General features: G+C 40.4%; 1 protein-coding gene across 1 annotated transcript; it reads left to right on the top strand.

Moving 5' to 3' along the window:
- Positions 1 to 17,857: 17,857 nt before the first annotated feature.
- LOC123455073 lies at positions 17,858 to 58,900 on the top strand. The gene is made up of 3 exons (XM_045134771.1): positions 17,858 to 19,269; positions 22,724 to 22,822; positions 58,531 to 58,900. The coding sequence occupies exons 1-3, from the start codon at positions 17,858 to 17,860 to the stop codon at positions 58,898 to 58,900; spliced, it is 1,881 nt and encodes a 626-aa protein (XP_044990706.1).
- The last annotated feature ends 13,189 nt before the right edge of the window (positions 58,901 to 72,089 follow it).

The raw sequence follows: 72,089 nt of genomic DNA, 5'->3' as shown, positions 1-72,089 counted from the left end.
ACAACTTTTTTTTTTTAAATTTTTTATTTGTTTATTTGAGAGAGACAGACACAGAGAGAAAGACAGATAGAGGGAGAGAGAGAGAATGGGCGCGCCAGGGCTTCCAGCCTCTGCAAACGAACTCCAGATGCGTGTGCCCCCTTGTGCATCTGGCTAACGTGGGACCTGGAGAACCAAGCCTTGAACCAGGGTCCTTAGGCTTCATAGGCAAGCACTTAACCGCTAAGCCATCTCTCCAGCCCTGGGAAATAATTCTTAAACACAGGCTATTAGCAGAATTATGACATCACAATTTAACCAATTAACTTTGTTGGTCTGATATTATAAAAATGTAGGGCTGGAGAGATGTTTTAGCTGTTAAAGCACTTGCCTGCTAAACCTAAGGACCCAGGTTCAATTCCCCAGTACCCATATAAGCCAGATACACAAGGTGGTACATGTGCCTGGAGTCCATTTGAAGTGGCTGGAGGCCCTGGTGTGCCCATTCTTTCTCTCTTTCCATATCTGCCTTTCTCTGTCTCTCTATCTCTCTCTCTCTCTCTCTGCTTCTCAAATAAATAATTAAAATGTTAAAAATCTATTCCAACTTGGGTGTTTGTGTGGATTAAATAATAGATGGTCATTTCTCAAAATCTTTGACAAAAGTCCCAGTTTAAGGTGAGATTTGTTTTTTATTAAAAGCTGTCTTCCTTGTTTATAGATGACTATCTATGGATCTGGACCCCATATTTATAATATTACTATACAATTAATACATTGATAAAGTTGCTATCTCCAAATATAGCCACATTAGGGTTAGAGTTTTGATAAATGAATTGAAGGGAGACACATACATTAATTCCATACTGTAACATTTAGCATCTCTTTTACAGACATCCTATGAACATGGAATCATATTGTTGATATGATTTCTCTTCGAATACTCATTAACAAAACTCACATTCCATCATCGCATACCCTCTGGATTGTTTCTCACAGTCTGGGGTTGTATTAGCAGAGAAGAGTCGGTGGAAAGTATCTGAATGATTCATGTCTGCTATCTTTTTTCTGATAATTTTAATGCCAAACATCTGTGTTTTATTTGGCTTTTTGTGTTGGCTGTTCAGATCACATGATATTAATTCCCATTTTGTTTTTACAAATCTTTGCCATGATTCATGGTGGTGAGGGTCTATGATCTCAGTTTTCCTTTCTCTTTTCTGTCCTGGTTTTGATGATTTCTATAATTCTCTTTCTCTGTGATAGGAAACTACAATCTGAGTCACAAATTACAAGTTTAGGATTGTCATTTTGCTAGCATACATGAATGAAGTGTTTTCCTTCCATTCTCCTTGGGGCTGGAAAATCTTTGCAACACTAATCATGTATAGCTTAGGTGCCATACATATTATAACACAGGAATCCAATGAGAGAGATCTGTGAACATCATGAGCTCTATGTAGGGGTGAAAGAAATCAAATTCGCTAAAGAGACATTGAAGAGTGATGCAGCTGTGTAACAGCCTCAGCTGACTCGGGTTTGGTGTGTATGGAAAATGTTCTCAAGCATGACGAAGGCACTGGAACGCTGTATTGTGAAGGGGTTTGCATTAAATACTCATCACTCCTAAGGAGTGAGGTAGGCCCTTGAGCCCATCATGACAAAGGCACCAGAACATTGAATCCTGAAGGGGTTTGCTCTAAATACTGGTCAATCTGTAGACACAGACTAAACTCTCAGCAGGTTACACCTTCTACAATCAAGGGAGAGATTCTGGTTCTGGAAGGGGGCTTGCATGGGACTCCACAGCATCCACTATATGGAATAAGAGATGGATCTACACATAATTTACAAGCTTCGAAATAAATCTCTTAAAAAAAAAAACTACTAAAGATGTACATCTATAGTATTAAGGAAAAATGGGCAGAAAAGACACTCCTGTTCTTGTGACAAAACCAAAATCAGCCCCACTTCTTAAGGGAAAGATTTTCCAAGTCAGGGAGATGAGGTCATTAACGGCATGAGCAGCAACAAAAAAATATTCTGTTTAGTATTTTGGTGGCAAGTTGCACATGTTTGGGCAATGGATTTGGTTATGTTGTTGGTTAAGAACAGTTATTAAAAAAACTATGCTTGGAGAGGAAGCCCACTCCTTAAGCAGTGGCTTTTCTTTTTTTTTTAATTTAATTTTATTTTTTAATATTTTTATTCATTTATTTGAGAGTGACAGACAGAGAAAGAGGCAGGTAGAGAGAGAGAATGGGCGCGCCAGGGCCTCCAGCCACTGCAGACGAACTCCAGATGCGTGCGCCCCCTTATGCATCTGGCTAACGTGGGTCCTGGGGAGTTGAGCCTTGAACCGGGGTCCTTAGGCTTCACAGGCAAGTGCTTAACCACTAAGCCATCTCTCCAGCCCAAGCAGCGGCTTTTCTGATTGGTGATAACTGTTTATAAGACAAGTATGAACATCTCAGTGGGAGACTGAAGCCATTCTAGATATTGGAACTGAGGAAGAATTGTTAAAACACTGGAAAAGTTATTAACTGAGATGTAAAAACAAATACTAAGGTATCCTGCAAGAAGCTGCCCAAACTTGCATGCAGGGAGTATGAAAGGAGAAGTTCAAAACTACTCAAAGCTACTCTTAGAGCAAGGGCACTGCACGGCTGCAGGACCTCCGAGGAGAGGGCTGCCAAGGTGGTGGTGGTTTCCTGAGTTTAGAGCAGACACTCTTGGAAGCAAGTTCCTGATCTTTAAAATGGGACTGTGGACTGTGTGTGTTTTGTGTGGTGGGGGTGGCCCGGGAATGCTAGATAAACTCCATACCCTGGAGTTAGATCTGCCAGGGAGAATGCTTGTACCTTAATGAAGTAGCCTTACTGGTGTGACCGTCACAGAAACAGGAAGGCAATAAATTATAAATTATATCTCCCTGATGCTATATGAAAACTAGAGATAGAAACCAGGGCCTTCAGCCACTACAAACAAACTCCAGATGCATGTGCCCCTTGTGCATCTGGCTCACATGAGTCCTGGGAGATGGGACCTGGGTCCTTGGCTTCACACCAAGATAAAGCAATTTTCTTTCACATATATAAAATGATATTAAGGTAACCTCTACTCTTGTGGTTCTATTGAGATCAAGAACACAGCTCTTCAGGAGGTATTGGTGGCTTCATTTATCCTCTAGAACATTCTTTAGCTGGACCAACCAGGTTGATGAAGAGATGGTAACTTAACCTGCCACGGGGAATGGGAGAAGTCACTGTGCCTTGGGTTGTCTTAGAGTCTTTTGCAATCCATCCAGGGTACGGCATTTCTCTCTTTTAGAAGCGTCAACTAGAGATGGAAGATCAGTATTTCCTTTATCTCTTAAATATCAACTCTTTGAAGAGCAAGCTTCTTAGACTTTTTTTTTTTTCCCGGAAATATAGGGTACTATTTCATATTTATCTCCATGTCAGTCAACACTGGTATTTTCCTAAAATGACAGTGTCCCCTTTTGTTCAGACATTTCAAAAAAGTCCCAAGATTCTCCCTTTGTATTGATTAGGACACGGCTGCCTTGAGCTGTCTGCCCTTAGAAGACAGAAAGGTCACATTTGTAATTGCTTTGAAAGTAGAGAAACTTCCAGAAACCTAGAAAGGGCTTTTTGACCCCAGGGTCTGAACAGTTAATGGAGTTGTTTGTGAATGAGGTAATGTTTCTCTGAACTTCTGGATTGGACTTGTTATCCCTGGGTAACTTGCTGGAGAGGCTTTTAGCTGAAACGTGTGTGTTATCACAGAGAACATTTCTGATTAAAGAAACATTGATCTGGCATTCAGAGGCATTTTCTAACTTTCCCAGGGGTTTCTTAGAACTGGTCAGTTACAGAAACTAGGGGTTCTCAAAAGACTTTTTATCTTTCTGTCTCTATTTTGGGTTTTTCCAATTACTAATTATGCACACAATAAGTTAATGAATTTCTGATTTCTTTCTTTTAAACTTGTGCTTTCAGATCAGCAGCCCTAGGGGTAGAGATAAATAGGTCAGTTATTACTGACGTCACAGGATATCCGATAACTCAGGTAAACCAGCACAGAATTAAACAGCAAGAGAGGGAGCAGTGTGGTTAAACATAAAAGTAGAGTTAGCTCATTTCTAAAGACAAATTTTATCAACACTTCAGGGATAATTAATTGTGAGCTGGATGTGATTGTGCGCACCTTTAATCCCAGCACTGGGGAGGCAGAAGTAGGAGTATCACCATGAGTTTGAGGCTACTCTGAGACTAAATAGATTCCAAGTCAGCCTGGGTTAGAGATAGCCTACCTCAAAAAACAAAAAACAAAAAACAAAACAAAACAAAAAAAGAACATCACCAAAAAGAATAAAATGTGAGAAGTGCTCTTTGAGACCCATAATTTGATGGGAAATGTTTGTTAGGGGTGGATGATGACCTGCATGGGGGCCAAGGGACTTGGCTGCACTATGCTTGTCAGGAAACCACACCGCGGCCCTGATTCCAAGATGGCTCAACCTACTGTGTGTGTTGCCTTCCCCTCCCCTAGCTGGCTAAACCAGACAAACCATGAAATGCCTCAAATTACTTGGTGAGGAGCCACAATTACCAGATTATTATCACATTCCCACAGGACTTTGCTGTTAGTTTGACACTTTGTTTTACAGACTCACAAATGCTCAGACACTTGCTGTCACTCCACGGCGTTCAAGGCAGACAAGAAAAGCAGCACACAAACATGGACCCACCCTTCTAGCTAAGGGAAACCTGAGTCTCAGGTGTCAGTGACAGGTGAGAATTGTGCCCTGCAGCCCTGGGACAGTAATTGGTGGACTTGCAGAGACTTAGAATGTCCAGATTCAAGCTGGTCTCTCCTCATTCTTCACCCTCCAGTTTTGGCCCTGCTCATCTTACTCTATTTATCTGTTATCAGCTCTTCATTCACCATGGCAGTATTCTACCAGTCACTAAGGATGTAGCCATGAACAACTTTGTCCTTAACATCAAGGTCAAACCTCAAGGAATTACCAAATTAAGAAGGTCCCTTTGCAGTCATGTCTAAGGGAAGCTACCTGTGGAGACCCAGCTTGAAGGTTCTCAAATTATTGTTGTTCCTGGCATAAACAATGACCTCTTCATAAGCACATGACTTTAAAAAAGTAGATAAATTTAAGCAACAAGATAAGGGACCTAGTTTTCCTGGGTACTTAACTCCTAGTGGGAAGGAGTATCCTGAGACACCTCCTCCTGCTCTTCCTCTGAGGGCAGGGGAGAGATTGGTGCGTGCATTCATGACCCCACAGTGAATTCTGACACCCCATTGAAGAGGGCCCTGTATTGAAAGGAGGCAGGGAAGAGGGAACATAAGAGTCTTTAAATCGCTGGAGATAGGATTGACATGCATCATGGACATACAGTAAGGTTCTCAATTAAAAAATATTTTTTAAGCTATAAGTCTTGGTGTTATGCCTGAGATCTTGATTTAAGAATTTAATATTAAAGTAATCTCTTGGGATGTAGCTGAGGAGTAGAGTGCTTGCCTAGTTAGTATGTGAAAAATTTCTTTTCAAAGTCAAATTCAATCTTTCATTCAGCAAGGTCTTATGTTATAGTAGTTGGGTTTTGCACCTATTATTTCTTCTGATTTTTATCTAAGATATACTAAACATATGATAAAATCAGTAGAACTGAGTTGCACTATTTTAGCACCTATTAATTTCTAGGGAAGTTTAGGGTCAACTAATGTTAGATGCACCAAGAGCACAGCCCTATATCTCCTCACATGCATGCCTCATGAAGACTCCCTGTTATCTGGACTCTGACCAGAGCAGCAGGTTTTTGGTTTCATCTTGATTGCTTGAAGAATATTCACCAAGAAGGGGGAAAGCAAAAGCTAGTGTCATATCAGGAGCAATGGTCTCAGAGGTCATTTCTCATAAATGACCAGGCCTCGACTTTCACTTTCTCTGGTACCTTCTGAGCACCTCCCCTTACATACAGTGAGTTTTGACATCAATGTAGTACCAGCTCAGCTGTAAATCTTGCACTCTCACACTCTTCCATAGAACTACCCAAAATCTAGAAAAATTTACCAATGGAAAATTTGCTAAATTAAATCTTCGTGGTATGCCATGCCTTTTTCACACTCCTTGTAGCCCTCTATCTTGGTGGTTATGCACATGATTCTCTGATTCTCAGCTTGCAAATTTCATGACTTCTTGGCCCACATGGCGTTTATGTCCTCAATTTCCACTTGGAATAGTATTTTATTTCTAAATCTTGAACTTGTGAGTTTATGTATAAATAATCCAATTAAATTTTGTTGCTTTCATGTGTCCTGTGTGATGAGTAAATACAATTATTTTCAATGTCTTTTGCCCCTAGCATCTTTGGCATCACTGGTGACACCTAATGCATGACCTAGTCCATAAATATCGTTCTGTTTACATTAAGCAGGTAGTTTCCATGGTGCTTTATATTTTACAAAGCTCTTCTGGGATATATGTGTTTCTTTAAACTGCAAGACAATGCACAAAGGCAGATGTTATCATCTCTAGTTTATAAATGGAAAACTCAAGTTCAACGAAGGCTAGTAACTTGTCCAATGTTGCATTTACTGATAGAGTCCTGACTCAGTCTCCTGTCTTCTGGATAAAAATTTCACAGTGTTTCCACAGGAAGAGGTTGTGTTTTGATACTATGTGGTTTTAACTGTTTAAACCTTGGACTAGGGAGATGGCTTTGTTGCTAAAGAGCTTGGAGCATTAAGAATGAAGACCCAAGTTCAGATCCTCATCACCTATGTAAAGGAAGAGTGAGGTGGCACATGCCTATAATCCCAGCACTGAGGAGTAAGAGATAGAAGGATTCTTGGGCCTTACTGGATAGCTTGTCTAGCTGAATCACAAGCTTCAGGTTCAATGAAGAACTCTGTCCTAAAAATAAAGTGCAGGGGCTGGAGAGATGGGTTAGCAGTTAAGGTGCTTGCCTGCGAGGCCTGAGGACATAGGTTTGACTCCGCAGAACTCACGTAAACCAGATGCACATGGTGGTACATACATCTGGAGTTCATTTGCAATGGCTAGAGGCCCTGGCACACCCATTCTCTCTTTCTTTCTCTATCTTTAATAAATGAATAAATAAAATGAAATAAAATATTTTTAAAAAGTGGAGCACAAAGGACACCAACCTTGTCCTCCAAACATACCTGCCCAAACATATTGGCACACACACACACACACACACACATACACATACACATACACTCACCAACAAAAACAAAACAGCAGTTAAAATCCCATTGCTTTGTTGTCATTTCAAGTAAACAGATATCTAACCTATCTGCTAAAATAGTATTTTAGTACAAATATTGTGAATATAGAGAAAACAAAACAAATCAAAACACTATTGTGAGTTTTCTGGGATTGGGATTGAAAACTACTTGCAATGATTATTCAAAGGAATGCATGGATCTGAATATATTTTTATATCACTGGGCGCAGTGTTACCATGTATCTTTATACTGAGGAATAATTGTTGATAATGTCAACTAAATGGCATGCTTGTTTTTTGGTTCTCAGGATTGGTATGGAAAATTAGAATTGTAATTTATAAGATATTTTCTGAGTTGCTGTATTCTTGGTTGCTAATAGGTGGTAATAGAAAATTCTAATGTTGTTACTTCTCTTTAGATGACAAGCTACCTGGTTGCTTGTGTATGTAATCCACCTGTGTATTGGTAGCCCATTTATTCCTGTGTTAGTTTAAACTTTGCCAGGGAAGACAGAGATTGGTAGCTTGCTCTCAACAGTCTGGTACCTGCTACACTGGGATGATCTGTCAAGGGTAATGAGAAGCAGCTGCCTTCCCTTCCCCAGGTGAATGGCTTCATGACCTGCTCCGCAGCGCCATCTTCTACCCTCATTCCACTGGACCCGATTGGATGCATTAACATCACCCAGTAGTATTTAGGCCATCTCAAATTCAGGACAGCTTTAGTTGCCTCCTTGTGGACCATTTCCTATCAAAATCTACTGTTCTGCAGTGTTTCTTCTTAATCACAAAATCACAAGTGGCTAAGACATTTTTCCTTTCTTTATGACATTTCAGAAATGTTATTGACATATTAACAAACATTTTCATTTCTGCTAGAGCAATTTATGAAAGGTATTTCTTTTTGAGTTCAGTTTTCCATGGGATTAGCACTTACACAGTAGGAAGTTCACTCAGTTTATATGGCCAATGACAATAGTTGAAGATTTATCAAAGGATGTGTAAGTCCAGTGTTGCCATAACTGAATCCTACTGAGTGGATCATTTATAAAGAATAAAAAATTACTGAGCTCTTGTTTTGGGAGACTGGAAGATCTAGGGCATGGAGAGCATCTATTTTGTATCTGCTGAGGGGCTTCTTGCTCTATCATTAGAAGCCAGGGCTGGGGAGATAACTCAGTCAGTATGGTGCATGGTTTTGCATAAGGACTCTGGTCCTCATGACCCTAGGAAGGCAATAAAAAAGCCAAGCATTTTGGCCCATGATTTAATTCTAGCTCTAGAAACAGAGGCAGGCAGGTCACTGGGACTCATTTGCTAGCCATCCTAGTGAGTTCTAAGCCAATGAGGGACCCTATCTCAAAACAAGTGAAGCACCAAAATGTCAAGACTCAAGGCTCTCCTCTGGCATCTATGTCTGTCAGCAGATACATGCATGTGCACTCAAAAACACACATGTGCACGTCTATGCACATGCACATAAAAGAGAAAAGAAGGCAGCTGTGAGACAGAGCAAGTATCATACATTGGAGCACTCATCCTCTTCTTACAGTTAACCTAGCATATGGAGATCCTGGATTCATGACCATATCCAATTCTAGTATTTCTGGAACTTTCCATATCCAAATGCCATGAATATTTGAATACGGAGAATTCAGTTTCTAATACATGAACTGCTGTTACACACATTCACACTAGAATTTCTCTAGAACAAAATATGTAAGTACATTGATTAGTCTCAAATAACAATTTTGCCTATTTTATAAAATCTTTTTATAATACAGGTAAAAATCAGGGATTTTTGTGACTTCCTCAAACCTGTCAATTTATAACATGGTTTATTTTGTATAAAACATTTCTCTTGAATAAGAGATTAAGTCACCCACTTGGAGTTTCCTTTTCATTTCTATCTCACTGGTAAATGTTTTGTATGAATTCTTTCTTGTCATGAAGATTCTTGGATGCACTCAATGTGCTCACATATTCTAGCAATCAGAAGTGTTTCTAAATCAGATATCAACTCATTCTATTTGCTTGACTCTCTTGTTTGCATGGTTCAGGGATGCACATTTATAGGTTTTCATTTGAATATCTCAGTCTCCAAATATATGAATTTTTGTAAGATGTGACAATAAGAAGATTTAAAAACATTGAATGGAGTTAGTTGTAAGCCACATTTAACAGTCTTATATCAAGACTAAATGACAAGTGATTTGCTGGCTAGGACTGTATAATTTCACTGAATTAGATTAAAATAGAATTTTAATTTTTAAAGTTACACTGTTGACTTGTATTCACCATTGAAATTGCATTCATCATTATTTATTAGAAGACAGAATTCTGAAAAGAGAAATGAAAGTTATGAAATTTGTGGCTAAACCTGACATTCTAAAGATGAAAAGGTTATGTTTGAAGTGAGTGGGGTTTAGGTAATTAACCTTTTAAATGTTTGAGTTATTTGGATCATTGATGTCTTTATTTATTCCTTCACTTGCTTCCTTAATCACCTTATCTCAGTGCCTACCCTCCTAGCATGCCCCTCCTCTTTGTCTCCCATCTCACAATAATCATCTTCAAAACTGCAGGTATTGTGGGATCCAGGAAACCAGCACAGGAACCAAAGGAAGGGATGGAGTGGGTTCTGCTGCTGGAAGGAGCCCTTCACTGTCTCAATGAAAAAGGTGGAGAACAATCAAGGATGGCAATTGCTTTTAACTTCTAGCCTTTTAACTCACATGTAAATAAGCACATACGAGCCTGCATACACATCTGCCCACACATGGAAATATGCATGTACATGTACACCACAAACAATATGCATGGGAGAAACAGTCAGCTGTGAGTACTGAGCAGAACATCAGGAAAGCTGTTCAAAACAACGAGACTGATTTAGGCTCTGCTGTTATAATATCAATGGATGTTCATGTCAGATTTGTAAATGAGGCTCTGTAAAACTCCTTCACTTGAAACGATCACTTGGTGGTCTGAAATAAGTGAGGCTGGATTGGCCCTGGGCTGAAAGATTGGGTGAAGTTCCTTTGGAGAAGTGAGGCGAGGGAATAAGGTGAGGTAATAGGTGGGTAAGAACAGGTAAAAAGAGGAACAGGCAGAGTTCCAGGACAGGGAACAAGTTCAAGGATCTTGCCACCAGAGATGTAGGCTTGTCAGTATGAGACTGCAGGACCTAAAAGGTAAGGAGACCACAGGAAGTTTATAAGCATTCTCAGCAGAATGGAAAATGTCCCGAAGGTTTACAATACGATGATAGGTGTAAGAGTTGGAACCGAAATGGCACCGCTGTGGTCCACGAGACTTTCGACATCAGGAGCAATGGCAGCAGCCACATCACAAACACCTGGGTTCAGGTGGGACAGAAGGATCTGGTAGGTTGGAAGTTCCAATATAATCCCATGATCAGAATAAATTCAGTTTTTATCTTTTCTGAAAGTGTTAATTAAGCTGGAGATGTGCCACCTGACTGCAACAAATGAGACCCGCAAGCCCAACCAAGCACTTCTGAAATTTCCAAAATTATGTGCATCAGATCGCGTGGTTGTTTTCCCTGGCTGAGTGTTGGTGTAATTATTTACAAGGCAAGAGTTTGCCAGGTCGATGAATCTGATGCCTTGACAAAGACAAAGACTCTTGAGAGGTGTGGTGCTTTTCTTGCTCAGACCTGCACTAGGTGCTGTACTTCCCATTCATTTTACTTCTTATTTACAAGCTAATTACAAAATGTGAGCATATAAATAATATATCCCTAGTCAAAATTTTGTTAGGCAACAATGCAATAAGGTAAAATTTCTACAGAAGAGAAAATAGAGTAAAGTGGTGGTATTTAGGTAAAGGATTCCAGAGGAAAATGAAATGAAAGTAAATTTTGTATTGTTGAATATAGGACAGGATTTTCTATTCTAACTCAGTGATTGCACTGACTTTCTATACTTCCAGAAATATTATTACTTTGTTGTAATTATTGTCACAATTTTTTGAAGATTAGCAGAGTAGCTCTGCAGACAGCCTGTCTCTCATTTATCCTGTCATTATCATTTACTGACATATGCTGTTGGGAAAATCACCAGCTCACCAACTTAGCCAGTTGTTAATAAATACCAACAAATGGTTACCATCGTTATTCCTTGTGTACATTTATTATTGTCCACTCTGGCCTTCATCCTTTTCTTTTTGCCTACATTTCCCTTTCTTGTCTTTTTAGCACACAGACAGGACACCTTTCCCTGTGGCCAGTGTCTCAAGGGCGGGACTTTCCCAACCAGTGGCCATTTCTAGGTTTCAAGAGCTAAGTTTATTTCTTTTAGTGGCACATATTTCAAATGTGGTGTTGTCCTCTGTTGGCTTGTTTTTCATGCTGGATATACTTTGACCCCTCAGGGACTAAAGCCTGCCTCTGGTTTCTACCTGCCCATTATCTATAGTGCCTCATACAGGGTACTGTGAATGAGAAAAATAAAAAAAAGGACAAATCTGTGAATGAGTGAATTATACATTTACATTAAACCACAAATAATACAATTTTGAAGAGGGGTTGAGGCAAAATATCTCTGAAACTGCTTCTATGTCACATAAATTATCTTTCTCCAATGATCAAAGTAGCAGTTTACTTAATTGGCCATAAGTTAAAAAAAAAAAAAAAAACTTGTGAAAGTCTGGAATTCTAATGGAAAGATTTGTGGCACTTTTTTCTAACCTTTTTCATCTGAAGGCAGTAGAATATAATGTCTTTAGTTTACCTTTTCCTATGGTTTGTGGAAGGTAACCTATGAATTTAACCAGAGGTGGATTTTCCATGAAACAAGGAAGCCTTGGGAACTCTCTCACTAAAATTTCACATGGCTGTACGTTATGTAAATTTTTTTTCAAAGGGGATGTAACCATACTCATTAAGATGTTCTTACTTTTTTTTAAGAGGAAGGGTCTCACTATCATCCAGGATGACCTGGGATTCACTATGTAGTCTCAGTGTGGCCTGGAACTCTTGGCAATCCTCCTACCTCTGCTTCCCGAGTGCTGGGGTTAAAGGCGTGCGCCACCACGCCAGGCAAGATGTTCTTCTTACTTCAACATTCCCAGGTGGCAACTCTCCTATGTGAACTGGTTGTGGCAGCTCCTAGGAGATTTGGAGGCCTATCAAAGAGGAAGTTAAATTGGGGTCATGCCATTTCAATAGCAATTTGAAAAGCCATTTTGTAATGTTTCAATAATATTAGAAATTCCAAACTTCTGGTTTTGTGAATGTAAACGGTACTTCTTTTATTGATCTTGAAACTTTTATGACAAGGCTATGTCAGGCAGGTAGCCAAAATTGTGCAACTCTCCTGAAATTTATGATGCTTAGAATATTTATAACTTGCTTCTATTTTTCCTTCCCAAATTACTTTGACTTTTATGCTGGTATATTGCATTATTGTTTAAAAGTGGGATTCAAATATACTTGTATCTCTTCATGCAATTATTTAACTTGCATATTTGTTTCAGATACCTAATGATAGTTTTAATATGCTGTCTGATATCCATGAACTTGAGAGACTGCACATCATAGCATGTAGTTAATTAATCATTAGTTTTCATTTAATCCTGTGGGGGAAAAACTCCAAACATTCCTCTAAAATTTTCAGTATTGTTCAAAGAAGATAAAAGTAAGGGTAATATATGGATGTTAGGTTGACATGTATTTAAAACACTGTATATATTATAGAACCTTGAATAGTGATTCAACTGGGTGGTTACTGGTGATAACAAAGAAGCAAAGTCACAAATTATGATGTTGCTTTCTTTATCTGTTCAGGAGATTGAACTCAGGATTTCATGCTTGCACAGAAAGTGCTCTGACCTACTGAGCCAGCCCCTCCATGTTTTCAATTTGACAATTCATGAACATCCCCAGTGAAAATCCTAAGAATAATTGAACTCCTTTTGTTGATTTCCTCATCTGAATATTACAAATAATAAGCACAACTGTATTGCAAAACCCCTAAGTGCCTAATGTGAGGCTCCCACAAACTTCTTTGCAGGCAGCGTCGGCTCAAGGGATAGGCTGCCACAGTCATTTGATCTGCCTAGTCCTTTTCTGAAAATTCTCTTCCTGGAGATTTCCTTGTCTGTACATTTCCCAAGGACTTGAATGATGGCAGTGCCATGCTGCTTCACAGACATTCTGTGCTGATAGATCCCTGGTCACTAGTTAACTTTTAAGTATTTAACAGGAAGAGCTTACATTTCTGCTAGTTTGAAATAATTAGCACCACTTCACAGTAAATATTTTTCTCCAGGATTTCTTAGCAATGAATGAATGGGTTCTAGCCTCTGAGTCAGCTTTTACTGACAAATGCTAACGTATTTGAAAATTATTCTGAAAAACACGATATCAAACATGATTCATAAACAGAAAGGAGATCTAACAAAGCAGAGTAGATGTTCAGAGATAACCAGGACACGGCTTGGTCTGAAATGAGTCTCTCAGAATAATGGAATTGATGTTGTGACTGGAATTAGAAAGAAATCAGGTTTCTCAAAAGAAGGGTAATGTTACGTCAGGTAGTAGGGTAAACAGTTATGAAGCCACTAAGCAATCAAAGCCACCTTGTTCACCTGTGCGTTTTGTATTGGTGCTGGGGAAGACCAGAGGATCAGTGGATCACGAAGATGAACTCAGTTTAAAAGTCATGACATCTACTTACGAATTCAGGAATTCAGCAAGCAATTACTATAACCATGCCCTGTAAAAATTCCTCATATGTATCATATTGGGAAGGAATAAGTACTGCAGAAAAGAGATGAGATGCACAAACTAAATTATAGGAAGCCCAAATGAGGGCACACTGGGCACACTGAGACAGCAAGGGGCCAGGATCTGGCCTGTTGGGTTTTGGTCTCAGGGCTATTAATGTGTGAAGGAGTTTTAGAACTTGAGTGGAAGCAGGAATCAGTTGGAGTCACTATTGCAGTTGGCTAGGTAGAAGATGTTGAAAGCTGGCCCTGAGATGGTGGCAAGAAGGGACTGAGAAAGAGTGAGAGTGAAGAGAGAGAGAATTGACCAATGATCATTTGCACAAGGGAGGAAGACAAGCAAGCATGACTGTATTTTTATGCAACTTTCCTATGCAAGGTCCATGCTGTTAGTAAAAGGAACATAGGGTGGTATCCTAATATAGTTTTATTTCCTAGGTAATCTTAATAAGAAGTGAATATAATTTATTTCAATTTTCCCAAGCTTACTGACAGACACAACATTTATCCTCAAATCTACTCTTAATTTTCTTTTCTTTTCTTTCCTTTGTTAAAGAAAGTATTGGGTGTAGTTACAACTATATTTAGACAGAAATAGCTTCAATTTTGTGCTGATGCTATATTTACAAATTAGCATTCTTTGTTTCTCTTCAGATTATTAATCTGTAAGATTAGCAAAGTGGCAATTTTCTTTTATGGATCTTGTGAGAACTGAAGTGACTATACAACTCCATACTTTGAAAACAGAAATTGTTATGTGAATCTTGTAGCCCTGATAACTTTAGCCAAAATGACCACACTGCAAAAAAATCATTTTTAAACAATTCTTCATTGAACCTCATTTAGTTAGGGAAGGATAGGAAAAAGAAGAGAGATAAAAACAAAAATAGGCAACAGGCTGAAGACACTCCAAAGAATTTGGAAATGAAAAATGACACTTAGAGAAGACAAGAATTTGTGACTTAACTAATTAGTGAATAGAGGGTAAGTCTAAAATAATTTACAAAGTGCATTTAAAATGTCATCTGGACTGGGCTTCTGCGTGAGAATGAAAATACTTAGTAGCAGAGGCCAGTAAGTTGAAAAGGAGACATAAAGGGTGGAGAAAGGAAGGGAGGAGGATACTTAATAGGTTGATATTGTATATATGTAATTACAATGATTGTAATGGGGAGGTAATATGATGGAGAATGGAATTTCAAACGGGAAAGTGTGGGGGTGGGGAAGGAGGGAATTACCATGGGATATATTTTATAATCATGGAAAATGTTAATAAAAATTAAAAAATAAAAAAAATAATAAATAAAATGTCATCTGCACAAGTATTTTCTAGGACAAAGTAATCCTAGTGTCAAAATAATCAATCCCTTTGGTAATTTTATATTAACTAAAGGATCTCTTATTTGTGAAAAAAAATAAAGCAAAGCAAAGTAGTAATGTTTACGGTAGTTCACCCTCCTAGTTGCAGTTTTATTTTTTGGAGTCAATTATAATTTGAAAATATTAAATGGAAAACTCCAGAAACCATGCATTACGTCTAAATTGAATGCCATTTTGTATGACATGATTCAATCTCACACTATTTCCGTCTGTTCCATCCAGGATTTAATCATGCCTTTGTCCAGTGTATCTCCCTGTGTATGCCCCCTTCCCATGGCCAATTAACAGCCCTCCTGGTTATCTGAATGACTGCTGTAATACTATAGTACTTATGTCCATGGAAATCTGAACAGTCCCCAAAGGTTAAGGATTTTGGTGCTGTCAATATGGATATGCCAAAGAGAAGCCATAAAGTGCACATTTTAAGTAAAAAGGTAAGAGTTCTCAATGCAGGAAAAAAGAGGAGCACTCATATGCCCCATGCTATTAAGATCTACAATGTAGTGACTTTCGTCCTCATAGCTGTGACAAAATACTCGATGAACAAGAAAGGACATGCTGGGGAGACAGCTCTGCCCTTTTCTACAAAGCTTGTGTCCCAGGTCTAAGGCACCAGCACAGACATAAAGCTGCTCGCAGGTCAGTCTTGTTTACAGGAGCAGGAGACCCTGTCTCGAAGGAGGGGCACAGACAACCCCTCTGGTACACCTATGTTGAAAGATGCATGCAAATATAAGTAATTAACTAAAACAATGGAAGAGTTTAATTTGGCTCACAGTTTGAGGGCACAGCCCATCATGGCTGGGAATCACATTCAGCCCACCTGGAGAGATGGAGATTTGGATGCCAGTACTCTGCTGGCTTCTTCTTTTTATTGAGTCCAGGACTCTGGGCTGTGGAATGGTGCTGCTCACAGCGGGGGTGGGCCATTAACTCAGTCTAGAAACTCTAGACAGACATAACCAGAAATTCATGTCCTGGATGATTATATATCCTGTCAAGTTGACAATATTTGCTATCACATACAGTAAGAATGTATATTCTGCCATGAAGTTGTAAAGATGGAGAAATAAAGTTAAATGGCTTAATCTCTCACCTGAAACCACAAGTGCTACTGCCAAAATACACCACAAGTGTTTAGTATGAGCAGAAGGCATAGTTTGACGAAGGGTGGTATGGGTCATCACAAATCAGTTATCCTGTATGAAGATTTGCTGAGTGACCTCCTGAAATGAATGACCCTAAACGGCTGAAAGAGGGTATTAGAGGAGTGCATGTGAGTTCCCTCACAGACTGAGAAAAGTGTGTGTGGACAGAGTCAAAGTGGTCATGGGGCTCAGATCATCAGAGTGTCAGGTGCTCACTAAGGACCTTAGAATTCCCAGTAACATATGGAGACAAATTGAACTCCTTGAACTCTTAAAAATCAAACAAGATTTCTTCATGAAAGCCCAAAGCATAATTTTTTTAAAGATATTTATTTATTTTAGACGGAGGAAGAGAGAAAGAAAGAGAGAAAGAGTGAGAATGGGCAGGATGGGGCCTGTAGCCACTGCAAACGAATTCTAGATGCATGTACCATCATATGCATCTTGTTTACTGTAAAACCCTATGGAAAAATACCAGGAGCCAAAAACAGCCCCCAGATACAGACAGGCAAACAATCTTGTGACCATAGCATGACCACTGACCCCGCCTAATGTACTATAGATAACCCTGACAGGATGTTTCCGAGAAGAAAACAAAAAAAAATCCCCGTCTCAGTCCCCGGAGCCCTGCTGTATCCCCACCGACCCCAAGTCTATTAATAAGTAACCAGTGCTGGGACTGTAACCATGCTTCTGCTTCTGTAAACCTGCTTCTGCTCTCCCTAACCCTATAAAAAGAGACCCTTCCCCTTGCCCAGCGCGCTCAGTCTCTCAAAGGACTGGAGTGCCCGCAGGCGCCTGCGTGAACAATAAAGCTGCCTCTTGCCTTTGCATCCAGTGGCTTGGTCTTGGTTCTTGGGCGTGGGTCTCCCACCACAGGAGATTCGCCCCCCCCCCCAGGAATCTTACAACTGGGGGCTCATCCGGGATAGAGAGACCCCCTGCCCAACCCAACTATTGCCCACCGGAAGGTAAGCGATTGATTTGGTGCACCATTCTGTCTGTCTACGTCTGGTTTCATTTTTGACTGTTTGCGCTGTGTTAGAAAATCGACTCGGATCCGATGTCATTTTGTATCTGGGCGGCCTGAGAAGGAGCTGACAGGCTCGGACTTCTCCCCCGCCACCCTGGAGGATGCTCCAGGGGATCTGGGAGCCCGATTTTTCGGGGCTCAACAAGTATCTGAGGGATACATTAGTCTGTTGGGTGGACGAACAGTCCTCCTGTCTGAATCTGCATTTTCAGTTTGTTACCGAAGCCGCGCTGCACATCTCTGTGCCGGCTGTCTCTCTGTTGTCTTAGTCCTTGGTGTTGTCTCTTGACAAAATGGGTCAAAAAGTGGTGACCCCCCTGAGTTTAACCCTAGATCATTGGAAAGACGTTTGGAAGATCCCCTCCAACCAGTCAGTAGACGTCAAAAAGGAAAAATGGCAAACTTTCTGCTCCTCAGAATGGCCCACTTTCAATGTGGGCTGGCCAAGGGATGGAACTTTTAACCTCTCTACTATTTTACAGGTGAAAGCTAAAATGTTTGATCGTGGCCCACACGGACACCCAGATCAGGTCCCCTATATAGTTACCTGGGAGAGTCTGACAGTCGACCCGCCACCCTGGGTTATTCCTTTCATACCTCCTCAACCTACCCCACTGCTGCCTATCCCTGCCCCTACCTCCTCCTCTTGTTGTCCAGTTGATACCAAGAAGCCCCTAAAACCAGTACTTCCCCCAGACCCCAACAACCCCCTTATAGATCTCCTCTCGGAGGAGCCCCCTCCCTATAGATCTCAGACCCAAGATACCCCTAGTCACCAGCCACCAGCTCCTTCGGCCCCACCCGAGCTCCCTTCCCCAGTGGCTGGACGTCTGAGGAGCCACCAAGAGCAGCCACCTAAGAAGGAGACTTCACAAGCCTTTCCCTTGAGGCAGGGGCCAGGGGAACAGGTTCAATATTGGCCCTTCTCTGCCTCAGACTTATATAATTGGCAGACCCACAACCCGCCTTTCTCCAAAGACCCTACTGCCTTGACTAACCTGATTGAGTCTATTTTAGTCACCTATCAACCCACTTGGGATGACTGCCAACAGCTCCTACAGGCTCTTCTCACGTCAAAAGAAAAGCAGAGGGTCTTCCTGGAAGCCCGAAAGAATGTACTGGGCGACGATAGGAGACCTACCCAGATACTAGATGAGATCAATGATGCTTTCCCTTTGACTTGCCCTAAATGGGATCACGCCTCAGCAGATGGTAGGGGGCACCTAAGCCTTTATCGCCAGTTGCTCATAGCGGTCCTCCGTGGCGCTGGGTGCCACCCTACTAATTTGGCCAAGGTAAAGCAAGTTTTGCAAAAACCAGATGAGTCTCCTGCTGCCTTTCTAGAGAGAATTAAAGAAGCCTATCGCATGTACACCCCCTATGATCCGGAAGATCCAGATCAGGGGGTAAATGTATCCATGACTTTTATTTGGCAGTCTGCCCCAGATATTAGAAATAAGCTCCAGAGATTAGACAATTTACAGGGACAGACTCTCCAGGATTTATTAAAGGAAGCAGAGAGGATTCTTAATAAACGGGAGACAGCAGAAGACAGAGAGGAACGCCTACGCAGGGAGGCAGAGGATAGAGAAGACAAGCTTAGAAAAGAAGCAGAAGAAAGGAAAAATGCTAGGGAATGCAAGAGAAGCAGAGAATTGAGCCGCCTCTTGGCCACTGTAGCACAGAAAAATGATAGGACTAATAGGTTGGGAGACCAAAGGAGACCAAGACCCAGAGTGGACCGGGACTATCGCCCTGACCAAGACCTTAGGGAAGTTAAAAAAAGGGTGGAAGATATCCACCCGACTGTGCCTAATCCTTATAACCTGCTGAGTTCTTTACCTCCCTCTCATCAGTGGTATTCAATCTTGGATTTAAAGGATGCCTTTTTCTGCCTGAGACTGGCTCCCCAGAGTCAGCCACTGTTTGCATTCGGATGGAAGGACCCTGACTTTGGAATCTCAGGGCAATTAACATGGACAAGACTTCCCCAGGGATTTAAAAACAGTCCCACCCTCTTTGATGAAGCCTTACACCGGGACCTGGCTGACTTTCAAGTCCAGCACCCATCTTTAATTCTGCTCCAATATGTGGATGACCTCCTGCTCACGGCCTCCTCACATCAGGACTGTCATACAGCTACTGGGGCCCTGCTTGAGACTCTGTAACGCTTGGGCTATAGAGCTTCTGCTAAGAAGGCCCAAATCTGTCAACAAGAGGTCACCTACTTGGGGTACAAATTAAGAAATGGCCAACGCTGGTTAACACCGGCCCGCATAGACACTGTAGCTCGCATTCCTGTCCCCCAGAACCATAGACAACTCAGAGAGTTCTTGGGGACCACCGGGTCCTGTCGCCTATGGATACCAGGGTTTGCTGAAATGGCAGCCCCCCTTTACCCCTTGACTAAACAAGGAACCCCCTTCAATTGGACTAAGCCACAGCAAGAGGCTTTTGACAAAATTAAACACTCTCTCCTCTCTCCTCCGGCTTTGGGCTTGCCTGACATCACCAAGCCCTTCGAGCTATTCATAGATGAAAGACAGGGGTTTGCGAAGGGGGTGCTAACTCAGAGGCTTGGACCATGGAGGCGCCCGGTTGCATATCTCTCAAAAAAGTTAGATCCAGTGGCCTCAGGCTGGCCACCATGCCTAAGGATGATCGCTACAGTTGCAGTCTTAACCAAGGATGCAAGTAAACTAACCCTGGGGCAACCTCTGACTGTGCTAACGCCACATGCCATTGAGTCTATTGTGAGACAGCCCCCAGATCGCTGGCTGTCTAATACACGTATGACTCATTACCAATCCTTGCTTCTTGACAAAGACCGTGTGCAATTTGGTCCAATAGTGGCCCTAAACCCGGCCACCCTGTTGCCCCTCCCTGAGGGGCCAGAGACTCATAATTGCCAGCAGATTCTTGCAGAGGTACACGGAACCAGGAAGGATCTCACTGGCCAGCCGCTGCAGGATGCAGATTTCACCTGGTACACGGACGGTAGCAGCTTCCTACTGAATGGTGAGAGGCGGGCTGGGGCCGCAGTGACCACCAGAGACCAAGTAGTCTGGGCTAGCACCCTGCATGGAAGGACCTCGGCACAAAAAGCGGAACTCATTGCCTTGACTCAAGCCCTCCAGCAGGCTAAAGGTAAAAGACTCAATGTGTACACTGGTAGCCGGTATGCATTCGCCACCACCCACATACATGGGGAAATTTACAAAAGAAGGGGCCTGCTGACTTCAGAGGGAAAAGAAATCAAAAATAAGACTGAGATATTGGCCCTCCTCAAGGCTCTGTACTTACCCCAGAAGCTTAGCTTCTGTCCAGGCCACCAGAAAGGAAACAGCCCTGAGGCCATAGGGAACAGGTTCGCTGATAAAGCCACCTGTGAGGCAGCTCTGGGACCCCAACTCTTGATTTTGATGGCCACTGACGAGGGGACTCCTAAAGCAGCATCTCCAACGCCAGGATGGGAATACACGAATGAGGACTTGGACTTAATTCAGAAACTGGGGGCATCATATGATGCTGCCCACGGCAAATGGACTTACCTAGAAAAGACTATTGTACCTCAAAAGATTACAGCCCTCCTCATTAAGCAACTTCACAGGCTAACCCACATGAGTGCTCAGAAGATGAATACTCTACTAGAACAAAAGGAAACAGGACATCTTTTTCTAAACAAAGGTTAAATCCTAAAAGAAATTGCAAACACTTGCAAAGTATGTGCTCAGGTAAATGCTGGACGAGCCCGGATGGCCCTTGGGTCCCGCCTGAGGGGACACCAACCCGGGGCTTGCTGGGAGCTCGACTTCACTGAGGTAAAACCGGGTATGTATGGTTACAAATATCTCCTAGTTTTTGTAGACACTTTTTCAGGATGGGTAGAAGCATTTCCCACAAAGCATGAAACCGCCAGGATGGTAACCAAGAAATTACTAGATGATATCTTTCCTTGGTATGGAATGCCATAGGCACTCGGGTCAGATAATGGGCCTGCCTTTGTCTCCCAGGTAAGTCAGTCCGTGGCCAAGGCACTGGGGATCAATTGGAAGTTGCATTGTGCATACAGACCCCAAAGTTCAGGTCAGGTAGAAAGGATAAATAAAACAATTAAAGAGGCTTTATCTAAATTAACACTTGCAACTGGCTCAAAGGATTGGGTACAACTCCTACCCCTGGCCCTCTACAAGGCCCGAAACACCCCAGGCCCTCATGGCCTAACCCCCTTTGAAATCCTCTATGGCAGTCTCCCGCCAGCTGTCACTTTCATGCTTACAGAAATTTCTAATTTTACTGATACCCCCACCTTACAGGCTCACTTGAAGGCCCTACATTTGGTACACCAGGAAGTTTGGAAACCTCTAGCAGCTGCCTATAAAGAGACGACCAATAAACCGCTAATCCCCCATTCATTCCAGATAGGGGACTCTGTTTGGGTCCGTCGACATCAGACCAAGAATCTGGAACCTCGCTGGAAAGGACCTTACACCGTGCTCCTGACAACTCCCACGGCCTTAAAGGTAGACAGAATCGCCACTTGGATCCATGCCTCCCACGTCAAAGCTGCCCTGACAGAATACCCAGACAGCACACCACCAAACCCCGCATCATGAAAAGCACATTGCACTCCAAATCCCCTAAAGATAAGACTCTCTCAATCTTAACATGCCTCTTCTTAACTTTCAGTTTTGTGAGTAACGTCTCTGCTAGTCCTCACCTTCCCTTATCCTTGACCTGGCTAGTCATTTCTGAGGAAGGACAACTTATTTGGTGTACTACCTCCCTGCCCCATTATGGACATGGTGGCCCTCCTTAACCCCCAATCTGTGCGCCTTGACCGCCCATAGAAAACCTTTTGAAGAGACTCTAAAAAGGGCCCATCGGAGGAGACACAACCCTCCTGTTAGCCCAGGATGTTACTCCAATCCTGCCAAGCAGTTGTTAAACTCCACTCTATATGTTTGCCCCCAACATGCCCAGGCATCAGACTGTGGGACTAGATTGGACTATTATTGTAAAAACTGGGGATGTGAAACCACTGGAAATGTATACTGGCAACCCAAATCCCCCTGGTTCACCACTCTTTTACCCACCCTCCTAGGTCCCCTACTCATTCTTGCACTCTTACTAACCTTTGGCCCATGCATTTTCAACAGACTAGTGCAGTTTATGCGGGACAGACTCTCAGTCATCCAAACCTTGGTCCTTACTAATCAATATCAGTATCAAACATTACGCCAAAATGACACCGAGTTGTAAGTAAAAGATTTTACTCAGTCCCAAGAGAAATGGGGGAATGTAAAACCCTATGGAAAAATACCGGGAGCCAAAAACAGCCCCCAGATGCAGACAGGCAAACAATCTTGTGACCATAGCATGATCATTGACCCCGCCTAATGTACTATAGATAACCCTGACAGGATGTTTCCAAGAAGAAAACAAAAAAAAAAAAATCCCCGTCTCAGTCCCCGGAGCCCTGCTGTATCCCCACCGACCCCAAGTCTATTAATAAGTAACCAGTGCTGGGACTGTAACCATGCTTCTGCTTCTGTAAACCTGCTTCTGCTCTCCCTAACCCTATAAAAAGAGACCCTTCCCCTTGCCCGGCACGCTCAGTCTCTCGAAGGACTGGAGTGCCCGCAGGCGTCTGCGTGAACAATAAAGCTGCCTCTTGCCTTTGCATCCAGTGGCTTGGTCTTGGTTCTTGGGCGTGGGTCTCCCACCACGGAAGATTCCCTCGCCCGCCCCCCCCGGGAATCTTACATTACCTAGGAACTGAAGAGTTGAACCTGGGTCCTTAGGCTTCACAGGCAAGTATCTTAACCTCTAAGTCATATCTTCAGCCCAGCCCCAGCATATCTCATAAAATCTTGACATGAAAGTAAGTTATTCTTCTAGGTTCTGGGTGCCCTTCTCCCTACCTGTCTTAGGAGCAAAAACTTCCTAAGGAGTTTGTGCATCATGACCTAAAGTAGTGTTCAATCTGCTTCACAAAGAAATGGGAGAACTGGCTCTGCCCCCAGTGGACAGAGTATTCCCCAAGTCAAGGCTGGATGTTTGTGTGAGAAAACATTCCTATAGTAGCTGACAGAGAGATGAACAAACACACAATATACACTATTTATGAAGATGTCTGTTTACAAGGAGACAGTTTATAACGTTTTCTCTATGATGGTTATCAACAAAATGTATACTTCAATTTAATTATTCCATTTAGGAAGAAGTAAATGAAAATTATATGCAACATTATTGAAAAAATACATGTAAATTTCTCAAGGAATTCACATTGGCCTAATAATAATCAAAGTGCAAGTGTGAAAACTGCTCTGGTCTTCTGACATGCATCCTCTCCAAGAGTTCTGTTCCTGTTATCTTATGGTGTGACATGAGTCACTTTCCAAGTTTTACTTCAAACTCTACTTTGCCATCAATGGAAAATTGTTGTCTCCTTATACGGTGAATTAAAATTCTATGTTTTGTTAAATCAGTCATGGTCTTTTAAGGCAAGAAAGTTCATGGTATATTCAAATGAAATGATCTCCATGAAGGGACAATCCCAGAGGAATAGGTCATATCCATCTGATTACCTTCAAAAGGACAATTTGGTTTGTTATGTGTCAAATAGATCTTTGGTACTAATTAATTTTAAATATCTTAGTTTTATCAAAGAGATAATTCAGAAGTGTAATAAAAAACAAAATGAAAAGTAACTTTATTGTGAAAAATTCTATCACTAACATGTTTTAAAAATGAGAATTTTCAGCCAGGCATGGTGGCGCATGCCTTTAATCCCAGCACTTGGGAGGCAGAGGTGGGAGGGTCATCGAGAGTTTGAGGCCACCCTGAGACCACATAGTTAATTCCAGGTCAGCCTGGACCAGAGTGAGTACCCTACCTCGAAAAAAAAAAAAAAATGCATTGGTTAGGCTAGAGAGATGGCTAAGTGGTTAAAGCAAAGCCTAGCAACTTGGGTTTGATTCCCCAGTACCCATGCAAAGCCAGATAGATGCACAGGGTGATGCATATGTCTGGAGTTTATTTGTAGTGGCTACAGGCCCTAGAATGCTCATTATTTTTTTTCTCTCTCTCTGTTTGCCACTTTCTCTTTCTCACACTCATTAAATAAATTAATTAATTTAGAAAAGAAATGGAAACATTTAAAGAAAAGTACTGATAGCAAATCCACCATGGAAATGAGGTCTGCTAGAGCCCTGATTGTCCAGGCTAGAGCTAAGCCATGCCTACATCTTCAACTTAAAGAAACTGAGATAAAAAATGTATGTGATTTCATAATCTCAGGTATTTTATCATTACCATTCATGATCATCCATCAATTATACTAATAATTTGAAAAAGACCAACACAATGAGAAACAGAAGAATAAAGGAAAACATTTGACAGTGATGGTTCTGTGAAAGATGATGTTCTGCTTTCTTATTTTATTATTCAGTCTTAAAGGACAACTTCTATGTTATCTTTAAGTCAATGCCACTGTTCAAAGATGTTGTGTGTATATGTGTTGTGGGAGTAATAGATAATCAATAATTTTAGTTTTATCTGAATATATTTCACATGTAATCAAATTCACTCAATTTATACTTATATTTTTTAAAGATCTACACAGTATAAGCATTCATGATTAAATTGGATTACTTCCAATAATCCCCCAATTTCCTAGTACTTCATCACTCATGCCCTAGAAAATATCATCAATGATTCTTTCTTTCAGAAAATATATCTAGATCATTTCAACCTGAAGATATGAGACATGACAATCATTTGCACATTAACTTTACTCTTACTATTAGGGTCTATAAAGCTAGCATCTTTCCCTTTTCATACATCTTCTGATTAATATGCATAAAGTTTTCTTTTCTTCCTATTTTCTTCTCTCCCACTAAGCAAGTATAGAGGATGAAAAGTTCTGAATTCTTAATGGTGATCAAAGAAAAGTAAGCAGTATTTTTCTGGATATTGAAAGACGAGCCTTTGGGCAGTGAAATAAGAATACAGAAAATGATGATACATTTATGATCACATCACCTTTCAGATTTCCATCATTTTTCTATTTCTAATTATTTGGTCTTATTTATACAATGTTGGAAATAATTAATAACATGAGATGAAATAACAGCCAGAAATACGAGGTAACAAAACATTCAAGATATAGGAGGCATAAAACTACTAAGATCCCACAGTATACTTTGAATTTATAACAGAATCCACTGGACTATATTACAATTATAATGCTAAATTTATCCTTTCTTTTAAATGCATATTCCTCTTTTTGGCCTTTGAAATAACTCTAAAGAAAAATAAAGGTCATGGGATAACAATTGAACTATTCTTAAAAACCGAAAATCTAAAACTCTACCCAGTGATTGTAGGTGTTGAATATACTCAAGGCAGAGTGAGATACCCAGAGACTGGTAGCACAAGGCCACCCCTCCGCCAGCAGAGAGGGCCTGGATGGAGAACTGCAGTGAGTGAAGGGAGTCAGTGAGCAAGATGCTTGGAGAAAAGAGTTTGGGATCTGCAACTCAGGAGGAATATAGCTATCACGATGGTGTCATTCATCCATTCATTCATCCATGAGAGCTTGAACTCCGTGCTTGTGAATGCTAGGCATGTAAGGCAAGTCTGAGTTCATTGCCAAGCCTTTCTTTTCAATTTTATAGATCTTGGACATGTTTCCACATTAACCCACACAAATCTTGAAGGATTTTTGCTCATGTTATATCACATGAGACAGAAATAAAAGTGAAGAGCTGAATAAGGGTATGAGGTGAGACAGAGTGAGCTGTAATTGGACTTTACTGGAAAGATGAGGTCTGTATTGGGCATCAATGGGCCTTCACTGCAGAAGTCTCTTTGATGATCACGGAATCTCTTTTAGTGGCGCGTGCGTGTGTGTGTGTCTGTGTTTATGTATGTATGTATGTAGTAATTACTTAATTTATTTGAGAGAGAGTATCTATATATTTTTTAGATACTTGCATTAAATTTGTTATGGAAAATAATCAAACCAAGATTCATTCAGAGACCTAAGTCAATAATTTTCATGACCTTAAGATGGATACCTGACATTTATAAAATAGATTTTTTTTACTTTGAAATGATCTCTGGTAAAGAGCAGATATCTTCCAAAAATTGCTCGAGTTCATGTGGCTTTCTTAGACAAAGCCTAAAAACCCATTAAATAGCATGTTATGCTTTCATTTTGCTCAAAATGGTAATCAAGGGCCTGAGACATGGCTCAATAGTCAAAGGGAATTTATTTTAAAGCCTGTTTTCCCAAGTTTATTCTCCAGCAGCCATGTAAAGTCAGATATGAAAAGTGGAACAAATATTTAGCATTCGTTTGCAGTAGCAAGAGACTGTTAGACCTGGTACAAGTGTGTGCACTCATCACACACAAGTAAATATATATATGATATATATATATATATATATATATATATATATATATATGTGTGTGTGTGTGTGTGTGTGTGTATGTATATAATTTATTTATACATATTTATTTGAAAGAGAGAGAGGAAGAGGCAGATGCAGAGAGTGAGAAGAGAGAGAGAATGAATGTACCTGGGCCTCCTGCCACTAAAAAGAAACTCTAGATGATGCCCCAGTTTGTGTATCTGACTTTACATGGGCACTGGAGAATTGAACCCAGTCCATCAGGCCTTGTAAGCAAGTGCCTCTATCTGCTAAGGTACTTTTCCAGCCCCTAATTTTTTTTAAAGCTCAGCTTATTTTAGAATGATTGGCATGACCTAAAATTGTTGTACAATGTGTCTTCACTCAGAAATATTAATTTTTCATATCCCCAAATTACCATAATAATATTCATCATAATGTTTTTGTAATTGTTCTTTCCCTTAGATAGTATTGCATTGACTTCCATATTTGATTTTATGTACATTTATGTGCATTGGGAGAATTATGTGAAAACTGAATTCAGGTTTCCTGTAAGGAAAGATTTATTCATGCCTATTTTATGTCAAATTCTTATAAAAATGTATGAGAAAAAATATACTCCCATACAGTTTTCATTATGCATTAGATGCCTCTAATATTCCTTACTAAATGCCATAATTCCACATGTGCTGCATGTCACCTGTCATATGTAAACATTGAATTATTTCATATTATTTCATAGTCATGTAAAAATGCCAAGCAGAAATGAATGACTTTCAATATTCACCCAGGGTTTATACAAGCAATTTTTTGGTTGTGCCAACCTTTATAACCTGATCATGGAAGAGCCTTTTGGGGTGATGCTCACAGACTGCCAGTAAAAGAAAATTCGTCCCTTGTCAGCGTGCTTTATGCCACACACCCTGCACATGCTGACGAAATCTTCTACGAGTGATCTGATGGGGCAATTTATCTGCAGAGGGAGAGACAGCATACCAATAATGAGCTGTGTGTGTCATAGAGGGTGGAAGATAAGTTATTGAAACTGTAGTTACTCTTCACTAGCTCAAGTCAATGGAAATGGTTACCTTCTGTTGTAGTTCTAAAATCAGGAAGTATCTTATTTAATATTTATATTTTATCTGTTTTGCTTTGTAGTTTCATGTTTTAACCTGTATACTTATGTTCTTGATAACTCTTGAATTTGATAATTAGTCCTTTGTCTTCGTGGCTGTATTCATTGCTCATTTAATCTTCACTTCTTCAAAACTATGTCATTCACCATTGCTTAGCCCTCTGCTTATTCTTGGAATGAAGTGGTCAAGGAAGCAAGGCTCAGGGGAGAGGAGAAGGCAGATTTTATGGGTTATATGGGTATCTGGTCTTTCATCTCACAGCCAACAGTGAGAATGAGTTGGGACTGAAAGAGACAAGCACTGTCAAGTCACGTCCTGTCCTTATGAATTCATGACCTTCTTTGGATGAACAAGAACATGAACTGAGATGGGAGCATTTATTTTCTTTCCTATTTTTCCTAAAGATTTTAAATCTTCTTGAGCAGTGATGCGAGATGATGATCCGAAGCAATTCTCGCACAAGTAGAGGCGCAGCAGCTACTGTCATGAGCTGTGGCGGGGATTGTGCAGGGAGATCCCAAACTGGCTTCTCTGCACTGAGACCTTTCAGTTCTCGGGTTCTCAACTCGGTGGAAAGAGCCACGACTACAGGAGGTTTGCTACTTGCCTTTTTCTTAGGATGCTGTCAGTTGCAGCAAGTAACTGCCATCGTTAGTGTACTCAACCCTCCCTCCCTTGGAAAATAAAACAACCAGTAGGGCTGAGGGGATGACTCTGGGTAAAAGAATTTGCTGTGCAAGTGTAACTAGCTAAGCCTGAATCCCCAAAGCCCGTATAAAAGCTAGATGCAGCAACAAGTAGCTATGATTTCAGCCTTCCTATGATGAGACAGGAGGTGGAAACAGGAGAGCCTGGGAAGCTCATGGGCCTGTAATTCTGGAGTACATGCAGTGGTGAACAGCATAGAGACCCTGACTCAAACAAGGTAGAGGGCAAGATCAATGCCTGAGGTTGTCTTCATATCTCCCTTGCATGCCATGGCACATGTCATGAACACACACAAACAACATTATACACATACGATAAAAATAAAAAAAAAAAATAGGAAAAGCATAAAGCCGGGCTTGGTGGTGCACATCTTTAATCCCAGCACTTGGGAGGCAGTGGTAGGAGGATCGCCGTGAGTTCAAGGCCACCCTGAGAATACATAGTGAATTTCAGGTCAGACTGAGCTAGTGTAAGACCCTACCTAGAAAAACCAAAAGAAAAAAAAAAATAGGAAAAGAAGTTCAGTCCATTCTGTCAACCTTTACTCCTAAGTGTGTTTAAGGTTGAGCTCTTCCAAGCCAAGGATGGTGTAATGAGAAGGATGTAAGGAAGGCAGCACAGATGGCAGCTGTGTCACTTTATACCAGGCTGCAGTGGAGCAGTTGTAGAGAGCTGGGCGGGAGGGCACCAGGCTTTGGTCACCTCTGCCAAAGAGGCCCCTTCCTGCCTTTTAGTAGACTGTGTCAAGGCTTATGTCTTCTACCAAGCTGGCAGTGCAGCAAGCTCAGAGAGTTCATTGAACATTGGTGCTCCCAGCCCCCATCCACTATCTGCTTCCTGCCATTTAGTGCATAGAGGGCATATGTTATTTAGAGAAAGAAAAGACACACTCGCCAGTCAAGTGTAATTGTTGTATGTGTGAAACCCATGGAATCCCTTGCATGAGCATGGACAAGGGGTCACTGGAGCATGGGCAGCTCACCAGGGGCCACCCCACGGAAGAACATGACCCCTCCTCAAACAAACATTCATTGCCAATAGCTACTGTGGCTACTGTGAGAAGTTTTATAAGACCTTACCCTATTCATGATTGGAGGTTGACAGGCTTAATCTCAACCAGGAAACCATAGCTGCTGTGAGTTCTTGAGTAACATAACATGACATGCCCAGCAGATCACTTTTTATACCACTCTAAAGTCTAACTTGTGCCATTGCAATAAGCACAAATACATTCTAGGCAAGGTTAAAAAAGTACAAATGCTAGAAAACAAAGAACTTGCTAGTTTCAAACACTTAAAGAAATGAGGTGAGATGAACTAAAAATTAATGCTACTGAGCTGAGGGTGAAAGTCTTACAGGAGCAGCTGAGCCATGTGGGCAGTGGCTGAGCCATAGGCCAGGGAAGCTGGACAGCTTAAGATTGGGTGAGCCCGTCCTTAAGCAGACAGAACTCCCTTTACAGAGGACTGTGCAAGAAGTAATGCTAATATGATAACTGTTTTAGACAGTTTCCAGAAAAATTTTTTAATCACCTGCACTGGAGCACTGGGAAAATTGACTGCTGAAAGGCAAACGGTTGGAATAAGTGACAGTAGACTTTATTCACAGTCTTGAAGTCTACAATTGCTTATCCAAGGAGAGTATCACAGAGAAGATGTAAAGGAAAGTGAATTAATAAGAAATATTATAACCAGCATTTTTCATTTATTTGTTTATGACAGAGAGAGAGAGGAAGAGGGAAAAGATGGGTGCACCAGGACCTTTAACCACTGTGAATGAACTGCAGACTCATACACCACCATGGAACCAGTGTTTATTTAACACTGTAGCCACATAGTGCTCTGAGCGTGTCAAGTCAATTCATGTAATCCTCAACATGCATGTTCTAATATGTTCAATTTTTAGACTATGTTACTCATGAGGCACCTCAGGCAAGTCAAGGTCATATCACTTATTCAATGTCACCTTGCTGTTTTATTTGTCACCTTGCTGTTTATCCATCTGCCATCTAAGTGTAGCTGTGGACATACATACTCTAGTGATTCACTGCTTACCTAGCAAGTTAGCAAAAATATTAGCCTACCATTACTTCATACTCAAAACAGTTCACTAGAATTGCTACTGGTAACAGACATCCAAATCTGTCATAGCCAAGAACTAATGACTATCAACTTATTTTTAAAAATTTTGTTCATTTTTATTTATTTATTTGAAAGTGACAGAGAGAGAGAGAATTGACATGCCCCGGCCTCCAGCCACTGCAAACAAACTCCAGACGCATGCACCTCCTTGTGCATCTGGCTAACGTGGGTCCTGGGGAATCGAGCCTCAAACTAGGGTCCTTAGGTTTTGCAGGCAAGTGCTTAACTGCTAAGTCATCTCTCCAGCTCTCAACTGACTTTTTTTTTTTTTTTTGAGATTTTCATTTTCTTGATTGCATGGACACTCTCCACTGGTAAATTCTTATAGAAGTTGTCCTGAAATAATGATACTAAAGATGAGAATGAAAACAGTAGACAGTAGTAGATGAGAACAGTGGTCAGACAAGGAGAATAACAGAGTCCTCTGTTGTGATGAATCTGAAGATCGGCTCCAACAACGCAAAGGTGTGGCTCACAAGGTCCAGTCAGGGCTGGTGTTCGTTCCTAGCTCACCAATTCCATCATGGAGCTATGCCTTGAATCTGCTCTATTTTGTGATGTTGGTCTTGTCTAGACTGTATCCATAGCAGCCTCAGAGTCTCTCTGAACACTGTGTCCTTCTCTTGGAGCTTTCTTTCCCTCCAACTATTCCTCAGGTTGGCGCCTTATCATTTTTGCCCTAGCTGAAGTATCACTTTCTGGGAAGAACTGCTTTTAGACCCACCCAGTATTCTTTCTCTTTCCTCTGTTGCACTGTATTGATTTCTTTTCTTTTCACCTCCAGTTGCAGCTTAAAGTCAACCAGTGCCCCCTACCTCCATTATCCTCACTGTCCCTGATCCCTACTCACACTCTGTGGCATCATGGGGAAAGGGGACTCCCCACCATTTTTTGACACACACGCAAGGTGTGAGCACTGTGCCAACAAGGTTCCTCAGCATTATGTTCTGATATACCAGAGCTTCCTGCCCTGATGAGGCTTACCCTGGCGTTGCTAGCTAAGAATCTGCTTGACACAAACACCTAGTTTCGTAAATTCAGTATGCTGGCATTCAGTGTGTGGGCCACCTTCCTACCTCTCTATCACACTTGAAGGAGAAATTCATGATGGTCATGAAGATAATCTGCATCCAGGCCTCCAGTTGGCCTATTTCATTTCATGCTTGCCTCAAAATGCCACATTATGTGGTCAAAGCATGTTATGAATTCCCTGCATGGATTCATGCCAAAACACATACTGGCAGAACAAACATCTACCTTAGTTTATTATCGTGTGTCCTAAAATATAAAGATAAGTCAAAGGAAAGGCTGCTTAAGTTTCACAGTGCAGAAATGAATTATAGTATGAGGTTTGCCTCCATGAACTAGTGGCCATAGGCTCATTCATACACTACTTAAGATGTGGTGCTCTGTTAGTTATTTTTGTGTTTGTGTCACTGTGACCAAATATGTCATCACGACAGAGTTGAAAGGTTTACTTTGCTCCATAGTTAAAAATGGATTTGGGCCTCACACTGGGGAAGGCATGATGGACTGGCTCTGCCCCTTGTGACAGGAGCATGAAGATCATTCACATTATAGTAGACCAGGAATCAGAAAGCAGGCCAGAAGCAGAGGGATAGCCCTAGTAGCCTCTTTTCATTAGTCAGATCCCATCTACAGGTTCCAGACACTTCAGAATACTACTATGTGCTAGAGACCTAGCATTCACTCATGAACATGTCTTTGGGAGACAGGGGGTAGAATTTCATATTTAAACCATAACATTCAACTTCTACTGAATTTAAACTTCGTGAAGTCAGAAGTGTATCTTATGAACTAGTCTATCACCAAGGCCAATAGTTGTGTTTATTTAATAAATATAATAATAGACATGAAATCAAATGGATGGTCTGGTGGAAGAGGTTCTAGCTTAAAACTTACAGATGCAATAGCATATTGGTAAAAAAGTAAAAAAGAAATTCCTTGATTTATATACTGTGGACAATTTTCTGTACTGCAAATATCTTCATCACTGCCATTGGCAGCTTTAAGTAAACTACATAAGAAGTTTTTATACCACAGAAATTAACCAACACTGCAACATACAGTGATTTTTCTGTTTGCAGTTGAAGGCTATTAAAACAGTAGATTTAGGCAGTGATGGACTGAGCTGACCCAGCAGTGACACACCAGTGGGACTTAGGAGAGGTTGAAGGTACAGGAAGCCAATGAGCACAAAGTGTTTCTTATCTCGGAGGCAATGTGTGAAAGGCTTCATGTGGATGATGTCTTTCAATTTCTCTAAGTACTCAAGTCATTACATGGTATCACCCTCATTTTATAGGCCAGATACTGAGAGTTACAGAGGTAAGTTATATCCATGTCTGAAGAATGTTGCCTGGATTCCTTTGGAAGTCTTGATGCTGCTCTAATTGGTATGGATTCTTAATTTTTCATGAAACCTGGATGCCACCCACAGAGACCTCACTTTTTTCTTGAAAACTATAGGATTTTATTCAGTCTTTCAAATCACAGTCTATGAAATCCCAAACAATAGGAAAATTTCTTTGGGGTCAGCTGGAAAGCATTGTGTGAGTATATGGAAGTGCCAGTGTGTCCCTCTCTGGGTTTTATTGCTAATGTTCCATTCTATGCTAAATGATTTTTGGCACTTTCTAACCTCTTGGTAGGCTTGGTTTTTTACTTGTTACAGAAAAAATATTTGTTTAGCCATTCTAGGAGTGGCTTAAGAATATGAAATGACACTGGCAGTACCTATCATGGGCTAATAGCCCAATACATGTAAACTATCACTGCTTTAGGAAGTTATGGGAAGTTATGGAGCCTATTTTATGGCTGTATTGTGTGCTGGGATTCTCATTCTAACAATATTCTTTCCTCAAATCAAAAGTATTCACAGTGATATTTTCACTTCTTTATATCACATCAACAAACCATGAGTGAGGTTCTTTTGCTTTCCATATAAAAGTAAGACACAATTCAGAGACACACAGGGTATCATCACCTACAATGATTTAGGTCCACTTGAAAGTACTGTTTGAAAGCTATCTTGGAAACGCTAATACATTTTTAGGTTGCCACTAAAACCTCAGATTCACAAGAGAATCATGCGATGATATACTTGAGAAAATTAAATTAAAAAGGAAAAATTATTTTGTTTCATGGTTTCAGACCATGGTACCTTATTTGCATGGATTTTGGACTTGTGGTGAGATAGAACATCATAACAGGTAATTCACCTCATAGCAGCTGAGAAAGTGTGTGTGTGTGTGTGTGTGTGTGTGTGTGTGTGTGCAAGAGAGAGAGAGAGAGAGAGAGAGAGAGAGAGAGAGAGCACATAAATTAGTGCTGTTCTCACTTTTGGTTAGAGAAGCCTCTTGTTTCTTTGCAGATAGCTATAATTACTGGGGAGACTTAAAACTCATTAAAGGGCTGATAGTAAGTAACTAGTGTGTTAAGCACTAAATGAGACACCACACCCTACAAGGCTCATGGGCATGGGCACTGTGGAAAAGAATGTAAGAAAAAGCAGAGATAATGTAAGAACTAGAGGAGTTGGAGGAGTTCTATGAAACACTATTTTCTTTCTATCTTGCTTCCTTCCTTTCTCTTTCTCCTTTCTTTCTTTCTTTCTTTCTTTCTTTCTTTCTTTCTTTCTTTCATCTTTCTTTCTGAGGGACACACATACATACATACACACACACACACACACACACACACACAGAGAGAGAGAGAGAGAGAGAGAGAGAGAGAGAGAGAGAGAGAGAGAGAGAGAGGGAGAGAATGGGCATACCAGGACCTCTAGCCACTGAAAATGATCTCCAGACGCATGTGCCCCCTTGTGCATCCAGCTTACATTGGTTACTAGGAGATTGAACATGGGTCCTTGGGCTTCTCAGGCCAGTGCCTTAACAGCTAAGCCGTCTCTGCAGCCCTGAAATGCTATTTTTCATGCATAAAGTCGTGGTTGTATTTACAGCCTCCTCGAGACTTCCATTACTTGAACAACACTTACATAATAGGTGCCCATCAAAATTTTTATGGACGGTGAAGGAAGGAAGAAAAAAGGCTCCAAAGGAGAAAAGGGACTAGCTGGGTTCAGTTGAAGAAAAATAAGAAAAGGGGTCAAAAGAAGGCAACAGGTGGTGATTATGATCAAAATGCAGTATGTATGAGTATAAAAATTGTCAAAAAAGTTTAAAAAAAGGTTTACTTTAATTCTCAGATTGCAATCTCAAGAAAAATATATAGGATTTTTACAAGTTGTAAAAGTCATGCAGGTGCACTAGTCTTAGAATGTATGCCTGTAGTCTAAGTAGCTTAGTTAATTCTCAAGATGTATAAACTGGCTCCTAATGATTTCGGTTTTCCCTGTGAAACACTGTAGTCACATTTCAACAAGAGCAAATCCTGGAAATCCCAGTATTGTTTGGCTCTTGTTCTCACTAACCTATCCAGGCTTTTCAGAAATCCTTCTGCCTTATTCTAAACAGGAAGTTTCAGCGGGCTGTGGTGCAGAAGGCACTGTATTATGTGGGATGTCACCTATTGTTATTGGAACAAAGATTCCCTGAACTAAAGACAAAGACCTCAAATCTGCAGCACTCCCAGACCCTTCAGTAGCCTCTCATTGTATCTGGGGAGTGATTGAGTGAATTGGGTCAGTCTGAAAAATAACCTAGGCTTCAGAAATTGCTATTATTAGGCTGCCAGAATGGAGTTACACACTGAATATGCAAATAAAATTTGTAGTAATTTTGCTAGCCTACCTGGTTTGCATATATGCAAAGCAGGTACTTTCTAAATAGATGTGGTGATCTCATCTATATACATAAGTGGGAAAATATGCATAGGGTCCATTCCATAACTCAATATGGAGTAGAGAAAGCACAAGATTTACTAATCAAAATCCTACTAAATTTATTGTTTCAAAAAGTTAGTCATAAGTCATGTTTCTCAGGCTTTTAAAACATATATATTTCATGGTATAAAGGGATATTGTGTTGTCCTAGAGTAAGTAGCATTATCAAAAGAATAAAAATTTGGCTGAAGACTCCCATTTAGTTGCAAGGAAATTTTACAAAGTACTTCTCTCCTGGAAGAGTGTCTTCCTAGTGCACAGTGAACTGTGTTTGTAATATAAATGCAGGTTTAGCTACTGAATCCACTGTAGCAAATAGTTCTCTATTTTGACAGCAACTACTAAGATATTTTCGGTAATGTTACCTAGGACTATTGATTCAACAAAATCAAAGTCAACCATGGAAGCTCTCCTTGTTTTTATTAATGTTAGAAATCCATTCTTTGTTCACATTAGCCATTTTACATATAGATATCCTCCTTCCCCAAGTGCCTTTCCACTTTGGCATCTGGGTGATACATATAGTAACACATGATGAATAATTTGTTGGGCTTATTGGACCATGCCTAAAATTCTGAAAAGTTTAAGAAAGTTTGTAGACCAAATTCACCATAAATTTTAACTAGCACTGCTAAATATTTCATCACTCTCTCTTGCCCTCTCTAGGTAAGCTCTCCCATTACTGACATAATATCAATACAGATTAAGGAGCATGATAGCTTTTTTCTTCCTGTTAGATAGTTAGGTAGCTACTGGCCCACAGAAACTACCTGCTCTGTCCAAAGTAACCTGAGTCTGATCCAGTCTCATCCCAGATGTCTACAAGCATCACTCTAGAGTCAGCTTCCTGCTTCTTCAACTCCTTCCAGACTTAACACCTATGGGCTGGCCCTTCCTGATCATCCTCTTGAGACCGCCAAGCAATCATATGTCCCTCCCTTACACACCTGAGCCTGATGTGACAAGGTTCGTTCTAATTGGATGCCTGAGTCATCTAATTGGTTTTGCACTTCTCAGCTTCTGCTCACCTTCCCTATGCAAGGGTCTTCTCAGCCTCCCAGCCACTTCCCAGGCAGGGTGGTAAGAGGCTGGGATTACGCTTGGTTTAGGCTTTCCTGCTTGCCTTACCACTTGTTCCTTATCCTCCCTAAAATAAATCTCATAATTTGTTATTTACTCTCCTGTGAGTCTTGTTTCTCAATTGTTTGCTAAGGAGGATATGAACTCAAGACTTTGAGTTGCTTGTGTAAGAGTTCTAATTCCGCAGACCTTAATCCTGCATCCACATGGACATTCTGCTTCCCTGTGTAGACATTTTCATTCTCTGGCTACCATATAAGAGAAACTCATCCATCTTTGTCTACAGCCCTTTCCCACTTAGAAAATATTTCCAATGGCCTCCAAGTCAGTTTTGTATTCTGGGGTTTCTGTATACAAACCTTTACTTTAGTAAAGTTGAAATTTTACCTTTTCTAATGGAACAAATTCCCATGATTATAAGGTTGAAACTGGTTGCGTAACATTCCAGAAGTCATGGTGTGTGTGTGTCTGTGTGTAGCTAGACACTACTTTTAACCGATAACCTACAATAAAAGAGTCCATCCTACAGATATAAGGATTTTGCAATGTATTTTTGCTTCCAGAGTTTCAGTCTAATTAAAAAAAAATAATGCTTTAAAATGCATATTGACTTCTGGACAAATCAATGTGTTTCTGGTATTTTAATTAAACTGCATAATGATTTAATTAGAAGACCCCTATGAGAACTCAAAGCTATTTCAAAGCTAGGGTACTAATTTTCTGTGTATATGAATTTAAGGAGTGATAAATGGATAAGAGGCAGTTTGTGTAATTGATATTGACCCTTTGTGAAAATAGCCTGCAGTTTTTGCTTTTATGTGATTTCTACAACATGCTGCTTCATAAAACTTTACAGGGTGCTAATCTGGACTTTTAGAGCTCCAAGAGATGGGAATGCAGCTCAATGTAGATTAAATCAAAAGTGAAACAATTAGAGTAATATACAGTGGTGGCTCCAGGACTTGGCTGTACTTAAAAATAGTGTAATTCTGGAGCTCAGTAATATTACCAGAGCTTGTTCACCATGGCCTACTTTGCCACACACTGTAGGCTTCACTGTTAGGCATATTTCCCCCACCAAGTAGAAAGAATGATCCCTCTGTGGTTCCAGGATCATAGGTAAAAGTATTTCCTGCTTTCTTTCCCCACTCACTAAAGACTCTTGTTCTTTCGTTGTGGGCCAGAGGCTATACAATTACATCTGGAGGGATGGATGGGGTACTCTTCACTGGCCACACTTGCCTCCTGTTTAGAGTCTTATCCTTATAGCTGAAAAAATGTGTTTCTCTTTGTGTTAGAGAAAACAGGACATTCACATACCACAAATAGGCAAGATGTTATTTTTAATGATCACTGGAACTTAGTGCTCATCTTAGTTTTGTTATTTGTTTATGGGGGTCTTAGAATTGTTATTCCAAGACCTGTCATGGCATGGTCTCAGTCAGTATATATGGACTCTAGTTCTGACATCACAGGGCTCTGCATTTTATTCAGGGTTTACAGCAAGCACTATCATTGTAGGACCATTTAGTATAATCTAAATTAGGAGAGAAGCTAAAAGAATTGGCCAAGACCTGAAATAGCAAACATGGTCATCTGGTGTAGGTTCATGAAGGACATATGGAAAGAACTATCCCAGAAGTGCACTCTTCTGATTTCTGCTTAGAGCTTTGGACACAAGCCCACATTCATCTTCTGACAAGCTGTGTTCAGTTCCTACACACATTTAGAACCTTCTTTTCTTCTTTGTTACCTTCTTATAGTCTCATTGTCCATGCTTGGCTTTGCTGATGTTAATTAGAAAAGAAGAATGTTTACTTAGTATGGGCTTGTTATTCTCCTCTGGCCAAAGCTTTGGTGTCTAGTATCGTGTACTCTCTAGTCACCACCTTTGCATTGTTTACCATGACATTGCTCCTCTTCCTTGGGAAAGAGAGAAGTGAAGTAGGGCCATTTAATTTGGTCTGGAGACTGGGAAATGCTGCTCACACATTTCAGGCATGGTAAAATATTAAGTCTAAGGACTTGCAGAAGCACATGGGGAATTAACTGTTCCAACAGGTAATCATTTATCTCATCTGGCACAGCTAGGACATATCAGAGCTTGCCTTTGAGAGGTAGCAGGCTCTTTTTTTTAACATGTGTAACAAAAAAAATGGAATTATTAAGAATCTATTCTATATGTATAATTGATTAGACATCCGAATAAAGGTTAACTTATGATAAGTTTATATTTCTATGGAAAAAACCCAGAACTTCCTGAGTCCCCAAACTATAAATGGTCTATAAATTCTTGGTCCCTGTTTATGACGTAATTATAATAATTTAGATTCCTCATGTCACATATCAGACAGAAATAGTCTTGTGAATACAAAATATTTTTTCTATGTGATGACTTAAATACCAAATGAAATTGTTGTATGTGTCTAATTTAATGTGTATTTAGATGAAGGAACATCCTTAAGGTGTCCTCTTTGTGTTATATTACTTTCAATCCAATGTACTCAGCACTGGTGTTCTGTGGTTTAATACCCATAAGAGTCTTTCTGTACAGAATATGCAAATCACCTCCAGTTTCAGGCTCGAACACAAAATTCCATAAACAGGGCTCACAGAAAACAGCAAGCAGAGGAATTATAAGCATCTGGGTGTGGAACACAGTGGGACTTAGCCAGAGAAATAGGAGGAGCTTTCACTTTCCAGACTATGACATCCAGATGGGACGGACACATGCTTAAGAAGTCACAAAGGACTGGAAAATCTAATGGGTTAGGAAGCAGCAGGGTGCCTGGAATGCCCTGGGTTTTTGCCACACAGGAGCTGGGCACATACAGCCAGACAGCTGCGACGGGGAGAACTTCAAGGTCAGAAAGAAGGAGAGCTCTGCTGAAGAAAAAAAGCAAAAAGCACCTCCTCTAAATTCATTATTATTGCGCCAGAGATGGTCTTACTGCCTACTATGATAATGTCAATAGAAACGGAACCCTAATCTGCTTTAGTGGCTATCATATGAGATGGACATAGTGCATATATTTTAATTACTTATCTTAGTTTAGTTTTTATATTTATTTGTAGGTCTTATTCTTCCTGTCTAATTTCTACATCTGAGAGACATAATATGGAGAGCATTGTGAATAGAAAGTCTTGGAAACAATGATGTGAAATGATTATAAATCTATACACACAAAGAAGAATGCCATGGCATAATATACTTTGAACCATGTACAGTTCTCAATACAACTGTCTATTCCTCACCAAACTGTCAAATCTGAGCTTATAACACAAAGAGACTACCACTAGTTATGGGTCTTTGAAGGGAATACATTTTTGACAATCTATTGTTCCATACATGTTGCATAAATTCTTTAATTTAAATGCCATAGTCACAACATTTCACAGAGGTGGCTGCTCCCTACTGGTAATACAAGACTGAGATAGTGCTGGTACTATATAATTTCACACTTTTTATTTCAAAGTTCTATATTATAGGGAATGAAATGGCCATTACATTCCACTTAGAAAAGAAAAAATCTTCAGAGGGAAAATATCTGAAAATATCTGAATAACCACTAGCATATTTAAGTTGAACTATATTAGATATATTAATATACTACCATAGTTGTGTCAAATGTCAAAGAAGTAACAAGTTACCAAAATAGTAAACTTCCTGATCACCTCTCTCCCCTTCAACTATACTATTCTAAGTTATTTCCATATTTGGGATTTCACTGTGACAAATGATATAAACTACATACTTGGGATTGAGGCAAGAAGAAACCTCTCAGATATTAAGTTCAGGGACATAGATACATGCTTACTGGGCAAGAGTTCCTCAAGATTAATTCCTCATGAGAATTCTGAAAGCATGTCACCAAGTGTTTTGTCCATGTTTTTGTACATCTCTCTCTTCCCTTTTCAAAAGTTTGTGTCACTGAGAAGGAGACTTATTTGTGAAGGCTCTGTAGATGGTAGAAGGTAGCTGGCAGAAATGCTGTCTGAGTTGGTGGTGTGTTCAGCCTTCTTAATTTCAAATATTTACCAAGTACAACGTAGGTGGCTAAGAGATCCGCACAGTAAATAAGAATCCATAGCTGGAATGAGGAACCAATTCAGAATTCTAGGGAGACTAATATTACGAATTCCAGCAAGATGCTTCCCCTAGTCTTTGACCAAAAGAGAGGCTGCACCCCTCAACATCTCACTAAGTCAACAGTGCTTATCTCCTTTAATCTATGCTGACCCTACTCTCCTCTTGAGAACCTGTTTTTCTTTTGCAGGAGGGATCAAGAACCAAGGACAATGAAACCTAGCAACAAGACAAGAAAAGATAGATAACTCCCTGTCAGGAGATCAACCCGCTTGCATGTCAGCCTGGCCCAGGTGAAACCACAGAGGAACTGGAGAGATGAGCAAGAGCGCTGCTTCCACCATGAGCCTGACAACCTGCACCAGGGCGGTGGAGACACACACTGAGGACACTCAAGGCACCACAACAGAATCCAGAAGCTGCTGAGAACTCAACACTGAAGTAGACTTAATGCACACCCACCACAGCTTGGGGAATTTTGTGCAAGAGGGGGAAGAAAATTTGAAAGAACCACAGGATGGGAGGGACTGTCCAGAGGCATTGCCCTATCCCACATTGACTGACTGCTGCTCTCACTTCTCTTAATCCACAACCTCATGGTGAATACCAGAAATTCCTCTGAGGAGGACCCTCATTGGAATGGGGACAGGAAGGTGCCAACACATGATGAGTCATACAAAGACTATACTTGATAAAAAGAAAATGTGGTTATATGCTTTGGTGCATTTATCCACCAAACTAGAAAACTACTGGGAAATAAAATTTCAGAAGCCTATTCCAGTGATTCTGGGCCACTGTGAGTCTTATTTTAAACATGGTATGACATAGCTTGGCTTAGTTCCAATAGGAAGCTCAGAAACATTATTAGCCATCCATGTCATCAATGGGCTGACATAGAAGGCTTCTCCAAAAACATAGAATATCTAAACATGGTGTCTCTTCACGTCGTGCAAAGTTTTGCAAAATGATTTTTAGTAATATTGATTCCAGTCTAGAAAACATAGAAAGGTTACAATACTGAAGTAAAGCTTTTAAAACAATAGGGAATGTGAAAATGAAAATCAGTTCTATAAGTTTATATATTTACTTTTGATCAAAGTAGTTTTTTAAAATATCTTGTGTTTTAGCTTTTTAAACGTGGTGATGAATTTGAAAGTGGTTATTGATTGTATGAAGATAACTTCTGCTGATATTTTCAACAATTAAAAGTGACCTTCATGTAAAACCTTTAAATAGAATACAGAGATGAAAAATAAACTCTCTTAAGATTTCCCCCTCAAAAGTACTGACTACTCAGTGTTTCTTGATTGTTTTTCCAGAAAATAAAAGCGTCAGTGCATTTATACCCATGTAATACATAGTATTTTCAGCCTAGCAATACTAGCTTATAATATCCATCTCTACATAGTCTAATGAGCTTCTCACCATCACATAGCCTGACCAAAAATCATTAGCTAGGGCCATAGTGACACATGAGGCAATTCATTTTTTGGTTACCATTACCTGCTATTTAGGTGGTTCAATAGACACAGATTTTCAACGGAGAGAATTTGTCTTACTTTAGCACTCATAACTTTGTGCTTTTGGATAATTTTGAAATGGAGGAAAAAGAAAAACAACATGTGTAGCAAGTCATACCTGTAATCCCAGAACTAGGGAAGCTGAGGTAGGAGTATCATCATGAGTTTGGAGTCAGCCTGAGTGAAAGTGAGATTCTACCTCAAAAAAAAGAGAAAGAAATAGAAAAATAGGTGTATGTAGATAAATATGTAAAATTCATATCACCAAGACTAAATAATAATTATATAAGAAAAATATAAAAGAATCTACCAAAATAGATGACAACAGGAAGATTACTAAATATGTATCTCTTAAGAAAATATCTCCATGATATATATACATATATATATGTGTGCGTGTGTGTGTGTGTGTGTGTGTGTGTGTGTGTGTGTGTATTCTAATGAACAGACATTGCCCATTGCCTCTCTTTAGGTTTCAGAAGACTCTAATCCTGTGCCCTTCTAAGATTAAAAAGTGATAACTGGGCTGGAGAGATAGCTTAGAGGTTTAGGTGCTTCGCTGTGAAGCCTAAGGACCCAGGCTCAATTTCCAGAACCCATGTGAGCTGGATGCACATAGTGGCACATGCATCTGAAGTTTGTTTGCAGTGGCTGGAGGTCCTGGCATGACCATTCATTCCCTCTCTCTCTCTCTCTCTCTTTCTCTCTCTAATAAATAAAAAAATATATATTTTTAAAAAGTGAGAGTCAGTTTGATTTATCTAGGAAGACTATACTCATCAGTATGAAAATTTGGTTAACTTATGCTAAGATAGCTTTACAAATATTCTGTTTTTCTTGGAGCAAGAAAGAGGTGATCACTCCAGCCTAGAGTAGATATGCTTTTCCACACTTCATTTCATACTTCTTGGCTAATTCTTTTTTTTTTTAATTTAATTTATTAGTTTTCATTTCAGTGAATACAGGCAGTTTGGTACCATTATTTAGGCTCATCTATGGTCTACCCCCTCCCATTAGACTCTCCTTGTTAATGAAAATGGGTCGTGCATTGTGGAGATAGCCCCCAGTTATTAGTATGATAAATGTCTCTGCAAATCATGACCCAACATGTAACTCTTATTGAGTATACTCAAGCACGTAATGTCCTGCTGGATACCATAATGATGAAGTAGGAAACAATTATTTTCACACACAACAAAGTTACAGTTGAGTAGAAGGACAAGATAATAAAGTATTTTCACGATTTGAAGAGCAGTGCTTATCGAGTAGTTTAACAAAAGGGGAGAAGAATAGTAGGGATCCAGAGAACATTTGGAATCAAGACTTGTCTTTCCTGTGCATGTGCATAAGCATGGATAACTAAAGTAGATCAGAGTCCACTAGAGTAAAATGACAACTTATCAGTATCATCAAAATACTTTGCCTGCCAAAGAAAGATTTTCATCCTATGGGAGGCTGGAAGGACACCTCAGATCAACAGTATAGCTGGAGCTCTGTAGGCTGAGTGGCATCTTGGAGTTTATAACAAGCAACTCTTATCAGCACTCAGAAAGAACAGTTGTAGGCTGAAGAGATGACTCAGCTGTTAAACACATTTGTTTAAAAGCATGATGGCCTGGATTTGATTCCCCAGTACACACATAGAGCCAGATACACAAGGTAGTGCATACATTCTGGAGTTTGCAGTGGCAGGAGGTCCTGGCATGTCCATTCTCTTTCTCTTCCTCTCTCTCTCTCTCTCTTTCTTTCTCTACCCTTGCAAATAAATAGATATATCAACAAATAAATAATCTTAAAAAAAATAATAGCTAAGATAGCATACACCAGTAATTCCAATAGTTGGGGATTGGGTGGCATAGGATTTTCAGGTGTTCAAGGTCATCTTTAGCTACATAATATGTTTGAGTATAGCTTGGCCTATATAAGATCCTGACTCATTAAAGAAAAAGAATTTGATGATGGAAATTGAAGCATGACTTATAAGATAGGGTTACTGGGGAAAGTATAATGGAAATGAGGCAGTGAGATCCTTCAGCTAAACTGTGCAGTCCCTTCAGTGACATGCTGAACACTTTTCTCTACCACAGTCAGTCACATCCCTAACCATATCAGTTCTGAGGACAGAAGGATTTGGAACACTGTCTTAAGTCAGCGAGAATCTTCTCACTCTGCCCGTGAGACATAGCTCATGGTGTACTTTTCTCATACATAACAGTACTCAGGGTCAGAGGCACACAGTATTTACGAGGATCTGAGAGGACTGGGGCAGCTCTGTTGAGACACTCCTGTGATTCCGGGATGATCGCTACAAAGAGCTGCGTGAAAAGTGGACTCTAGTCAGACACACAGCATTTTAAGTAGTCAGTCTGCCCTTACTGATTCTACAAAGTAGGACGACAGGTGTGTCTACCTCAGGTGGCTGTTTTTGTTTCTCCACTTGATGTGTCATATTTATGCAGACAGTGCTATGTGTTCATTATATTCTCTACCGATATGCTAATTGTGTGTGTGTGTGTGTGTGCATTTGTGTTTCTTCACGTAGGTGTGCAAGTGTGGAGACCAGAGAATAACTTCAGTGTTGTTTTCTGGATATTGAACTCAGGTCCTCATGCCTGCAAGGCAAGCACTTTACCAATTGACCCATCTCCCCAGACTCACAGTCATCACTTTCATGGATGATTATAAGACTATATTGAGTTTTGTCATGACTACTCACTTGCTGTTTTCTTAGGCTGAGTTGGAATTTCCTAATCTATTAAAGGAAAATTAGCCGGGCGTGGTGGCACACACCTTTAACCCCAGCAGAGATAGGAGGATCACCGTGAGTTCGAGGCCACCCTGAGACTACATAGTGAATTCCATGTCAGCCTGAGCCAGAGTGAGACCATACCTTGAAAAACCAAAAAAAAAAAAAAAAAAAAAAAACAGTATCTATTGGGAAGATGAATATGCATGAACATGATGTGTCTGGTAAGGTGACAGGTGACAGTAGATACCCAGACTTGACAACATTGCTAGAGAACAACAGTCAAGACATTCTTTCTTCAACAGATTGCCCCCTTGGAAACTGGCACCAGCTCAGATCATATATCCCTTTCCTCCTAGATTTTGTAATATCTGAAGTAAGTTACCTTACAAAGGTCACTCCTGCTTTCCACCTCCTCATCCTAAGGTTACACCTTGTGGTTGAGATCATACTCCTCTATGTTCATTGCTGCTATTTCTGTCCAAAGACCACATATGCAATAAGAGGAAGTGAGGCAGACTGCATATGAAGTCTGGGGATTAAATCAAAAGTAGATAACAGATCAAAAGCCATTCTTCAGATAGCTAATAAAACATCAGTTTCATAATGTTCCTTTACCTCCCTGAGACATACATCCCATGACCTTTGAAAATACCCAAATTTGCAAATTCAGTTGTAATATATAATTTCCCTTAAAATGCAATAAAATGTAACTGACCTCTTCTCATCATTAATGCTTTTATATGCAAGGGATAAAGTAATTTATAAAGCTGTGAAAATACGACCTACAAGAGCCCTTGCTAAAACTGTTCAAAAATCATAGGCACACAGCTCTATGCCTAGTTTTGCAACCTCTCAAACCCTGCATTGGAGCCACTGCTGAACTCAACAACTCATTATTTGCTTCCAATCCTCTTTACTTTGTCTAAACCAGCATATTATTATAATTTATAGTAGAATGTGATTATCTAAGATAACAAGTTTAATACTCAAATGATTTTCCAGTGGTTTTATAGCCCCCAGCACTGTCTACAGACAAGAATTCAGACAAAGTCATTGTGCCAGTTAAATTCTATTGTCAACCTGATCAGATTAGGAATCAAGTAAGAGACAGGGTCATCTCTATGTGGTGGCTCTGTGTGGGTGTTCCCAGGAGGACTGACGGATGAAAGCATCCAACTTGTCTGTCAAGGCTAAACTTCAAACACCTCCCGGACCCTTAGCTCTCCTTCACAGAGAAGCAGCGCTCCCAGCAGTTGTGCAGAAGTCCTGGTGGGCCTGGAAATATAAATCATCCCATGAGGGAAAGGAGAGTTCAGATGAGCACTAGAAAGAAAGCAAATGGGGGCTGGGGAAACGGTTCAGGGGTCAAAGGTGCTTTCTGTGCAGGTCTACTATGAGTGTTCGGATCCTCAACACACATGTAGATCCAGACATACAGAGGCAGGTATGTCTGTAATCCCGCAGTGCCCACAACAATGCGAGGTAGAGTCAGGAAAACCTTGACGTTCACGGCACAGTTAGTCTGGCTGTGTCAGCTGCAAACTACAACGGAGACCTGTCTCAAGCAGGGAGAAAGAAAGGATCAACACCCTGAAGTTGTCCTGTCACCTCCAGATTCACATGTGGTGCATATGTTTACAGCTTCTCTCTCTTTCCATCCCTCTCCCTCTCTCTCTCCCTCCCTCCTTCCTTCTCTCTCTATCACCCTTCTCCCCCCATATACAGAAAGTAAAGTAAGTGTATTAGTTACTTGCTTCTTTGATGACTACCTGACAAGAAGAGACTGAAAGGAGGAATGGCTCTTCTGGCTTGCAGTTCAAGGAAGTGCATCCACTCTGGCATGGAAGGCAGAGCTGCAGGGGGACCGAGCAGCTGCTCACATTCAGCATGGAGTCAGGACAGAAAGGAGTAAATGCTGGTACTTACCTCACTTACCATCCCATAAAAGGGAGCCACCTATATTTAAGGAAGCTCCTCATACCTCAATTAATCTAATCTAGAAAATCCCTCACAAACATACCTAGAGATTGCCTCTTAGATGATTATTGATCCAAATATTTCAAACAAGATTAAACATCATATATTTTGTTATATTGGGTAGAGAAGATCTTTCTACTTCAAAAATAAGCTAATTTAAAGAGGTGGAATTTGTACATTAAAGGTAAAATTTATGAAGTTTCAGGCACTAGAAGGATGATGGTGCATCCTCCAGGCTGGAGCAGTGAGAGTCATCACACGAGAGTAAGGGAGCTTGCAACAGGGAAGGGGCCAGGGTGAGAGAACAAGCACAGGAGAAAAGAAAGTGTGTGGAAGGATCCCATAGGGTAGCAGCCTGGCTCCACTCAGTCCTTTATTTAGAGAGTGCTCCCAAGCCACCACAGAGTGTGTGTACGGAATAAAGATGTTAGCCCAGTGTTGTACGGTAGCATGCATGCTGTGGGGAAACAAGAGAAGAAGTGGGAATAGGACACAGGAACATAGGTGCCAGGCAGCAGAGAGCTCTCGTTGGAAAAGCAAATGTAGTATAGCTCAAAGTCAGGGTCAGTCTGGAAGTAGACTCTGTCAGGTGTGCTGATGGAGTGGATATGTGTGGTCAGCAGCAGGGGGCTCCTGGGTTCCTTCTCCTAGGGTCATTGCATATGAATTGTCCACTTGCTCATACAAATAGCCCACTTCACAGAAGAGATTTTGAGAGTTCAAATGGGTTATGTAACTTCTCCAAAGCTGTAAGCCTTGCAAGTACAGAAGGAGGAAATGAACCCAAGCCTTTCTGACTCTGAAGCCTATACTCTTCTCTATGCTACTTCCTTCTTCATTTCCAAGTCAGTTCCAAAATTCATAGTGCAGTTAGCTTTCCCTTTCCTTTCCTAAGATGTGCTGGCAATACTCAAGAACCATTGGCACATGGCACTCTGGCACGCCAATTCTGTGTGGTTCCCATGCTCCCGACTTCAGTACGAGGTATAAAAACATAGGCAACAGCAATGTGGTACATGCCAGTAAGCCTCGTACCTTTGGCAGGACAAGTTCCATGCTAAAGCTTCACAAGGGCTTCTCACACATGCCATGCTCTGTAGCGCAAGTGAGAAGGGTCACAAATCACACTCATCTAGAACATGCTGGGATTTGCCTTCCAGACTTGAACTAACAGATATTGGACTCTTCTTGATTATAAGTTGTATGCAAAATAAGACGTAACTTGGTTACAAGCTGTATTTCCACTCAGTTGCTCTTTTCTTCTAGTATTTCCAGAACTGCTCTACTAACTTTCCCAAACCCACAGTTAATAAGCAACTTCTTTTCCTATAGGTTTAAAATATCTAACTAGGGGTTGCTGAGATGGCTCAGCAGTTAAGGCATTTGTCTGCAATGCCTAGTGACCTGGATTCAATTCCCCAGTCCCCACATGAAGCCAGATGCACAAAGTGGTCCCTGCATCTGGAGTTTGCTTGCACTGGTAGAGGCTGTGCCATAGCCATTCTCTCTCTATCTCTATTTCTATCTCACCTTGCAAATAAAAAAAAAAATTTAAGAAATCTAGCTGAAAAACATAGTGCTCTAGAAGTGATTAGTTATATATGATCATGCTTTTCAGAGGCCCTCATTCATTGGAGATTACACACATGAGAGAGAGAGGGGGGGGAGGGGGGTACAATGGACAGCTTTGGAAAACAACTAATACATTTATGTTATTATCACAAATTTTCTTTTACCCTCCAAGATTTACCTGCAAGTCTATTAAAAATAAAAACAAAACAAAAAACCCCACCATCTTTGACTGGAGATGTCAACACTTGCAACTTGTAGTGTCACTGCTGAGGAACTTAGGATACCACTTCAGTACGATTTCATTCATTCCTTCTTGTGTGTTGAAACTTTGGTGAATAGCAAGTATAGTTGTAAGAGTGGAGAATATAGCAGTAAATACAATCATTCTAAGCCCTTGAGTCAAGAGAATGAGCCAACTCATCTTAACTATGTACTTTTAAAAAATATAGCTAGGTGCCGGGTGTGGTGGTGCACACCTTTAATCCCAGCACTCAGGAGGCAGAGGTAGGCGGATCGCCATGAGTTCAAGGCCACCCTGAGAATACATAGTGAATTCCAGGTCAGCCTGAGTTAGAGACCCTACCTCAAAAAACAAAACAAAACAAATATATAGCTAGAATTAATTGCAAATTCTGAGAGAACACTAAGGGGTTCCCAATAATTCCTTTCTTCTTTCTATCTTTACTCTCTCTCACTTTCTTTCTTTTCTTTTCTTTTTTTTTTGGTTTTTCAAGGTAGGGTCTTGCTCTAGCCCAGGCTGACTTGGAATTCACTATGTAGTCTTAGGTTGGCCTCAAACTTATGGCAATCCTTTTACCTCTGTCTCCCTAGTGCTCGGATTAAAGTTGTGTGCCACCACACCCAGTTGGTTCCCAGTATTTTCTACAAAGCCTATCACCTGCTGAGTTTTAGTGAGCCTCCCCTCTCCCTACCCCACACCCTGCTTTTTCCCTCTCATGCCTGGCATACCCCTATGATTCTCATATCACTTTTCCTTCTTTGTGGCTCCAGAACAGTCTCAACTGGATTATCCTGTGTGTGTAAAGTACTTCACCATGCACATGATGCTCAGTGGTATAAAATCTTATTGCAAAGCATGTGATCAGTTAGCATCCTAAGTATTATGTTGCCATGGGGACAATCTTTATATCAGAGTACATAAATAGAGTCATAGACTTTCTTTGCTAGCACCAGGAAGTATCTATCCTAGGAGAAAGTGACATAAATGGTTCTAGAGTCAAGGGTCTGAGGTATGTCCCAGAATATTTTTGTCTGATTCTCGTGTGGGATTGAGCCACTCTTATCCTCTGGCCCCTGTTTTGACTACAAGGTATTAATCAAGTAAATGCTTCTATAATCAAATGGCAGAATTCTATTTCTCTGCCTATTTCTTTGAAACCACTCTAAACTAGAAGACAAGATAGTTTTTTTGCTAACTGAAGCTCTACAGATTTAACTTCCTCTCAGTAGAGCAGTAACAATAGCTCAAAAGTCACTTGAAAGGCACCACAGAAAGCAAGCCAAATGAAATGTTTCTTCCCTGAAGAGTGTGTTGTAGAGAGCACAGGCCCTGGCTGAAGAGCGTGATGTAGGGCGCACAGGCCCTGGCTGGACTGGCTATGCCCTGCCCACGGAGCACGCGCTCTCAGACACTTCTGTCGGGCGAATCTTTGCATGAGGAGCATGTGTTCTCCCACACAGCTCTGGTGGGGCTGACTGCATTCCTCAGCTTTTGACATTCTTTCCTCTCTGACTTATTTTTACTTTCTGTTTGAGTTGGCTTGGTTCTATTTTGCCCAAATAGGTTTCTTTCTCTTCCCTGATAGGATGACCACAGGGAAAGTCCACTCGGCCCACACCTCACCGACCTCAGTGGGGACTGTTGTCAAGCGTCACCTTAGGTCAGGGCTGACTTTTAAATTTGCCAGAAAGATGTTCTTTGGGGAATGTTTGACACCATCCCTTTCTCCCTTTAGAGAGCAGACACAGCTAGCTGAACTTGCAGCACACATACTGCAACTCACAGATAAGAAGGGGTTCCAACCATTGTCAATTAGTTATATATTTTATCTTATCACTCCTCCTTCTTCTCCTCCCAATTGAAATCACATTTTTATACTCCACTGATCTTTGCAAACATGTTTAGAAATCACGCATTTTGTCTTGTGGGGCCTTGCCTATCAGTTCCCTCAGATGTTTGTATAGAGTGAGACTTGGATCTTAACAAAAACTTACTTGAAAGCCTGTCTTGCTTATTTATCCTTCTAATTTGGAGTCTATGGACATCTCTAAATTCTAGAATGTGTATCATTATTTAATAATACCTTCTCTGACTCCTGCTTTCTGACACAAGTGACTTTTAAAACACTTCCATATTCCCTTTCTATTTAACATATTCACTCCACATTTTTCTTAAATTTTTTTTAACAGCCATTCATGGAGTATTTGTTTACCAAATGTTACTTTTCTTGGATCAAATCTATTTTTAGGGAGTGCGAAAGCAAGCAACTGTTTGAAGCTGTCAGGCGTCATTTTATTTATGCATGAATAACAGAAATAACTTGAAAATGACCTAGCCTGTTTTTCTCAAATTTAGATAGAAAAAAAAAAAAACTGCTTCCGGGCAATGTTTATGCCAAATTGTTCATGCCAAGTTTCCAATTTCAGTGCCAACTGTCTTTCACAGCCAAGTTATAAACCTTTGGTAAACATGGCTCATAATGAAAAGGGCAGGACAACCTGAACTGTGCCATTGGGGCAAGGGTGCAAATTTACTCTAAGAACAAAATTCTAACAGAACAGAAGGTATGAAATAGGCAAGTGATAACGTGCCCTGTCTATCCACTGTAATATGAAAAATATAAAAATGGTGATATTTTATGACTAAAGTCCCATTAGATCCACTTAGGCATTTTGTCAATTTCCTTTCTCATGGCTCCCAGGAAATCTGTGCTCAGTGTGGTACTTGCCTTCTTGTCAACTAGTGGCTTTTCCAGAACTTCAGCTCTAAGAGTGGGGCAGAGATTTAGCCTGAAAATTTCAGACATCTTGGTCAAAGTTATTATGAAATAGTCAAATTCTTTCTTTTAAAGTCAATTTGTATGTACCCATTTATGTCTACATTCTCTCTTCTAGCACATGGCACCAGACATGTTCTTTGGAAAATCCAAAGGAAATCCTATCCTTTCCTTATTTTTGATTATATAACTTCCCAATTCCTCCATTTCACTCTGTCAGGACCCCTCCCCCACTTATATATTTGTGCATGCAAGTGTGTATGTGTGTTTGTATGCATGTGGTATACGTGTGTGCATGTGGAGGCCGGAAGTCAACATTGGCTGTCTTTCTCAGTAATCTCCACCTTACTTTTTGACAGAGTATCTCTTATGGAAACTGAAGCCTACTCAACTAGCAAGCCACAGGAATCCTCTGTCTCTGTCTCCAATTGTGGGATTTAGGCAGACCACCATCCCAGTATTTTAGGTGGATGCTGGAGATCTGAACCCAGGGCCTTGTGCTTGTATGTCAAACATTATCCACTGAGCAATCTCCCCACCCCAGAAAATGTTGCTTATCTTATGCCTGCTCGTTCCTCACTGATCATATCAGTACAGGCAAAGCGTCTTCTGAAAGCATCCCCCACAAACTACACTGAAAGGAGTTCTCACCCATCTGTGCCTCCTTATCTACATCTTTGGATATTTATCTTACTGGAATTACATACTCAGTTCATTGTGTGTTCATTCATGTGATTGTTAGAATGTGTGTTGGTTTAGAAGTCAGTACACAAAAGCCCTGCACTTTCAGAACTTTTCTTAAATATATTCCTAGGACTGAGTCACACAAGATACTCTTCGTATTTGTTGACTGAAGTAAATGTTATTAAACTAACATCCCCATTTTATAGGACAAAATGTCCAGTGTTAAGAGCATTGCAACAAATGAGGTTCAGACAGGAAGAACAGCGTGAATGTCTACTTTGTACTTTGTCATAGATGACCAGCACCAGAGTCAAGCTCTGATTATATAGTCCTGGGCCAGAGTCTGAGAAGATGACTCAGTGGGAAAAGTGCTGGCTTGTTAAGCATGGTGCTCTGGGTTCCTCTCTAGTAACCACTTAATGTGACATGAGTATTCCTCCGAATACATAGCAGCCTGACAACCAACTCCAGGGAAAGACAATAGACACTTTGGACAATCAAAACACATCAAATCAGAAACCCAGAGGCTATAGAGAACTCAATTTTGAATCAGATTGCTAACAGACATACCAAAGATTCAAGTTGTAAGAGCCACAGGATTGGTAGAAAATCCCTGAGACACAGTCAACATTCTCCCCACCCCCTGCTAAAAACTGGCTGAGAAGTAATTTACCCAGCAATGAGCACCAATGACCCTACTGAGGAAATCCCTCAGGGAAAGTGGGACTGTGGGTAAAGGAATATAAGACTGCAATATTTGTAAAAACAATGACAAACAACCAAAAACCCTAAAAATAAAGAAACTTAAAAAAAAAAAAAAACTGAGTGTGGCAGCACATGCCTGTAATCACTTTTCTAGCTCAGTGGAAATCAGTGGATGCTGGCTGTCTAGAAAACTAAGTGAATTCCAGATTTAGCAAGAGACCCTGTCTCAAAAACTCAAGTGTAGTGAAATTAAGAATGAAATCAAACATCAACATCTGGTCTCCATAGGAATAGACACACACACACACCGACATACACCCTCATGTCCCCTCCCGCTGAATGCACATAGATACATGCACATACAATACACATGCCAAAGAAAAGAAAAAGGAAGAAAAATATGTCTGGAAAGAAAGGCCTCCCAGACTATGGGATTCAAGGTATAGACCCACACTGCGGGGAGGTACCTCAATGGGGGCAAGTGTACTTCTTCTGGTTGTAAAAGATGAATGAATGTTTTCAGGGAGACAAAGGATAAAGGAATGCTAATATGTACATGTGGCATTGTGGAAAATGTTTCATATTTATTGCATGTACAGAACCCTGTGTTCGTAGACATTCCCCAGCATAGTGGGGACTAGGTTCCTGACATAGTGTCCTATTGCCTCCAGCAGCTTCTTTATACAGAATAAATGTTATGTTACCCAGGTTATTAGGGAATTTTAGAAAGTAATTTGCATTACTTTATTTATCTTGATAGCCAGAAAGAAAACTGTAAAATGTACTTGCTTCTTATGAGTGCCCAGTGCTTTGTGTATGGCTGTGTTTTGAGGATAATTTGTCTTCAGTCAGGGCAAAAGGGTCTGGAAATATCCAAATATCACAACAAAGAAAGCTGTTTCAGTTCAGGCTGTGGTGACTGGTTTATAGAGCTTCTCTGCCACACTGAGTCTGGGAATCTCAAATCTACATGCCACCTGCTGTGGTTCAAAGCCTTGTGTTCCCTAAAATTCACATGCTGAAAACACCATCCCCAAGATAATGACAGTGGAATGGAGGGGGCTTTCAAACATGTTCAGGTATTGAAGGAAGCATCCTTATGAAGTGATTAGGGCTCTTACAGATGAGACCCAAGGGGTGGGGGAATGGCTGAGTGGATAAAACCACTTGCCACACAAGCCCGAGGACTTGGGTTTGGATCCCTTGAAGCCAGGAAAACATCAGAAGGGTTTGATGGCATACCAAGCCTATGATTAAAGTGCTCAGAAGGCATGAAGAGCCCTTAGGTTAGCTGGCTAGTTACACTATCTGAATCAATGGGTCTTGATTACAAGGTACAAGTGAGAGACCCTACTCCAGGAAATAAGGTGGAGGGCAACTGAGAAATATACCCTACATCAACTTCTTCTCCATATGTGTACATAGACACATGCATTAATATACACATGTACTCATGCACATGTACACACACACACACACACACACACACAGAGAGAGAGAGAGAGAGGGGGGGATGGGATTCTTCTTTGTTTCCACCATATGAGGACACATGGTGGAGACAGCTCTGCATGATCTAGGATCCAGCTAGTCCTCATAAGATTCTGTGTCTCTTGGGGCTTTGATTGTTCTGGAATTCCAAGTGCCATAATTATAAAAATAAGTGTACTTTAGTTAAGTTACCCGGATTATGGTATTTTGTTATTGTAGCTCAAGTGGACTGAGACATCAGTCCACCACCCCTTCATGTCACAGCATCACACATTGCACAGGACTCACTAGCTATGACTATATATATAAGGGGCTGAGGTGAGGAAGATTTACATGCTATAATTTTTGAATACAAGAGCTACTGGTCACTGAACAATGAAGGTCATAACTCTACATGGTCCTCTTAATAACCGCATTTGAGTAATTCCCTCATATGTCAATTCAGTTTTCTCTGAAGTGTCTATATACCTGCCCTCTCTCAGCTGCAGTCTGCCTCACACCTCACTGTAGCTGTTTTGGAGCTACTTTCTCACACAGCACTGGCCTCTCCTTGGTCTTGCCCTCCCTTTTACAAAGCAGCCTTACCCTGATTCTCTGGTCTTGTATTACATGAGTCTCCCCAACTATGTATCTTGTGGGGACACTTCAACAGATGCTTAGCATGTGTCTGGTTTGTTTTCTGCATTAGAATGAGAAAAATAAACAAATTCAAGCCTGAATTTTTTTGAATGACACAATATTCATAGTATCCTTCACAATAGATTTGCTAATGACTTCAGTGATCTGTGTCCTCTCTGTAAAGTGCCTTTCTATCTGACTCATGGGTATATATTTATCTGCACAGTTTTGGCACACAATTCCTTGTTTAACATGACCTCAGTCCTCATTTCTCTATGTGTGACAAACACTGATTTTTAATTCTGACAAACATTCTATGTTATGGTAAGGTTATGACTAGATGTCACAATGAGACACCTTGGATGTAAGGAGTTTAAAAATGTTCTCAATATTATTGCTAGGCAGGAGAATGGTATTTAACCTAGGGGCAGAGAGCCCCATGTTTTTACTATTGTCTACATTTCTAGCCGTAATATTCTGGTTATGGGGAAAAACATTTTGGGTTACCAGCAATCTACAGAATGGGGGAGTCCATACTCTAATCAGCTTCAATTTCTGAGATCAACCTTTCTGACTTCAGTATCTACAGAATATCTCCTTCAGGAAACAAGATGAACAAACCAGGAGCATGGTGAGCAAGTACCTGGGCACCTAGAGCCACTCTTATCACAGAACCAAAGTGCATAGTGTGCCAGACTTTCCTCTGGGAACCCCGGTTTCCTCATCTGCATAATGAAGAGTTCTGTAAGGCAGTTTTATAACCTCTATGGGGTTAGCAAAGTATGTCAGAGCTAGGGGACATTTTACAGTGGTCTGAGTGCTGGCCCTCTGGGTCACATGAGTAACACATACGGAGACTCATAAAAAATTAGTATCTGCTTCTTTGTTCTCCAGCCTTCTGAACATGCAGAATAATTACTTCTCATATGCAAGCTTTGGGACAATGCATTTTATCTTCATTTTTTCTTCTTTTAAGTTGAATTTATAGGCTGCAGGATTGCCTTAGGGGTTAAGGTGCTCCCCTGCAAAGCCAAAGGACTTAGATTCAATTCCCCAGTACCCACATAAGCCAGATACACAAGGTGGTGCATACTTCTGGAGTTCATTTGTAGTGGCTGTAGGCTGTGGCTGGCCTATTCTCTCTCTCTCTCTCTCTCTCTCTCTCTCTCTCTCTCTCTCCCCTTTCTGTCCTTCTCAAATAAAATAAAAATAAATTTTGCAAAACAATTTATAGTAGCAGAGAATAGAATGACAGCTACCAGGATTTGGGAGTCGGTAATTGGGTCATGGAAAGATGTTGGTCAATAGCCACAAAATTTCAATTATAAGGTAAACATGTTGTAGGATGTAAAAGAACCTAGCATGTTAACCCTAGTAAAATAAAGTATATTGTGCTGTCCTTTCAGTTTGCTAAAGGAGTAGATTTTTAGAGTTCTTGCTACACACACACACACACACACACACACACACACGTGACTACATGAGACAATGGGTATAGTAATTATGGTAATCATTTCACCTTGTATACATATATATGTCATATTCTATATCTTGATTATATCAATTTTTTTCATAATTCTAAAACAATAAAGCTAAAATTAATAAAATATCTTAAAATAACATCTTATAGACTTGAGCATGACAATGTTTGCCTGTAATCTCAGCAATCTAGAATCTGAGGCAGGAAAATAGCAAATTATAGGGCAGTTTGGGCTACTTACCAAGATTTTGTTTAAAAAATTACACACAAAAACATAATATTTTCTTAACCTTAGCAAAAAAGGAAAAATGCTAGGAAATTTGCAAAAATGGATGGATGTCAAGACAGAGTGTCCCTCAGAGAAATACAGTCATAGACGCTGCATTACTGTATTAACAGGGGAGGCACCGCTTATTTCTAACCAGGATGTAATTTCCCCATTTCTCTGCTGATTCTCATGGCATGATTGTGCCCATCAACTCCAGGCTGTAGAGGTGCTAGGGTAGCTGATGCGTACATTCAGTAACAGGAAGACATCAAAGGGGAGCTGTAATTCAGGCAACAACAAACAGATGCTGCTCTGCATGCCCTTTGCTAACAGTCTCAAAGTCTGAAGTCTATGGGGCCAATTTATAAGCAAGTTCCTGCTGAAAGAAGCCAGCCAGAACGTTCTCTGAAAACAGTAGTGAGAGCTAATCTCTAATAAAACAAAATGTTACCACTCATCTGGAAAGATTTCATACATCAAATACAAGTTAAATAAAAAAGACAATTTGAGTAACTGACTCTGATTTCTTTTTAATATAGAATTTGAAAAGAGTTCACAGCAATGAAGGACCTAGCACAGACTTGAGAGCTTTTGTCTCTAAAGATAGAACTAACAATGCATTTACAAGTGTGCTGTGTGTAATAAACATGTTTATAAAAATAAAACAAATGAATGCCCATGAATTTTAAATGCCAAACAAAGTAAAAGCACATAAAAGAGAGAATGATAAATTCAAGGCCCAAATCCCTACATAGTGTAGCCCTCATTGCATTCTGCACATACACAGCAGTCCCATGTTCAGCACATGTCATTGCCATCTTTTCCCTGGCCTTTGGAGCTGCTACCTGCCTGATTTTTCACATTTTGCCTGAGAGCCAGAAAATGTTACAGCTCAGCCCATCACACAATGGCACCACATCCTCTCCTTTTCTTTTCTTTAGCTTCATAATGGCTAAAGTGGCTAGGATTTAAGATTCGTGCAGAATTACCAACTTGTCAGTCATCTGTGTGTGAAAGTTGGTATTTATTAAATACTTTACACTACTGAAGATGCTGGGGAGGTGAGGGAAGCATGACAGGAATTGTCTGCAGCCTCCTGTGCTGTTTGTCACTTAGGCAAAGGAGACAGAAAAGAATAACAGGAAATAGGCAAGTTATAACAGTGACCACTTAAGTAAATGTCAGGCAGGCGTAGGGGCACACTTGTAATTCAGTGAGGAGGCAAAGACAGAGTTTCCACAGAACAATATGGCAGGCTGGAAGAGCCGAGTCCATGAGTCCATGAGCCCTGGAGCTCAAGTGAGAGGCTGTGCTTCAGCTGAAAGAGAGAGGAAGAGGGAGAGAGAGAGAGAGAGAGAGAGAGAGAGAGAGAGAGAGAGAGAGAGAGAGAGGGAGTCATTGCAGAAGATAGAAATCTCTGGTTTCTTAAAACTTACTCTTTCTCATGCACAGAAAGATATTAATAGGGCTGCTCAAATACGAAGTACTGAGACTAAAAGTAAGGAGGGGGCATCAGGGAAAACTAATTATCAACAGACTTTCTAGGAATGGAGACAAAGAGAAAGAAAAGCAAGAACACAGAACTACAGGTTTGAGGTGGGGCATGACTCGGAATGCAAATGTGGAGAGAGTTGTGTCTAACCCATATGCTAAGAAGGGATGTCCAGGTGATAAAGACACTGGAGCTGTTGCTGCTATAGACGTCATGACCAGGAAGAGGACTAGGAAATGGAGCCACGGTCAGCAAGTCAGAGAAAATCTCAGAGTTATGATTAAGTGCTTCATGACCAAACAGACCTATAATCGTGGTTACTTTGAATAGTTGAGTGAGGCAGGAACATCACTAGTTCAAGAACTACTGAATGAGTTCAAGGCTAGCGTGGGCACAGTTTATTTTTTCCATTCACCTATCTTTTTTATTTTTTGGCTTTATTGGCTATTGAACCCAGGACTTTTCAAAAGCCCTATCAATGAGTCCCATCTCCGGCCTTATTTTAATTTTTCAAATTGAGAATATAGTTAATTGGAGGGTTTTAGTGTTAATAATAATTAATCCATATTACTAAAAAACATACAAATGCACACTTAGTGATAAAATAGGTTTTCAGTTTCCAGATTGGTAAGTCTAGACCACCTCTAAACAAATATTTCCTTTTTCTTAATGAAGTTTGAGGCCTGTTTGTTAGCTACATATATTCAGGTATTGGGATGTGGCCCTTGACGAAGCTTCACTGAGAAGAGGGCAGGTTCAACTATTGAAAGATGAGCATAGAACAACAGCCCAAGGATCTGCAGGTGACAAGTATACTTTGCACTTCTGAGAGTGGGTAGTCTGAGTTGCTGATTTCCTTGGGTCAAATTCTATTGTTGATTGACAGACACAGTGGGGTTGTGGATAAAATCTATGAGGTGAATGTGGGTGGAGAAAAGAGGTAGAGGAGGAAAGATGAATAATGCAGTAGTTAGCATTAAGTCTGTTCTGAGCAACAAAGACGACAGCTACAGTGGCTCAAGCAAGGTCAAAGGATGTGCTGTCTCATTCACAGATTCACAGGACATAGGACACCCAGACTCAGAAAGGCAGCTCAGTCAAGTGAGGTTCTGAGATACACAGGCTATGACATACTTGGAATGAACTGTGTGCTGATTTGATTCAGCCCCCCACCCCCCATGAACTCAGGTTTCTGAATGCTAGGTTCCCAGCTGATGGAAATTTGGGAATAAACACCTCCTGGAGGCAGTGTATTATTGAGCAGGCTTATGGGTGTTATAGCCAGTTTCCCCTTGCCAGTGTTTGGCACACTGTCCTGTTGTTATGGTCCACCTGATGTTTGCCAGGAGGTGATGTCCACTGTCTGCTCTTGCCATCATTTTCCCCTGCCGTTACAGAGCTTCCCCCCAAATCTATAAGCCAAAATAAGCATTTTTTTCCCCACAAGCTGCTCTTAGTAGGGTGTTTTCTGCCAGCAATGCAAACCTGACTACAACAAACTGAATGGTCCAAAGAGGGAACAAGATTAGCAGCCATCAGATTCTGGCATAAGTAGCAAAGAGAAGACCAAAGGATCTAGAAAGGGCTGGGATGAGGACTCTGCATGTTCAAGGGCTGAGCTGCTCATGCATGGAGACTTGAGCTCAATCTCCTGAACCCATATAAAAAGATAGCATGGCTGTGCCTGCCTGTTGCCTCAGTCCTGAGGGAGGTAGAGACAAAATTGTTGGTGCTCACAGGCCAACCAGTCTGGCTGAAAAATTACAGTGTCCCTTTGTGGGGACTCTATCTCAAGGAAATAAAGTAGAAATATCTTGGAGAAGGATGCTGACATTACATTCTGACCTCCACACATATGTCTATGGGCAATGTGTGTCTGCACATGAATGTGCATGCACCATCCATACAGCACACATGTAGAATGTGGAAGGACACAAAGAACACTTGGGACTCACACAGGACAATGTCATTCACATTCCATTTACCACTGAGGATCTATTCTAAGTAGTCATGCATCAAAAGAAAACCCAGGGTTCCTGTTTCTATGGACCACCACGATAGAGGCTGTGAAGGGCTCCTCACTCATCCACCCCCACAGGGGGATGACAACAAATTAAGTGCCGTGTATGAGCCTGGCTGGTTGAAGTGTCCATGAGCTCAGGGATTTGCTAGGTTAGTGGTCAAGAAGCCTGCAGTAACAGAACAGGGTTAGTAGTCCTGTGGCCTAGATAGGGAGTTTATATTACTTTGAGTCCAAGAAAGGAAATTAGTATAGGTAATACGGTTTATGGCCCTTGAAAGGACCTGTTATGAGTCCAAGAAAAAAAAAAAAGCATGTAGGAGGAACATTTTCTTAAAGCTGGTGCTGAGTTTTTAGAATGGAAGGAACTTGAGCTTTATCGCCATTAGCAAGTAGCTAAAAACTGCTGAAGGTATAATCATGTATTCAACTACTAATTCTGAAGATATTTATTGAGTCATAAATTTCCTATTAATCTCTAGAAATTAGTTAAGATGAGATTCCTAACCTCCACATGGCATACTAGTTAAACAGATGATTTCAACCTTGTTCTCACTATGGTAGGCAAAGCTGGCATTTTACAGTAATTACCATAACATCTGGATTAAAAGTCAAACATTCAGTGGATTTCTCCAGATATTCATAGGAAAAACAAAATTAAAATGTCCAACTCACATGCCAGGCTATCATTTTTATTAATTGATCAGGTCACTTGGATGTTGATTTCCTTGTGTCATGGTGACCAATGTTTGCTGGTAATTTATGTGAATGTTTGATGAAGCACATGGATATGTAGTTCCCATTTGACAACTGATTTGTATGGGCTTCATTTACTGTAGGACTTTTAAGCTGGTGCATAACTAATGTTAAAGTCTCTGAACAGCTCTTGACTGCAAAGGGGTTCTTTTTCTCTGAATAGATGCCCATGACCATGTGCTTTTCTGATTAACTCTACAGTTCAAGGAAACGTTGGGAAAAGTTTTTGTCTGGCTTCATTTATGAGATTTCAGCTAAGTTCCTGCAATCTTTGTAGTTCCTAACTCTGGAGAGGACAAGGCCCAATGACCCATCAACTACTAAATAAAATGTAGATAATCAGGCTGTATGATTTTCATAGTGGCCACACACCAATTTGACCAGATTTTTGTATTTTTCTCTGCTCTGACTTTTTTCTTATTCAAGATCATCAACCTACCTTGGCATTTTCTGGGTTCTTCTATAAAAGGCATGTCATATTGGTAAATTAGTTTAATGTGCTACCAAGCTTATTTTTAACTAGATGGAGCACAATATTGTGTGTATTTTATTATATAAGATAATCAAACAGAAAGGACAAAACAGAATCTGCAAGGAAATATATCTTGTGATATAGGGAAGAAGGTCTATGAAATTACAGAGGCAGTGAATATCTTAGGCAGTTAAAAGACCAGGATTGGAGGTTGAAGAGAGCAAAGACACATTGTCCTTAATCTCTGTTTTATAGGGCAACTTGGATGTCCTCTCTGCTTCTCTTCCTCCCTCCCACTCTCCTCTTCATCCTTTCTCTCTTTCCCTCCACCCCCTCCTTTATTTTCTTTTGTCTCTACCTTCCTTTTCCTCCTCAACTTTCCTCCCCTTCCCTCTTTTTCTTCCTTCCATTTTCTCTTCCTCTATTTTGCTCTCCCTCTCTCTGCTTCTCTTCCTCCATACTTCTCTGTCTTCCTTCTTCCATCTTTCTTTCTTATTCTGAATGAAAAAATTAAAATGCTCCATTGTTGACTAAACCTCATTTGTTAGGTATTTGTAAAGGAGAAAATCATGATCATATGTTTATCTCCATATGTTTGAAATATGACTTCAAGCAAACTTACTTTCATTTAGATAGAAATAAATAGTAATCTTCTAAGCGTCTGAGTTTCCATTTACAGTTTCTGCCACCTTTGTAAAACATTTTGTCTTAACTTTCACTGAATTTTAATACAAGAATATATTGTAGCAGGACAAGGTGGCACACACCTTTAATCCCAGCAGAGGTAGGAGGATTGCCATGAGTTTGAGGCAAGCCTGAGACTACATAGTGAATTCCAGATCAGCCTGGGCTAGAGTGAGACCCTACCTTGAATAAACAACAACAAAAAGAATATACTGTAGTTTGATCATATTGCCATCCCATTACCTTCTTCTTCACCCCATCCATTTCTTCTGTTCCACCGAATACCTTAATCTTTCCAAGCAATCTTTCTTCTGTTTTGATGTCTAATTCTTTTTGTTCTCCTGTGTCTTCTGTGTCAAAGCGTTGGTGGGTCCAGGACTGTGCAGGTATTGTGGGATAATGACAACCTATGTGAGGTCATAAATACACCAGCCAGGTTATGTCCAGATGACAATGTCCAGCTATTTCTCAGTGCCTTGTGATTAGAGCATGTGGTGTCGTTAGCAATAGTGTTTTACCATTTAGTACAGGGGTAGAACCAAGGTCATTAGCTATAGTCTGTCTTGTTTAGGTAGCCTCACATGTCTCCCTGATTGACAATCACTGGGGGAGAGACCCATCTCTGGAACAGCCTAATATTTAAACTAATTTTGCATCTCTATTTCTTCTTCCCAAGATGAAATAAAACTGCCTACTCACATGGTGAATAAGATCTGTTTGAATCAAATGTACTGAGCTATAAACTGAACTTGATGAGGAATTTTGTTGGGTACCCCACTGCATCTCTACTCATCACACACTGGGTGCCACAGAAAGGATAGAGATAAGTTAGAATAAATTCCAGAAAAGTTCTTGCCATCATGGAGGTCATAGGTGAGAAATAAAAACAGCATTCATTAAAATACTATTTCTGACTGCTCTTTCCCTGCATGATCATAGTGGGAGAAGGCTGTGTCTATGTGATGTGGGGAAAACCTTTTATATTTTTAACGTAGGTGTGAATCTAAAACTGATCAGAAAAACAAATTCTATTAAAATAACAAAACAAATAAAAAGAATTCAGTAGGAATAGCTAAACTTGTAAAACTCCATCCCTGAGAGCAGGGATCAAATAACATGCTAGGATGCCATTTTGATGAACCAAATTCTCCTCCCACCCTGCTGTAACAGCTAGACACAATAAAATGTTATTTTGATTAGGCACTTGAGTCAGTGGTCAGAAGAGAGCCCATGGGTAGGAAAAGTGGTAGGTAGGAAGAGTGCATACATTAACCTTGGGGTAGGTGTGAGTGGGCTGTAATGAGCCAGGGGGCATCTGGGAGATGAGGGAGGCTAGCAGGTAATGCAGATCAGAGCTTACAGTGGTGGGATCTTCTGATTTATTGGCAGCAGCTAAATGCTGTAAGGATGGTTTATCTCCATTTCCTCTACTATGTTTAATAAAACTTAGTAAATATACCAAGGAATAGTTTGAAGTGAAGGACAGGCTGGTGAGACAGATCTATTTGTAAAGCATTTGCCACATAGGTGTGAAGGCCTGAGTTTACACCCCACAATTCATAAACATGTCAGGTATGAAGGCATGTGGCTACAATCCCAGTGCTTAGGATGTGGAGACAAGTAAATCTCTGGGACAATCTGGATAACCAGATATTGGCCTTTGACACCCTTACACAGAAAAATGCACATGCACACACATACACGTGCAAAAAATAAAAATGCTAATTTGCAGGGAATAGCAAAATTTACTGAATTTTGACCTGTGAAACCTGTGTATGTGACTTCACTACTCAAATCAGAGTCAGTCACTATTCTGTCACCTACCCCACAAAGGGCTTTTGCCTCAAGAATAAACTGCTGACGTCTACATGAATTTAAAATGTGATGAATTTTGAAAACAGTGGAAAGCAACACACATTGATAGACATTGTATGATACCATGAGGGATGGGTTCTACACTCTGGTGGCCCTTGTGATACCCTATGGGCTCTTGAAAGGTAACTGGAGGATCACGACACCTCTCATTACGAATGAATTAATCCATTGATGTTTTCATAGCTGAATGCACTAGTTGGAGGAAGTAGATTACTGGGGGCATGCTTTTTTTTTTTTTTTTTCTTTTTTTGGCTTTACAAGGTAGGGTCTCACCCTAGTCCAGGCTGACCTGGAATTAACTATGTAGTCTCAGGGTGGCCTCAAACTCACGTTGATCCTGCCTTCTGAGGACTGGGATTAAAGGCCTGTGCCACCACGCCCGGCTGGGGGGCATGCTTTTGAAGGGTGTATATCTTGTCCCTCATTCCATCCTGCTTCCCTCCTTGTGTCCTGTCTCCCATGAGTTTTGCTACTGTGCCCTATCACAGGCTTTCAGCCTTGATATTCTACATGTCACCCAGGGATTCAGAAGCAGTGGGTCCATGACCATGCAGTGAAACCTCTGCAACTGTCTTAAGAGATTTTCTCAGATATTTGTCATAACAATGAAAAGTATCTTGAAGCCGAGGTTTCCTTTTTTTTTTTTTTGGTCTTCATCATATAATAGACTAGTGAGTAGAGAGGTTGGTCATGAGATTGGTGAATAGATGTCTGTCGTATGGGGAGGGGCCATGCTCACTAGAGCTTGACCACTGGGTGTGAGTACTTACTCTGTTCAGTGCCATGTTTGCTCCCCACAATGACAGGGAGTTACTTAAACACTACATCTTAGCTTGTTCTGCAAAATCAGTATGTTAAATGGTACCCAGGTGAGGTCTCACTAATACCATCAAGGGCACCTGGGCTGAGAAGTCAGCTCAGTACTTGAAGGTCAAAGCTCATAAGACTGCTGGTCTGAGTTAGGTCCTCGTTAGCACCCATGTGAGAGTGCACATAAAGTGGCTCACATATCTGTGATCCCTGTGTGTCTATGACAATGGGAGGTGGACTCAGCATAATCTGGAAACAAGTAAGCAGCAGTGACAGAAATGATCAAAGAGCCTTGTCTAAAATGGAGGTGGAAGGAGAGGAAAAATGTGCTGAGGGTGTCTTCTGGCCTCCACACTGACACCATAGCAGGCTCAGGCTCATACACACACACATTGTGCACAGATACACAGAAGTACATGACAAATACTTGGACCCATGTGTCTGCTAAGGATACATGTTTAAATGCGCTTCCACAGAGTATGAAGACAATACAGAAAACAACCATGTGGGAAAATTTGCCATAAAGATTTCATAAAGCTGCCAATTTAGTAAGAAAAACACATTTTAATTTATCTTAAATGTTAAAAAGGCATTTTTGCTGTGATAGAATCATCCAGTGAATTGAAACTACACTTTGAATTACTGTAAAACAATTTGCTTTATAATGATGATATCTTTTGTAATTGCTGCAGCTACAGCCTGGAGTATAAAATTAAACACCTTTTTGTAGAAACAAAAGCCTACATTTGCTATTTCAGACAATACAGTACAATGTTTTAAAGACACCTGATATAGAAAATGCCATCTCTTTTAAATGCTTTAGTAGGAAGTCTTCAGAAAGAATGAACCAAACACAGGATAAAACTGTTTTTTTTTTTTTTTTAACTTTGTGAGAAAATGGTACATATATGAACTTTGCCAGGCTGGCAAGTTCATAGTGGGACTTCTTTCTGATATTGTGATGAAATTCTATTTTTGGATTTCCCATTCCGTGTATCCATTTTTATTTCTTAAAAATAGTAAAAGGGTTAGCTGTCTGCCAGCACACAGCATTCTGTTTTCAGAGTGAAATCTGAAATCCAGGCCAGTGGGAAAGGGATGTATGGGACAAAAACCACAACCTTTGATCCCTTGAGTGAAGTATTTGTCATAACATCTGCACTTCGAGCCCTTTGAGGTCCCCACAGAGCAGGCTCTGGGGTGCTCAGGACCTGGTGCTATGGGTGAGATCTCATTAACTGCATTGTCCTCTGAACTTGCCTTTCCACACAGTCCCTTAAAAGCTGTTCTGTTCTGGCTTTTGAACCCTTACAGGAAGCATAACACTAATATCCAATGTTCCTTAGATAGACAGGTTATATGATCAATTAGGGAGCAAGATCAAGAAAGGTAGGTAGGAAGAAAAAGCAAGGCAGGCAGAGAAAGGTAGTGAGTTTTATGGCTTTGTTTTTATGGACTTTGAATGAAATTTTGTATGCCTAGATTTTGAGAATAAAATGAAGAATACAAACTTTAATCAGAGGAGAGAAAGGGGTCATAACTTGAATGTAGACAGTGAACTTCCAATGTCTGTCTCTGTCTGTAACTCTGGGATGATGGACTTTTTAGGAGAGTGCTTATTAGACAATGCCTAGAAAAGCATGCTAAAGAATTGCCAGCGTGTGAAATTCATCCTCCAGTTAGGGCTGGGTTGGACCAGGGTGTCCACTCCGCACCTGTGAAGTGAGGCTTAGGACGCATCCTGCCCTGGTCCTCTACGTGCAACCTCCTGCACTTCCTTCCCTTCTCACCGCTGAGTCTATAAACCAGTGTGGGGCCCAATCTGACTGCTCTTAGATGCTCCATTGCTCTCCTCTCAGCTCTTATGTTCTCTTTCCTCTTATCTTTTACCACAGATTTCTGTCTATAGACTGTGACCCACTTTACTGGGTTCATTTTGGATAAGCCTATGGGGTGCATTGAGGTTATGAGGGAAAGGAAAAACAGTTCTTACCAGGCAGGGGATATCTTCTCTGTATCCCAAGTTTTATTTTAATTCTTATTTTTTGATAAGAGAATCTCCATATCGTTTTTTAATATTTACCACTCTTGAGTCATATTGAAAATATGCTCTGTATATAAAGTAATTAAATATGTATATTTATATATTTATTTTATACATGATAAGTCTGGTTTATCCATATGGAAAGCTCAAGAAAAAACGTGGTTTTTCTGGCCTCTGGAAATAGGAGAAGTAGTATATTGGTGGAGGTCATGGCAATGAAATTTCTACACACACACACACACATGCCCACACACACTTCAAAGATCACCTAACTCTGTTGGCCAAGCTGACTTGTGGCCTATTTTTCAAGTCATTTGTTTTTCAAAATGACATTATTTTAGCATTTAATTCACTTCAGGTATGATGCTGCCTACTCATGGTATTCCTGGTAAGGATCCCCTTCTTTGTGCAGTGAGTATGTCACCATGAAAGCCTCAGGTGAACAAGCACTGTGATTTGGGTCTGAAATATTCCCCAGAGCCCCACATATATAACTCATCCTTTCCAGCCCAAAACGTTTGTGAGATAGTGAGAACTTAATGAGGGTTTGCCTAGCAGGAAGTCATAGTTTACTGGTGGTTTGTCCTTCAAAGAGGTTATGGAACCTCTGCACCTCCTCCTCTTTGTTTTCTTAGGGTGGTCATGAAGCAAACGGTGACCACATGTGCTGCTGGTATGGTCTATAGTCTCACCACCACAGGCTCAAATGCAATAGGGATAAAACGTTATGACCTAAAACCTCCAAACCTGTGTATCCAAATAAACCTTTTACTCTTTTTAATTTGATACCTCAGCTCTTTTGTTACACCAATTTAAAACTGAGTAATGCAACATGGATTTACAATGAGATGTACCAAATCATAATGTACAGCCATGTAAAATGATATATACATAAAGTAGGACTTAAATATCTCTTATTTTTTATGTAAGAGGGGTTATAAGCACTAGGAATAATTTTATTATTAACTTAATTATACTACATGAATAAATTTTATGCTTCTTCATGCATGTTGTAATCTTAAATAAAATATGCTTAACCTTTATTTAGAGTATATAATTTTGAATACAGGGACAACTGTCTACTAGTGCTATAAGCTTAGTCAAGGCTGTCCTCACTGTTGCAGATATTGTTAATGAACTACCTTACCATTGTGCTCTCTTAGGAAGAATAAAAGCTTGAACTGAGTTGTACTCATGCAATACTCTAAGACTAACTTGACTGGATTGAAGTTGTATTATCCACATGGCACAAGAAAGGCAGACAGACTTAACTCGTTACTAATTGCCAAATAAACACACTGAAAACAGTGAAAGTTCTGAACAGAAGAGTTCAAGAACCTTTCTTGTATGACAGTCTAGCAGTATTTACCAAGGAAAGATGAGTTATTTTCTAATGAAAAGGACAACTCCTCAACCCATTGCTGTATCAGATGGAGTCTCAAGGGTGAAGATTTATGCAACATCAGATCCAGATGTGGCTTGTAATTTCCAAATACAGTTGTATGGATTAATAAGCTTAGTTCACCTTAATATGAAGACTTGCAAACCAAGGGTCATGTTACCTATCACACAGAGCCAACAAACAATGGTGAGAAGATACAAGATACCTTCTACGTTCAGAGAAAAAGGCAGATAGTCATTGCTCTACAGTGGTATTAAACTTCATTTGGGTGTACAGTTCATCATTTATGGTTGTCTTCTAATCTATGATGTTTTCCTCATCACTCATGGTTCTGCCTTTGAGATTTTGTGTGACTTTCTGGATAATTCTTCTCTTTTCATAAAGAAAGAACTTGTAATCCAGTAGCTTCCTCAGCTTCTATAGCCTGTTCCAGCCCCCCAAAAATGTGTGTGTGTGTTTAGTGGGGGATCAAAGAATTGTTGTGTACTGAGACCTTTCCATACATTGAAAAACTTTTGTAATGTTGAGATCTTGGAAGTAAAAACAAATCTTATGTATGTAAACCATCTAATCTTGTGCTCTTCATATTTAAAAGCTTATTCGTCATCATGATCACAGACAATAAACAAAATGCCATAGATTATTGAAAGTCTCCAAAGCTACTTGAATAGTTACATATGTGAGCTCATTATTAACTATAAACTGAATTGTTTTTCCCAAATCTATATATTGTATATTGAATCATTAAATTCCAATATGCTTGAACACAGGTCACTTAAGAAAATGGCTGCGATTTTAAGAGGTCAAACAGCTGGTCGGGGGGCACTGATTCAACAGGACTAGTAATCTTATAAGAAGTAGAGCTGAGATAGATAGAGAGATGGTTCAGCAAGTAAAATCACTTCACATATAAACATAAGGGTCTCAGTGGGTCCAGGGCAGCCTGAGTTTGATTGCACAGCACCCATGTAACAACAAAGCTGTGACACGCATGTCTGTAACTCCAGTCCTATGGGGAAGACTGACTCCATAATCACTGGGGCTCATGAGTAGAACAGGCCACTCTGCATCAGTTAAGTAAACATACAGATGAGCAGACCCAAAGTTCTCTGTATTCTGTGCATGTGTGAAAATTTGCACATACTCAAGCATATACCACACAGCTCACAAAGTACATACATGTATACACCCACCCCTCACAAAGTACAGATAATAGAAGTCGTTTTTTTTTAATATTTTATTTATTTATTTGAGAGCGATAGAGACAGAGAGAAAGACAGATAGAGGGAGAGAGAGAGAGAATGGGCGCGCCATGGCTTCCAGCCTCTGCAAACGAACTCCAGACACTTGCACCCCCTTGTGCATCTGGCTAACGTGGGACCTGGGGAACCGAGCCTCGAACCGGGGTCCTTAGGCTTCACAGGCAAGCGCTTAACCGCTAAGCCATCTCTCCAGCCCTAGAAGTCTTTTTTATTGTCTCTTTAATACACAGAAAACGGCTAGATTATTTTCCCTCTCTAATACCCAACTATGCTGGCACCCTGGTCTTGGACTTCCTGTCTCTTAGGCAGGTTAGAAATAATTAAATTTGTTGTTTACTTTAGCATTCTGGGGTATTCTGTTCCAGTAGAGCAAGCTAAAACAATTTTCATTATCTCAAGCAATGAAAAATATGTTATCCTTTCTATTTCTTTATCTCCTCTTTTCAGTAACATCTTTATCACTTTAAAGATGTCACAGAGAGCTGCTTCAGGATCTGAGATTCCCACTAACAATTTCTTGGAGGCCCTTCATGTTCATGTCTTTATTGTTACTTACATTAGCTCTTTCCAATATTCTACCAAAAGTCTTCTCAGGGTCCTTATGTCTTCTAATGGAAAGCCAATATTTGATATTTCAGTTATTTCTTAAGGCAGAAACCAACTTCCAAGTCCAAACTTCTGTTTAGGCTACCTACAATGATACTAAAATCACTTTTTTTTTTTTTTTTTTAATTTGAGAGCGACAGACACATAGAGAAAGACAGATAGAGGGAAAGGGAGAGAATGGGTGAGCCAGGGCTTCCAGCCTCTGCAAACAAACTCCAGACGTGTGTGCCCCCTTGTGCATCTGGCTAACGTGGGCCATGGGGAACCGAGCCTCGAACCGGGGTTCTTAGGCTTCACAGGCAAGCACTTAACCGCTAAGCCATCTCTCCAGCCCCTAAAATCACTTTTAATCTTAATAGCTTAATGAATAGAATATCTATAGCACCTCAGCAAACATCATGGAAGAAGGGAAGGAAAGAATATAAAAGTCAGAGGAAGGGAGATGAGGAGGATGGTGTATAAGGATGACTTCCAGGTGTGCTGTGATTTCGTGCAAAAGAACTCACAGCAGCTGTGATTACCTGCATGTGATCTGCGCAAGGTTGGAATCACCAATATTCCATCATGTAATAATGAAGGTTTATGGGGCTCCAGCTCTCTCTGAGGGTTTTTTTTTTTTTTTTTTTTTACCCAGAGAGTAGTTGATGACGAAGGAGAGACACTTTATTTAGTGGCACACATGCTGGTAAGGTGTTTGTACTCCAGGAAATGAATCAAATGAAACTCATTGGTGCAAACCCCTACAAAGAAGTCCTGGAAGCAGAAGGTAGAAAGAGGAAGTGGATCAGTGGAAGTGGAACACACAAGACAGAGGGTAAAAGGCAGTGAATATCAATGAAATACATTATATATATATACATACACAAACATATGTGTGTGTGTGTGTGTGTGTGTGAAAATATCATAGTGAAATTCATTATTATGTATAATTAACATATACAATTAAAAACATGGCAAACCCTTGCTGGATTAAAGCAAGAAGAATAGCTTACATTATACTTGGCTCTGAAAGCTAATTAGGGCCTGATGGACCAGGCTTAGTACTTTATACACTACTGCGAGAAATCAGCTGGTATGTTCCATGGGGATTTACTTCCAAGGTAGCATGCTCTAACATGGCCGGCACATTTGTGCCAGGGATCAGCTGGGAGATCTTCTATGGCTGACAGCTTTGTCTCCTTCCCTCAGGCCCTTACTTGCTATACCTGTACATCCAATAGAGAGGTAGAAGAAAATGACATTTCACCGCCTGGCTCCAAACTTTCTAATATTGCCTCTATCATAATCTAATGGTTGAGCTATCTCAGCACTTAGACTCCAAAAGAGAATCCATACATCCCATTCTTCATGAAAGAATTACTAAGAAACTTCAGAGCTATGTTTTAAAATCACCAACATTTAAAAAATGTATACAATGACAAAATCACACTCATTTACTTTGAAAGCATTATTAATATGTCCAAGAATAGGGGAGCTGAAATACAATTTTTAATCAGTCACTTTGATGGACATACATTTTTTTTCAAAGAAAAGAGTATACTTTAAAACTTTGAAAATTAAATTATCTAGTTGTATACTTAAAATATTT

Source organism: Jaculus jaculus, chromosome 15 (assembly GCF_020740685.1).
Source record: "Jaculus jaculus isolate mJacJac1 chromosome 15, mJacJac1.mat.Y.cur, whole genome shotgun sequence".
Taxonomy (NCBI): Eukaryota; Metazoa; Chordata; class Mammalia; order Rodentia; family Dipodidae; genus Jaculus; species Jaculus jaculus.
This window is presented reverse-complemented; position numbering and strand designations above follow the sequence as displayed.

Coding starts and splice junctions, on each gene's coding strand:
- LOC123455073 (XM_045134771.1), top strand. CDS start 17,858: ATGGGTCAAAAAGTGGTGACCCCCCTGAGTTTAACCCTAGATCATTGG. Junction 19,270..22,723: donor AAAAATGATAGGACTAATAG/GTTGGGAGACCA, acceptor CATTTTCAACAG/ACTAGTGCAGTTTATGCGGG. Junction 22,823..58,530: donor CGCCAAAATGACACCGAGTT/GTAAGTAAAAGA, acceptor TCTCATGCACAG/AAAGATATTAATAGGGCTGC.